Raw genomic sequence first — 61462 nt, forward strand, 5'->3', positions numbered from 1 at the left:
AGTGATTCTGATGGCAATTGAGCGCCTGCCCGGTACTTCTGTAGTCTGCAAAATTGCACCACATTTTACTTGTTTTCATCTAGCTTTCATCTTTGATTTTTTATTTTGAAGAAAATTGCAGGAAAACATTCAAAAGGAAATTTGGTAATAGCAAACAGTTTGTCAGGATGTGCTAATTCTCTTTCAGTGAGTTGTAATGGTGATTAAAGCTGACTGAAATCATGAACTAAAAAAAAAAAAAGCTCAAAATAATATTCATGACGAACACCGACAAAACCTATGATATTAAACAATCAAATGATTTGGACTACAATAATTGAAAAAAATGTTTCATAAAACTAATAAGTTAGAAACAAACTAATGGGTAACTTGGGGCTCAGTGTTATTTCCATGCAACCTTTTGAAAAACTTGGACCAAATGGACAACGTTATATAAACTTTTTAGTCGTTAGTAAGTGTCAAGCTTACTTATTGGTCCTTTGGTAAGGCTTAGAAAGAAAATCAATAATAGACTTCAGCAGGGCTTTTCACAAGGATAAAGAATAACCAGTTAGGTGGTCCAGGGCTTCGACCCGCTGAAGAAAGATTTCAACGTAGAGTTTTGCAATTAATTAAAGTGCACAGAGTTTGAACAGAGTTCATCGATTCACTAACTTACATATGATTCCCGTTGTTATTTAAATACATTTTAATTGGAATGAGCTAACATTTACTGACCTCTGACTTTAAAAACGGTGATTAAGTTAAATTAATTAGACTTTAAAAATGCTGATTAAGTCAAATTAATCGTAAAGTTTCTTCTTTTGAGCAGAAAAAAGTCATATGGTTTTTTTTTTGGTTTTTTTTAGAGAACACAAACACCTTATATTAGCTACAAATAAATGGTTTGGATTAAGCCTCCCATGGTCTTAGTGAGGCAGTTAGGAGGAGTGCTGCAAATGAAAGAGAGTAAGAAGGGTGTTGCCCTGTCAAAAACCACTTTGTCACTTTCAAAAACCACCAAAAAAAAAAAACCTGTTAAGCGCACATGGGGTCAGTGCGACCATGTCGGACCGCGCACAGAGTAAAAATCTTGCGGGGTCTTTTAAGACCGTGGAGGGTTACAGTATATTCCTGTGGTAAACTCAACCAATCAAAGTTCAGACCTAAATCTAATGGTTGTTGACCCCCAAAATGACGACCCAACTCCACCCTGCGTCCTTACATCTATCTCAGGGGTTTGAGTGTATCTTGTCAGAAGGTGATAAATCAAACGACCTCCCAATATATGTTGTCTTAACTCTTTTATCCTTTACCCTTAGGTAGCAAGGCTAGTGTAAAACAGCTTCAGTGCATCACTGTGAGGCAGGTCTGTGGCTCTGCCGCTGACCTGTGGGTTAATAGAAATGTTGTCAGGCTTTAATATCCAGTCAAGCACAAATAAAAAAAGGCAAGGAGAGAAAGGAGAAGCATAAAGGATCAAAAGGAAAAATGCATCCAAAAAAAATAATAATAATCTATCCATCCATGTTGGAAAGACATGTTTTAATTGGAAGAAATGTAATATATTGTAACAAAGGAAATGGTCACTCGGTTTCTGATGACATTACTGATTATATTCATCTAGAGTGGATGTATTTTGTTAGTGTGTGTTTTTGTTGTTCCTCATGTTGTGAGGACTGAAATCTGTTCAAACAGGCGTATCGTGTATGCATGCACACACTCCGGAAAGCGCACCTGTGAAAACATTATATGTGGACACATGCAGAAAAACTGAGCAAAGAGGGAAAGAGTGGGAGAAACATGGTGGGTGTCAGATCGTGGGAGATTCTAATCATCTCCAGCTTAATGCTTCAGTCTCTTCTTATCACTGTCTGCCCTCCCCTTCTCCTCTCTTCCTCCTTTGCCTCAGAGCCACCAATAAATTATGAATGCTTATTAGAAAAAGGGCAATATTCAGCATTCCAAATAAACTCCGCGGCAGGAGACATAAAAGAGACGCAAACAAAAAGTGCTGATCTGAGGAGCGGAAGAGGTGGAGTTCCCGGGAGCAGGTGGTCCGGCCAGTTAAACCTGGAGTGATCTCTTTCTAGGTCATCGACATTAAGGCCATGTGCCGCAGTCAAAGTGGAGGAAGCGACCGAGTCTTTTGCATCTGTAGCAGCCGAATACCGCTGAATGTAGAGGCAGAAAGTGGTACTGCGATAACACAGACGTAAACTCAAGAAAAAATAAAGTGTTGAATGGCGCACTTCTGAATATCATATGGGAATAGAGTTATGGACTTTAATGCAATGTGATGGACTGGAGATCGGTCAGTCCATCACACTGCCTCATTGGGCAAGATGCAGTCATTGTCCCTCTCGCCCAATGACTGCTGGAGCCCTAGAGAGAGGCAGCACACCATGAAACACAGAAACAAGGTTTCTGAATTTCATTGGAGTCAAAAAAATACAGAAACAAAGTTACTGCAGTGGAAGCAGCAAAAATTATATTAATTTTGATCTTTGACTCCATCCAGCCTACAAAGTGGACGACTTAGTCTGCAAGTGCAATACAAAGTAGTGGACTTTTTGGTCGACAGGTGTCAGCATGGCAGCAGGACAAAAGCTGTTGTTGAACTGAGTATGGTTCCAGAGTCTCTTTAAACATGCAGGAACCTCATATTTACGACATTATTCAGGTTTCACTAAAGATAAAAAAAAAAGCAAATGGGACATTCTGAACTTTTTTTTCTTTGCTGCGTTTCATGTTATAACACTTAGTGCAGGTTGTCATAGTTACACATCTGTGTCTACTGAAAATTGTATTTAATTGAAGCACATATGTTGGTCACTACTGGTCCTCTAACTTAAAGGACATTATTCCATTCAAAATAGAAAATTACACACTCACCGCCAGGCACTTTATTAGATGTAACTTCCTACTACTGGTATGCTTTCCCTTTTTAAGAGCAGCCTGGGTTCTGTTTGTAACAGATTCAACAAGATGTAGCACATCCAGAAGTTGGAGGATGGTAACTCTCGGGAAATGGATAAGGATATAATAAGCACTAATATTCAAGAAGGGTGGTGTGGAACTAAAGAGCCCAAAGTGTGCCTAGAAGATATCCCCCACTTTATTGCATAATCAACAGCAGTCTAAACTATTAATATAAGGTCCAATTTCTGAAATAATCACACCATCTACAATGCAACACTCTAAATCACTTCCACTCTATCCCCATTCTGATTCTTGTTTTGAACAATTTCTTTACCAAATCTAGATGGCTAAATGCAATAACTTTCTACCATGTGATTGGTTGATTTGTGTTAAGCAACTGAACAGCTAATAAAGGGGGGTGTATACGAACTGAAGCAACAATAGAGTGTAATAAATCTCTGATAGAGATAAACTGGACTCAACTCCTTTCAGCTTTTAACTCAGAATTGTAGTAACTGCAATAACTTTCTCGTCATTGACTGCAGCGAATAAACCTCCTGGTTAACAGGAACGCAAATGCACACAGCCACACATGTATGCACAGATAGAGTTGGTAAAAATAAATAAATAAAAACTGGATTAAAAATGTATCCCAAGCATTCAAATTTTCCTCAGGCGACATCTTCAAAGTGATATTAAATTAGTGTGCAATTTAGGTACATTAAACTTTTTCAGTTTTTGCATCTCTTACAGTGTTTTGCTTTATGGCCAAGGGCAAGGCCTCTCCTCCTCTGCTACTGCTGCTACAGCCCTACTTAAAACTAAAAAAAAAAAAAAAAAAACCCTGTTAAGCAAAGTCATTGATTTAAGTTCATTAAATTTCCTGTTAACAAGCACATAATGAAGCATCGTATTGCAGGCTAATGCAGTCTGGATTCCATCTACAGCAGCAGCTAATGGCGCTGTGTGACTTTGTCAAGCAATCAATAATTTGGTGTCTCTGTGAACTCTGCTGCCTCGCACAGTAAGATAAGATGTGACGCAGTGCCATGGAGATGGAAAGACACTTTTTTTTTTTTCTGGTACACTCTGTCTGTGTTCAGTGGCTCTGTGAAGGATGAACATCATTCAAGATTGTCCTGACATTTTCCAAACCTCCCTTTCTGCTACAGCGTGTTGCAATTTGTTGCATGTGAATGCATGCCACATCAAACTTGGAATGCCCCCAGACTGCAGTGTATCCAGACTAAATTGAAAATCGCGTTATATGTATGCAGGGACGGATGTGTGGAGATGCATATAAAGAGCTTGTCCCAGAGAGAAAACAGTGAAAATATGGTAATAAACAAGACATTATAGATGATCCTATCAAATAAACAAGACATTATAGATGATCCTATCAGCCTCAACAAACCGGGATTTGAAGAAACATATGGTATGCAGCTTCCCCTCCGCCCCCCTCCATGAAATAAAGCATCACACTTCCTTGGTACCTGTCCATTTGCAATCTGACAGACAGGTGTTACAAGCTTTCTGACAACCTATCAGAATTCAGAGAAGAGCAATCAATACCGAACTGCTGCAAGAAAAACAGTGACCGATCCATGAGTCCCTGCTGAGCCAGCAAACTGTTGCAAAGTGAAGAAAAGTGTGGCTGCCGCAGACAAACACGTCCCACTCAGGCTCTCGCACGGCAATGCACACACACGCACACACACACACACAGACACAAACTTCGAGGTTTAGAGGCTTGGACACTTCCCACACTTTGATGCACGAACACCTGCATGCACAGATTCACACAAGCACGGACTGACAACAACACACGCATCCAAACACACCCTGGAGAAGGCTACAGTAAATGAACCTCACAGGCGTCCAAACCGCCGACATCAATCAGGCACACTTCGCCGTTCGGTTCCCGACGGGCGCTGAGTCGCATCTGTCTGCTAAAGCAAGTGCTAAACAATTCCAAAGTGATGGAAAGCATTTTATGCATATGTGCGTGCAGCGTGCCAAACTCGTTGGCTCTCTTCCCCGTTCCTCCCAACTTGTGTTGTTTACCATATTTGTGCAGATTGTGAGACCGACTGCTTTCTTCGAATGAGTCCTCCTGGTCGTCAAGTTTTACCAACGCACAAGAAAGGTGCTGCGCAGGTATATGCACAGCTGAGCACCGCCACGTCCGGTCCCACGTGATCCACCTGGGAGATTGGTTCCTGTGAATGCCGGCCAGTACATTCTCACAAAGCCCCAGGGCTTCTCTTCCCTTGGCAGTGACTAAAGGGGCCCAGGTGCACAGAACTGAATCATGCCCAAGTACGTATATACTTTTCACAAAATATGCACAAAAAAAGGCACATATGAGTGGCTTTAACAATTTTAGAATTTGATGTTGTGTTAATGAGAAAAGGTGTTGGAGAGATAGCAGTTAGCTGTGGCTATAACAAGCATAGAGTACTGAGCACTGCCAGTGTGCTGGCTGAAATAAGACTTTCATCTTGACTGTCTTCTGTTAGGACATATATCTTGTCATGAAATAACACAAACTGTCATGATTTGCAAACTAAAGGATTATCATCTTTTTTTAATTATCATGATAAGGAAAGCATGCTGGGATTCTGCACAAAAACCTCTATAACATACTACTAAATGTAGCTCGTAGTATTATTATTATATTGTACTTTTAAAGCAACATGTCACATTATACAAGTATCAGTAGAACTTTTTAATTAAAACAATCACATCATGCTATGCATTTGCTTTACATTTTTGTGATAAAAATGTAAAGCAACCATGGAAGCCTTAATCTAACTTAAGAAAACTGTTTACATTCATTGAGCTATACTGTTGGCAATTTAATAGTGAGAATTATGTTTAATTTTAAAAGTGAAACAAAGTAACATTTACTTAATAACCTTTTGATTAATGAAAATGATTTTAATTTCCCCAGTTGAAATGACACTGATCCGGCCTTGTTAAAACTAAAACTAAAACGACTCTTAGCGATGATGTTGATCTAACCCGGATGTTTCCCATTACGACACAAGTACGTCAATAAAAAAAGAAACTACATATGTGATTTATTACTATTTTTAACTTATGCTTATGCAGCAAGTTTATTTTACTGAGTATACACACACCACAGTGACCGATCCACGCTTTGATACACAAACACCTGCATGCACAGATTCACACAAGCATGGACTGACAACACATTCGTCCAAACACACTGCGGGGAAGGCTGCACAACAAAACCTGTGAACCCTCTTCAATCGAACGCGTGCTTCTAACAGAATTCATGATGGACAAATATTAGCAAACTGCGAATGAGCCCGAAGCCAACTTAAAACAATTTTACACAACAGAGAGGGGAAACAATGAGGACAAAAAGCACAAGATCAAACCGATGGGAAACAACTAATCAAACGGTTTGTACTGAGAGTAAGCTTCATCCAGGATCCTATATGTTCTTAACATATATCCTACAACATGTGCTGAAAGGGTTTTGAACAAGCAGAAACTGTTTGTCACTCCGTAAAAGCATACAGAGCTGTGTATTTCACATAAGTACAGCTCAATTTTTTTTTTCCTAGCAAAGTTTGACATTTCCAGTGAAACTGAAAGACTTTTGAAGAATACATCCAGAGCTGTCTCGCTGCATTAACACTGACATTTCTGCTGTCGAGGACTACAAAACATCCAAGGCTGTAAAGGAGGATTCCCCAAAAAAGCATGCAACTCGTGCTGCATTAAATAAACCACAAAGAGATCTGCGAACCATCTAGGTTGTTTGTACTTTACACTGATATTGATTAGTCAGCAGGACTGTGAAGTATCAGACTCGTGCAAACCTGATTACTTAGCAAGGACTTTTACACAGGCCTTACATGCTTCTGCAAATCAAAGACTGTCAGCGTCTCTCAGCGTGACGGCGGGATGCGGGATTGTATGTGACAAGCGCACTCTGTGCAACTGTGACAAAACAGAGCTTGTTTCCAATGGCTGCCACATTTCGCCAAACGTCAAAAATCAACGTATCAAAGCAGACAGATGAGTTTTGCGTGTTCGCCTTGCCCAGAGGGACAGGAGGAGGCATGTCTGGCCAGGCGCCTGTAAGCTCGGGAAACTGAGCCTCTGTAATACACAGTGAGGCTGCAGTCTTGAGAGGGCACAAATCTGAGGCCTTATCCTCAAAAGCGCGGAGTGACTGTCCTGTTTAACCTGACAAGAGACGAGCCGCATCCCAGAGAGCTTTGCCATGCTTATCCTCGCCTTCAAAACCTTCTCGGGGTGTGTGGGTGTGTGAGCAGCTGATTCGCTAAGCATGGGAATTTTTGATGACAAAAATTTTCAGAGAGCTGGAGTTTGAAAATTTGTTTAGTGAAGCAAAAAAAAAGTAACTCCATAACTCAGCCACTTCTTTAAATGCATGATTTAGATTCTAAAAACACATCCAGAACAGAACTGATTTCAGGCAATAGGAAGGTTAAATTATAGTTACACTGTTAGATGTTCTGCAGCTTTTCTACCAAATAAATGTTCTCTTCAGGATAAGTGGCAGTCTGTCCACCTGGAACTGTTCTGGCAGTAGCTTAAAGGCCGTTATTGTGAGCCTATTAGGGTGTCATGCTGACATGTGAGCTATAAAGATTCTTCGGAGAGTAAAAAAAAAAAAAATGAACTAATTCTCATCACCAACACAGCGTGGCTAGGTCGGTCTGAACTTGCCAAGCATGGAAGGAGGCTGCAGTCTGGATAATGAGGAAATAAATTGTCATCGTCCTCTTACCGTAAACTCCTTGCCCCCAAACAAGAGGATGCGCACTGGAAAACAAGACAATCCAGAAAAGCTCCATATTCAGCTCAGCTCCGTCATAACCTGAGAGAGACAAGAATGTGGAGGTGAGAACAGGAGAAAAAAATTTAAATAAATAGTTTCTTTCGTTGTTTTTTTTTTTGGTTTTTTTTTCCCCTATGTCCAGCTGAGTCTCTTTCAACCCCCGTAAACCGTGACAATAATGTTTCGGAGCAATTTACTGCGCGCTGCAACGCCTACATCGCCTCATTCAATTTAAAGGGCGGGTAATTCAATCACGACAGCGTGGATTATACAGGGTTTACAAGCGGCGCTGTGTGTTAGAGAATTGGAGATTGACGGGATTGTTGAGGTCTGATGTTTTGGCTTCTGTCTCCTGCAGGTGTAGTCGGGACAGGAGGGACCGGAGGATTACACCGCAGTGAGGAAGGACGGTGGGTGGATTAAAAACAACAAGTGGGGCAATACATCCACTTTTAACTCCAAACATCCTGAAATAACAAATTGCCGTTTTCAGATTTAAGCAGGATAGTTTTTATCTTCCTTTCATTTTTTTTTTTTAGTCTAACGTGGACCGATGTAGATGCTGCAGGTTTTGGTTCGGAATCGGTGGGAAAACCGACGAAGAGGAATGAAAATGAGCAGGAGTCGGGAGATAATGAAGCCTCTTGTGTGACTGCTCTCTGACCCAACATGTTTTCTGAACTGGACGGCTGTATTGGCAGGTTGCATTAGAAGAAGGCGAGCTGTGATTAAAGTTTCATTGTGACGCCTGGGGATTAAAAGCAAAGCGAAGGTAAGAAATAAAACAGCTTTAAAAAAAAAATCACACAAGTTGATTTTTAGCGCAAAACAGAATATTATGAGACAGATTATGAACTTTGAGACCATATCGTGTAAGTAAATTGCTTTTTGTTGTTGTTTTTTATTATTATTTTTTTTTTTTTTTTAGGAAGCAAACAAAGGTCATTAAAAATTTAAGATACAAATTCAACGCCTGGGTTCTACCTTGTATCTGAAGGCGCTGCGCACTCCTCCCGGCTCAGCAGCAAGAATTCCTCCGATCTCAGCTCCTCTTCTCCTAAAACACCAGTTGAAAAGTTATATATCCTCTTCCACGGAGAGCGTGAAAAACAAAACTCCAGACGGAACACCGATGTAGTGAAGTGGGTCGTTCCAAAAGAATTTCCACTTGAACTTTTTGTTGTTGTTGTTGTTTTAAGTGTGGCAGCAGAAGTGATGATGGAGTCTCCTCCTCACAAATATAAAAAAGTGGGGAAAAAAAGAAAAGAAAAAAAAACTCCTAAACCTTCTAAAAAAATGGAACCCAAGCAAGTCCCTTTAAAAATATAAATATACGCCCTACACCTTGACTACTCTCCTTGAATTCACTGAGAAAGGCGTGGTTGAATTGCTGCCTCTCTCCTTCTTTGGCCGGTGACAGTAGAGTGGAGCCTCTCTAAATGATGCGCTCTGAGAATGAGCTCCCCTCTCCGCTTGTTCAATCAGCACTGTGTCTGTGGAGTCCGGGGGATGCTGGCCAAGTGGAATGTGTGCAGACTGAGAACGACCGCCCCTGTCTGTGCGTGGAGAGAAAGAGAGAGAGAGAGAGAGAGAGAGAGAGAGAGAGAGAAAGACAGGCGCGGGGATGCGCTCAAGCTTCACAGCTCCACACTGAACAGGTTGTCAAAGAAGCATCACTGCTCAGTGCTCCCACTCCCAGTTTGTTTTCCGCTCTCACTTAGGTTTCCACAGGACGCCTTTACCATGCCAAGGGGCGCGGTAGTCTTCCCCTTTTTCAGTCTATCCTTCTATTTGGTGCTCGCCAACAATCTGTGCCAACTGAAAAGCGCTCTGAAACTTCTTTACTTTGATGCAGGACTTCCAACAACCACCAACCCCACTGCGTAAACCCGTTTTTAAGGCAGCAAAACAACAAACAAAAAAGAAAAAGAAAAAAAAAAGATGGCTGACCTAGTACCGGTGCACACACCGACTATCTCCCTCCTTCGTCCACCCGTTCAGTTCCTCCTGACGCCAAAGTTGTTCGCGCGACTTCTACGTGGGGCCACAGGAGGGCGCGTTTCAGCCCACAGCCCCACTGACAGGCGCGTGCAAACAGCGTGCAGCTCTGTTTGTCCTCGAGGTGATGGGATCTGAAATCAGCTTGTGTTGAGAGACCTCTCCCTCCGACAGACGAGTTCAGCTCGTCACTGAAAAGGTCCTCCGAGAAGAACTACTGGATGCTTTAAAAGTGACTTTTACTCATCCAAAAGTAAAGTTAAGGAATATTTTATTTTCTGTAATTTAATAGATTAGCAAAAAATAAATACAAGTAAATAAATTAACACAAAAAATAATGAAAGTCTGACTTAAAGGATGTGAATTTAAAAGGTGATCTGGCTTGTAAACTCTTCAGTTGTGACATTAATCCTTAATGAATTTAAACAGTCCATTGTCATATTAACCTCCAACTGTTTCTAAAGTGTCAGGAGTATTATTATGCTTTCATTATATACATGAAAGTCTGAAACTGAAATAACAGCAAATGCATTAAGTACAAGTAGGTAAGTTAATTAATTTATTAACTTACATAGCCCTTGAGTAAAAAAAAAAAAAAAAACTTCACAAAAGAGGAAAAAATAATACCCAATTGAAAATTATCAAAATGAAATCAAAGAACTCTTGTATAATTTTGTCTGAATAGTTGCTTATTCAGTGGCTTTTTAAGTAAGACAGAAGTGTCTATAGAAACTTCCTCTGTCTCGAGGAAGTTTCGAGACGGAGGAAGTTTCTTCCAAAGTCTTGGTTTTATGGGCTAGAATGAATCCCTGTGAACACAGGCAGATCCATCAACGACCTTTGACCTGTTGATTTCAGGAGGAGGAATGTGGTTTCAGCAGATAGTTGTACTGAGGAGCTTGACCTTTTAAGGTCCTGAAAGTTAGAACTAAAAGTTACAAATTAAGGCCTCGGGGCTGTGCGTTTTGCACTTTCTGAACTCGGTCTAAATTGGAAAACACACCTATCTTTTATTAAAAACATTAAGAAATGTGACTCCCAACTAAAGACTGTTTTCACCAGCAATGTAGAAAATGGTGTGAGTGTTTTTTGCAAACTTATTAAAATTAGACAACCAAGAAATCACATTTATCCAAATATTCCCAGTCATTGCTTAATATTTTTTTTATTAACCTTTGGCAACAAATACAGCCTCAAGTCTTTTTGAGTAAGATGCCACAAGCGTAGCACACCTATCCTAAGGCAGTTCCACCAATAGTTCGTTGCAGTACTTCTCAAGCTTCCATCAGGTAGAAGAGAGACATTCATCAGATTCAAGATATTTGCAGTCTGAAGCCACTCCATCACGTGCGTTGGGTTATGACAACCGGACATTTAACACAATACAATTTAACATATTTTTGGAATAAGGCTGCAACATAAAATATGGAAAAATTGAGGCACTGTAAATACATTCCAGATGAATTGTATTGCATGAATTGCTGATGAATATCTGCTGGCCAGGTAATTGTTGTGCTGCACTTTGCTTCAGGTACTGATTTTGCAGTCTCAGGATATTGAGTTCACCATTTTTTTTGCATATTAAAGCATGCAGCTGCAAGCCAGATTAATCTCTCCTCAGACCTCTGTACTTCTCAGATCTCTGTGCAAAAGTTAACCAAAGAAAAGATTTCTTACCGTTTTATTTCACAACTTTATGTCTTAAAATAACCAAAAGTTGATTTTGTAAGAGAAATCATTCTAGTGTGTTTTGTTACATCTGGCATCTTACAAATAGCGTTAGCTACAGTGTGTGTGCTGCTCTGGGTGAATTGCGATTAAAGGTCCTGTTTTTCAGCATGAGTCATCTGTTCCTGTAACCACTTTTTATTTGGTTTCATGGACAACTGACTCGGCTGCCCTAATTGGTAAGGAGGACCGACTGCTTCCACCAACATGCATCCGCTAACTGGAGATGACCGTTGCTCACTAGAAAGAATTTCTAAATAATACTCATTCTTTATGGAAACAGCTCCCTTTTACTTTAAAATGTATGAACTTAGAGCGATCAACCTTACAAATATTCACCTGTGCATTCTGCAGGAAATTCTTTGCACTTTGTACAACTTCTATAGCGAACGGGCCATTCTGCAAAAACAAAGTAAGGAAAACATGAAAAACTGAAAACCTTTTAAGTAAAAACTTAAATATGCTCAACTCCAACATATTATCCATGCAAAATCTTTGAAATATTAACTTGCTTTACTTTATAAACTCAGTCTAAACTACATATTTCAGAAAAAAGGATTGCTTTAGAAAGCAATTTGAGAGAACTGATCAATATTCATAAATATTGGATGAAAAGTTTTTTGATAGATTTGCAACCTTATTGTTCATCTTTCTGTGTCAAGCTAATCAATAACATATGCAGCTCAGTCATTTCTGGGCAACAGTGCACCAAACATTTTGGGATTCATTGTGACATTCCTAAACAGAGTAAAGACTCTGCGTCGTTACCCAGCTCCCTCTATTCAAAAGGATTGTATACTCTGAGTAAACAAAATTATTGAATCTGGCTCAGAATTCTCATTTCTTCTTCTTTCCTTTCCTGATTTCATCTCTCATGTTGGACTTGAGCCAGCAGTCTTGGCATGTCTTCCAGAGAGCACATCATAGCCGCTCAAAGCAGTCAATTTCAAAAGACAACATGTTGTTGGAACAACCTTGGGTTAGTGCCACACAGAGACGCAGCAAACTCATCCAGAATGAGGAAGTGATAATTGCAAGGGTAGCAGTGAGCAAACAAAGAAGAAGACCAACTTATTACATCTGCCAATTTTTATGCTGTTTTTTTTTTTTCTTTTACAATTTCATGAACAGCTTTTAGTGACTTGCTCGATGTAAACTATTTGTTCCCGTTTATGCAGTTAGTCTCATAGTCTGTCAAAATCGGTTGAATTGATAAATTCTACAGCTTCTCACTGAGAGCCCATCATTCCAGAAAAATCTGGAAATTTCTAGAAATGTCCTAGGATTTTAAATGTGTTCAAAATTAAATGAAGAATGATTTTGATTAAATCAAGAATTCGATTTAACATTAGTCGATTCAGTGCTAATCAAAACAAATGAAGACAACAAATAAATCAATACAACTGAAATGGGAAATGCAAAAAGAAATGCTCACGTCATTATATATTAAAGACCTGACATTGTCAAGAATTTATAGGTCTCTCAAAATCCAAAAAATAGGTTTTATTACATTATTCTCGGAAAGTAAAAAGGGAGGTAGAAAAGGTTCCGACTCAGCCTTGCTCCCTGATTTTTTTTAGCGCTACAGCAGCCGAAACACAAAGGAAAAAGTGCCTTATATGGTCCAAAGCCAAGCTGTTTTACCACTCTAAGCTTGCTGCACCTCTGCAAGTGTGTGTCCCCCTTTCTTTTGTCTCCTACTCCCAAAAAATCTCTGCACAAACAGTGTAGTGTGGCTGCAGGATCGCTTAGATGCAGACTTTTGTCATTTGACAGCAGGATGAGGGCAATCTTTAAAACACAGGGAGAAACAATTGTTATAGTGGCAAGCAGAATCTCCCCTTAGTAACTTGCTGAGCTTAAATCGAAGGATTCACTGTTTTATGAATGGACAAAAAAAATTAAGTTTTGCGGAAACTTAATGCCTGAAATTCATAATAATGGAAACAAAACACAAAAAATACAAACATAATAAATTCACTGAAACTAGCTTTGAAAGACTGATTCGTCTCTTCTTTGACTTGGACAAAACATTAAATTCTAATGCTGCGTTTCAACTATGTGAGAACCTCAGACCTCAGCTCTCTAAGAAGTCAGCCTTCAGCAGGGTGACACCCTTAAACATGGTTTGTAGTACCTCTAACTAATTTTAGGCTTTACTTTCCACAAGCAAACACCACTTTCAATGCTCCAAGTCTATAGTCGCAGGCACTACATGTAACATCAATTTTAGACACTCTCTTAGGTGTCTTGTAAAATAAACATGTTTCCACCACATCTTACTACTTTTGATGCAAGGAGCGGCCATATTGAAACGTGAAGTCAGTTGGGGGTACTTGGAGGTGCTCCCAGCTCCCAGTGGGAAATCTGACTATGGAGGGTGTTCCAGTTGGTTTTTCTGACTGGGAAGTTGGAATTTCCTAGTTCCGAGTACAACTGGAATGCAGCATAAGATCATTTCTAAATACAAATTCAACTTCTCAAGAGCCTGCTCTTCAAGTGTAGATGCCTCACAAGGTATTGTACAGCAATTCAGCCTTCGGGTAAGAGATATATCACATTATAAATTTAAAAAGTGCAAAAGGAATCCAAGTATTTTGTCCCTGAGCGATCACTCTGAATTCCAGAAACTTTGTAAAAAGCAAATTATCACTGCAGCCAAGGTATTTATTTCATTACTTTGGCTGTTTTCCCATTCACTTCGCTGAAGTAAATGCAGAATTAAGTTTATGTGTTAAAATTATGAAATGCCATGAAGGCTATTCATAGAGTCCAATGAATGGACAATTGAATTTACTTTATTACGTCTGGACAGCTTGCAAAATTATGTTGTTTGGTTTGTGCTGCCCTCTACTGTGAAGGTAATGATTCTTTGACGACCTGTTGGTTACTTGATCATAACAAGGAAGATTATCAGATATTATATGTTGTTTCCATCTTACCTTCATTCTTTTGTCCAAGATTTTTGTGTCAAACCAGAACAGAGGCCTTCCAATGCCTTATATGCAGAGGCTGATTTTGGGATGTTCCATTTTTAATGCAGTGCTTAGGGGTGTTTGTTGTTTTTAACACATTTTTTAAGAAAAGAACAAAATCAGGTGTATGCAACCAGACAATTTGATGACATCATGGTTGTGTCAATGCGTTAGAGTGTTGGTTAATATTATGCAAGTTGTTTATTATTTTTGTCTTTGTTATTGGGATTGAATACCAATTTATGGTGGTAAATGATTGCAGAGAAACATAATACATTAGTTATATAGAGCTTATAACTTAAAGCTTGTGAGGATTGTGCAGCCTGGGCCACGAGAGGCATGAAATGCTACAGTTCTGTTGTCACTGTACAACTTTATGAATTTTGTTGAAAGTTCTGCTTTCACAATCTGAAGATAAGAGTTATTTTTCCATCGATTTTTGGTTTTGTATACAAATGTATTATGTTTCTCTGCAATCATTATCCACACCAGGCTTAAGGGTTGGGGGAAAGCAGTTATTGGAAGTTTAAGTTCAAATCTGATGCGGATGGTCCTCACTCTCACATTACATATCTCAGGATGTGTAACAGGATAAAATGTTATCCAGATCCCGCAGAAGATCCCACTGAGAGATGGAGAACATAAACCCCAGCTACAAAAAATAAAGTCAGATCCTGAAATTCAAGTATGGACAAGTAAACATAACTACTAATCTTATAAGTCACCATGTAACGATAGTAGGTGTTTTGAAGGGAAACAAAAAAATGAAGGTGGAACTTCTCACACAGCAGGCTAGTCATGAAATAAAACATATAACCATGAAATATAAAAAAGGAAAAACAAACTTGTTGACATGTGTTATCTGCCAAAAACTATGATGCAATCTCAGGAGCTTTTTTTTTCTTTCTCTGCTACTATTCTTTGTAATTGATGCTCCCATCAGTGTAATTCAATCAGAGCTCAAAGTGCTGTATATCAGCACCAAGCACTTCCCCACAACGAAACCGCTAAATGGACAGAAAAGATACACTTGAGACAGAAGATGATTTCATTATGTTCAGTGCGCAGCGTGTGTGCATAGGAGCCCATGTTGCAAAGAAATGTAGAAAAGAAAAGTAATACCGTTGTGTTAAAGACGTGAAAGAAGCAATGGAAACTTAAAAACTCATCTCATCAGCGCATTTAGGAAGATGAGCAGCTGACATGAGGAGGAGCTTCCAGAGAAAGTAATAAAAAAAACAAAACAAAGGACATCTAAAAAAAGGAATTTCAGCTACTGTTCTGAATGCTCGCCTACATTGTTGTAAAAGATGATCACATAATAAATTTTCATAACATGGGCGTCAGTATGATGCACAGTTCTCTCATTTGTTGCATGAATAAGAGAGTTGATGTAAAGTTTTATGTTTTGGATAATGGTATCAAATGGTTTACATTTGTATTGAAATGACTTTTTGACTTTAGATAAATTTAGGACAAAACATAAGATCTACAGCACACCGTTGTTACTACTGGTCACATTGTGATTGAATACCCAAAACAGATATATGTAAAAATATGTACAAATCAAGAACGTCAAAGTGAATAAGTGTAGGTACGGTATGTAAGGTAAAGCTCAGGGTTTCAGGTTCTCAGTTAGATGCCTGTAAAAGGTCTGGAGCAGAAACAAAAACACTAAGTGGTGGTGAAAAAAACAAAACAAATTATGTCCAGCTTCCAGGGTCATGTCAGTATACTTAAAGTAATTTATTTTCACCCCTGAAAAGGTTATTTTAGCACCTAGGCCACCACTTGGTGGATTTATTTGCATTAATGTAATCAAACAAGAATGACATTAAAATGTAAAAACTCTCTCTCTCTCTCTCTCTCTATATATATATATATATATATATATATATATATATATATATATATATATATAAAATGAAATTGTTCTACTCAGTTTCAGTCATGATGTACTGATTTCTTCTATGAAACCAGTATATCATTCACTGGTTTCATGATGTGCCACCGTTAAGCTAAAGATGCTGGGATGACTCCCACAGAAGCTGCCTAATTGGCAACAGTAGAAGTGTTTAGAAACAATAAAGATGAGGAAAGTTAAGAACCCACTGCTATGGTCTTAAGGGCCATATATCTTTTACTGAAATCGATGGCATACTGCTTCTGCTATCGGGTTTGAAAGCTGACACTGGATATTAATCACTGCTATACATAATTATGCACAGTACATGTAATTGTGGGAAAACAGTAATGTTTTATTTCCCTTTTTATGAAGTCTTCAATTAAAGCTTTTCCCATAAAACATGACAGTTTGACAGATAAAATAGATACACCCGCATCACTTAATTACTGCAGGAAATACCAACGCAAAGAACATAAAACTAAAGTTTACCTCTTACAGATTGCTGCTCTGATAGCATGTGTAATGGTAACTTAAACAACTGTGTGTTATGCAAAACTGATCTTCAACCCAAAAAAAAAAGAGCCACTCTTTAGAGAGTAGTAATAGCAAAAAATGTCATAGTCCTCTGGAACTGACAGATCATTTGTTTCGCCAACACAGCTTCTAAGGGAAAGACAAAAAAACAAACAAGCAAAAAAATGGCTATCATCAGTCACAATGTACAGTCTAGTGTGTGCAGCGTGTGTGTGTACAGTATGTCAGTGTGTAAAACACAGAGACAGACAGAGGAGGCATCGCTGTCCACAAACGTGTGACACCAGCCGGTCTATGTCAAACTCTCCACCCACTCCGTACCCACACATCTGCGTGCAAACACACACACTTGAGATGGGGTCATTTTTCACTGGGTAATTGGCGGCAAGGCACATTGCCCTTGGGATTCGATAATTCATAACCTCCTCCCATCCAATATTGGATAGCGAGTAGAAATGGGCTGAGACAAGGGGTGATGTGTGCAGAGAGAGGTGGGGGATGGAGGGGGGGGGCTGCATCATTAGAGAGGAGAGGTAATGGCTCTTATTGATTCCGCCCCGCCGGGGCCCCCTCACCATTTCATGTTTAAAACAACACTGATCCTCATTACCCAGGCATCCGCCGCTGCACTGATAAGGAGAGGAAAGACACCGTGTGAAGAAGAGAAGTGGAAAAAGTGAGGATCGAGTCGGGGAAGAATTGCAGGTGAGGAGGAGCGTGGCGAGGAAAGAGGAAAGGAGAAGAAATGAGGAAAGAGGAAATAGCCACATTGAAAAAGAAAGAAGCGCACATAGGGCTTGTGTTTTTCTGTCCAAACACCACAGACTGACTGGAGTAAGTAGTTACTGTCACCCTTTAATGCGTGTAATGCAGTATTACTTGTTTAAACCCCTCTCTCATCCCCTACAGTGTGTAATAAGCCTAAAGAATTGACTCAAACACAGAGTACTTGTGTCTAATAATTCTCTGTGCTATTATCCTCTCTTTGCTGCTAATACTCTGAGCTCTCTGTGTGTTTGGCCACCGGCAAACATTATCATTACTGCAGCAATGGAATAAGACCCGCTCTAATGTCTTTTCTGTTTTTTTCCTCTCCTTAGTCTCTCCTTGACTCTTTCCAAATATGGGTTTTTATAAGAAGAAGGTAATTTTGCTAGATGAAACGGCTCCAAACTATAAAGTTGGAAGTCAAATACTTCAGACCTTCTCATGCCTGTATCTGCTGAATTTCAAGGACTGTGTTCTTTGAATGTTATTTAATGTTTTTGTTTTTTGTTTTTTTGCTGTGTTTTCTAACCAGTTGCTTATGTTTGAAACTAAATTCAACGGTAATGTAACCTGGAGCTTGTGTGTATTCACTTCGTATACGTATTGTATCACCATCTAATCTAGTACTGGGTCATTTTTAAGACCTTGCCCTCTGCTTGACTTCTGTGCAGTGTTCAAGATCATACATGGGTCAGTAGGTAGGCTATAAACTCAAAAGAGCTCCACAGTAATTTGCCACCCAGATAGCAATTTCATTATGTTTGATTTCAGCACAATACTGTAATAAAAATGCTGCTCATACCGTTTGTAAAATGAGCTACATAAAAATCCCTTAGGAATCATTTTAGATTTCGAGAAATGACTGAATGCGTAACATTGTATTATATATCCTTTATAGGGTCAAGCAAATTCACAGTGAGAACAGTTGTGGAGGAACTTGTTCATACTTCATCCTGGAAGCCAAATTTGGCAAAGTGTACAGTTGTATTGGTTTCTTTCCCCAAAATACAGGTTAGTACTTTTAATTATAATTTATAGAGATCATTTATGAAACAAACAGAAACCCATAACATATTTGGATGCAACACAATAGGAAAGAAGTGAAACTGGAAGAGAATAAATAAAGTTAAAGAGTGCAATTTTGCTCCAAACCCACATGTTGACCAATCAGGATTCAAAAGTGATTTTGGTTGCCGACTGGTTGAACCAAATCAGCTTTGAGCTGAACCAATCTCATCACACATCTTAAAGTGATTCAACCCCAAAGGTGCATAAGAAAACGCAGAGAAGTTATAATTACAACCAGCAATCACAGGAATGCTGAAATAATAAAAAAAAAAAACTATTCATTTTATTTCAACATAAATTATTTTTGGTGATTTTTTTTTTTAATGACGCTCAAGAAGGCCACAAGTCTTAAGCTGTTAGTAAAACAGTGTGCATCAAAACTTAGGGAAGCACTACACAGCTTCCCATAGTCTGCACAAATTTTTTGAAAAGACTTGTAATAGAAAATAACCAACTGGTTTCAAAAAGGTTTTGTATGCTGATTCAAAAATCAAAACCATCTGCACACCACTGAACACATCAAGAGCATCTAAACTCTAAACAAACATGCCAGTTGATTGTGCAGCAGTAATTTGATTTATTGCCAAACAACACTAGAACTTTGACAAGAACAGGAAAAGTGGGAAGAAATAAATAAACATGGACAGCAATTGTCTAATTTCTACTTTTTTCTGTGCAGTGATTTGTAAATAGTTTATTTCGGCTTATGCTCCGTCTCTCTTGCCAGTCTCATCTGGTGCTATTCAAATTAAACAGTAAACAAGTGTAAATTTTGCATGAAAGAATGAGGGCCATTATGTCAGGAAAGAAGACATAACTAAAAAATCACCAGGGTGGAAAGTGAGATGTGATTAATTCTAGTGTCATCAGTGGCCTTTTGTTGTTTTTAAATGGACAATATGGCTACCACCCAGGGAGCTTTTATGTCAGGTTGACAACAAATACCTGTCAAGAGAAAGAAGAAAAACAAAGAAAGAGACAATAACAGCAGATCTCGACACCAAGCATCAGAGAGAAGTGTGAAGAAAAGATGTGTATCTGTATCTGACTCCCAAGCAGGACGAGCCTACAGCAGAACCAAAGGCAGTGTTGTGGATACACACAAGCTTAAGATTAGAGCTCACTTTTTTAAGAACATTCATCTGAACAGTGCTGATATTTTACATGACAAACTTGGACTAGATCATAGATCAGCTGATGCCATTTGATAGCGCTCTGTTTTGGGTGATTTCCAGGGGAAACTTTGGATATTTCATAAAGGAGAGGAAAACAACCATATCTCCCAAGTTGATAGCTGAGTGGCTGCTTTGTGCCTGTGTGTCTGTCTGTAGTGGGCAGCAGGGATGAAGTTTGGCTGTTGAGCACACACAAACAGTTTTTGCAGTTTTTATGTGTGTTGCTTTTAACATAAGAATGTCAAATGGAGGTCCATGCCCCAACCAGGCCGTTTTCAATGCAAGAATAACCAAACATGCACGCAGACTGAACCACTACAAGAACTCATGCATTCCACTTCCAATCAAAGCCATAAGCAGTAACAAACAGCAAACTGTGATACTGTCTTCAATGTATAAGNTGTGCATCAAAACTTAGGGAAGCACTGCACAGCTCCCCATAGTCTGCACACATTTTTTGAAAAGACTTGTAATAGAAAATAACCAACTGGTTTCAAAAAGGTTTTGTATGCTGATTCAAAAATCAAAACCATCTGCACACCACTGAACACATCAAGAGCATCTAAACTCTAAACAAACATGCCAGTTGATTGTGCAGCAGTAATTTGATTTATTGCCAAACAACACTAGAACTTTGACAAGAACAGGAAAAGTGGGAAGAAATAAATAAACATGGACAGCAATTGTCTAATTTCTACTTTTTTCTGTGCAGTGATTTGTAAATAGTTTATTTCGGCTTATGCTCCATCTCTCTTGCCAGCTACTCAAATTAAACAGTAAACAAGTGTAAATTTTGCATGAAAGAATGAGGGCCATTATGTCAGGAAAGAAGACATAACTAAAAAATCACCAGGGTGGAAAGTGAGATGTGATTAATTGTAGTGTCATCAGTGGCCTTTTGTTGTTTTTAAATGGACAATATGGCTACCACCCAGGGAGCTTTTATGTCAGGTTGACAACAAATACCTGTCAAGAGAAAGAAGAAAAACAAAGAAAGAGACAATAACAGCAGATCTCGACACCAAGCATCAGAGAGAAGTGTGAAGAAAAGATGTGTATCTGTATCTGACTCCCAAGCAGGATGAGCCTACAGCAGAACCAAAGGCAGTGTTGTGGATACACACAAGCTTAAGATTAGAGCTCACTTTTTTAAGAACATTCATCTGAACAGCGCTGATATTTTACATGACAAACTTGGACTAGATCATAGATCAGCTGATGCCATTTGATAGCGCTCTGTTTTGGGTGATTTCCAGGGGAAACTTTGGATATTTCATAAAGGAGAGGAAAACAACCATATCTCCCAAGTCGATAGCTGAGTGGCTGCTTTGTGCCTGTGTGTCTGTCTGTAGTGGGCAGCAGGGATGAAGTTTGGCTGTTGAGCACACACAAACAGTTTTTGCAGTTTTTATGCGTGTTGCTTTTAACATAAGAATGTCAAATGGAGGTCCATGCCCCAACCAGGCCGTTTTCAATGCAAGAATAACCAAACATGCACGCAGACTGAACCACTACAAGAACTCATGCATTCCACTTCCAATCAAAGCCATAAGCAGTAACAAACAGCAAACTGTGATACTGTCTTCAATGTATAAGATTTAAAATTTTCAGTATCTGGCAGGCGTTCAATATAACTGTGTGGTCTTGAGGGTAAATTAAAACATTTATGTCTGAACATAAATGAATGTATTTTAACCTGGCTTAAAGTAATTTAGAACTAGTTCTCATTAAGGGTTTACTGGAACAACACTAATTATGGTAAATTAAGGATAACCCATTAAATATTCAGTTTTCTATGAAGAAATGTTTGTATAATCATCTCTATTATGATCACTGGAAATAAAGTGATTTAATTGGCCTCAAACAATAAAAGTTGTTTAGCACAGAAAGCAAAAAATAAATTAAATTAAATTAAAAAAAATTCCAGCTGAGAAAAAGTGTGGAAATCCTTCCCCCTAATGACTAGCATTACCCCTCTAGTTGAAATAAAATGAATGAGACGCTTCTCGTAGCCTTTGAGTTGCTCATGGAAAGATTGAACATCGTCATCAAACACTTGTTTGTGAAAAAAATGAATATAACAAGGATTTGCTTTTAATTGATCCAAGACTCTGCATGTGCCCGATATGTGAAGAGGTTCTTTGCTTCAGAGACACTGAATCCAGAAAATATTCCTTGTGGGAATTAGACTGGGGCAGAAGATATATTCTCGTATAAGCTACATCAGCTTTAGCTCCTTAAATTGCTTATTTGCTTTTTCTGCCCACACTGACAGCCGAGGGGTCTGGGCTAACAAAACAGTGCTTTCTCTCCTGCTCATGGCCTCACCCCTGCCTTGTTTCTGATGTCCTCTCAAACTGCACTTGTTCTCTGACAACAAACAAGCAGTCAACTCTCTTCTCTTCCTTTCAATTACGCTTCTATTCTGACACTCACCAGCCCAATAAATCCCTGTTAGCAGTGCAGAGGAGGAGAAGAGAAAACAGTAAATTGGAGACGCCGATCCCTGAGGGGATCATCTTGGCTCTGTGACAATGTTTAGGGTCAGCTTTTTGCATCCTGCATAATAATGGGCAAAGGATGAGAAAAGACTGAAAAGAGACTGATTAATCTGATTAGCCATGCATTCTTTGACCATCCACCCACGTTTAATGGTGCCGTCCACTCATACACACACATGGACCTGCTCAAAGGTTGTCTTGCCGGCCAGGAGATCCTCAGATAAGCTTGTTAAAGGGCAGAGTACCCACAGAGCAGAATTTACAGAGAAAATCATAATCTAAGAGACATGATGCTCCTCATCTTTTGACCTCGCAGTCTGTATCATCACAGTCACAAGTAAAAAAAACAAACAAAAACAAAAAAAACAAAAGCAATGTGCCCCCAAAGTGGCATGGCTGCTTTGGTATCAAATGTTGTGTGTGATTCAGCCTTTAATAAATAATGATTTACCACACACTCTATGTCTGGGTCTCTACATTCCCATCTATTAGATGAACAGCCACCACCTGCCTCACTGTGTGTGTGTGTGTGTGCAACCAAGTGTGTCTGCGAGGTTACTAGAGGAGACATACTTTCTGCAAAATACCTCTATTGATGGTAGTCAAGTCAATGGCATCCTTGCAATAGTCATCCACACAGTCAATTACCTCACAGAATGACGGGTTATCTTGCTGATGCTCTGAGCTGCAGCTGGCTGTTTGCCCAGAGCATCTACTAACCATAAATGTATTTTTGTTTTTTAGGGAATAAAAAGAATTCAGAAATTGAGCCCATCAGTAACTGGAAGCTAAAACAATGTGAGGGTTAAGAGAACTGCTTTAATCTAACTCTTTGAACAGATTAAAATCCAAAGTTAGCTTGTAAATATAGTTTAATTTTGTCATTTAGTGATGCCATGAGTTACCATCTTAGCATTCATATTTGATCATGACTGTGAGCTCTGACTGTTTTCTCAACAGGTCTGGTGGATAAAATTCCCTGGAGATTGTAATTCTAATCTGAATAAAGACAGATTGTTTTTTGCCTGCCGAAGTTGGCGTCCTTATTTCTTTTTGTATCCTGCTGATCCGTGAATAATGTTAAAGGTGGACTGAGGACTACTGCCATAATTTTTCCCCATTCATTGTAAAGCCTGTTAATTTCTACCTTTTCATTTGAATATTTTTTTTTCTTTAGCCACAGGCAGGAGCAAAATACTTAGCTAGAGATTTAATTACTTAATGTGACAGCTCAGCTCTGTCAAAACTGTCAGTCATTCAGGAAAGATTTAGCAACTAGAGCTTCCATATTTTAAAAGATGATGGAAATAGCTGCGGGTGTTCTGTCTGGTGAGGAAAACTGTCAAACTATTGTTCTGTAGATGGAAATCTAGAATCTGATTAAAGGGGAAATATATCTATTTCAAGCACATAGTGTTATTTTATAGCACAATGTTGCCTTAATTTGTTATAAAAATGTTGTATATACCAAAATTTGACTTTGCAATTTTATGTATAGCAATTAGCCTGCCTCTTTAAGAAGCTCTGCCTTCAACATGTGTTCACAACAATGTTTCTCCATTATGTTGTTTACAAACTTTCGTAGGAGTTCGAGAAGTAGTTTGTATGATGCACAGTTACAGCAAGTGATTGCTTATTGTTGATGAAGAAGCAGTGGAAGGATCTAGGGAGGGTTTCTCTGTGAGGCAGAAGCTTGGCTGGGGACTGCAGCTCCAAGGAGGAGCTTTGTGCAAATAGGCATCGCTTTTTTAGAGAAAGAGCTTAGGGTCCATCATGAGAGATTTAAGGATCTCTCAAACATGCATGAAAGAATCAAAGCAACCCTTTAAAAGACACGATTTATAAAGGGCAAACAAGGAATCTTGGGAACATTGTTTGCTTGAACTTTCTTGATATGGAAGCCAAAATGTATATGCTTCCCAGAAGAATCTGTCAGATATTATGTTTGTTCAGGCTGTCACTGTTCGCTGGTTTATCCTAAACTTGCATCAAAGAATATAGCTTAAAGTCAAAGGGTCTGATATATTGTCCAATAAATAAGTCTGACAGTTAACGTTACGTTATCTGAATTCTAATATCCTAAGAAACCACAGCACTGCTGTGTATCGGACTTTTTTTTATGACCGAAGATATAAAACTTTAAGTCAAGTCAGGTTTATCTGTGCACCACATTTCAGCAACCAGGCAGTTCACAGAGCGTTACATGGTGAAACCATAATACAATATCCAATTGTGAAAATATAAACATTACATTTTGTCAAAAGCTATCATAAAAATCATCCTCCAATATACATCCAATACATTGGTTAATGTTCCCGTTATTATGAATCAAAGTGAATTCTAAACAAATGTGTTTTTGGCCTTGATTTAAAGGAACTCTGTTTTGGCCGTTTTCTGGTCGTTTGTTCCAGATTAGAGGAGTATGAAAAACTGAATGCTGCTTCTCCATGTTGCATATGTAATCAATCAGTTTAGCCTTTTATCACATCTGATATGGTAGCATGTGTAAGTTTATCTTCAACTAATCCAAGCTACTTCAGAACTTTTTTTAACCTAACAAAAAAAAAAAACTGTGGCATAACAGCTCAAATTGTATGCAAGCCAAAAATTAACTGTATTCCTGACAGATTTATTTTTAAAATTATCCTTTTATTTTAACAGCATGTTAAATTTAACTAGATTGGAAATGAACATTTTGAAACAGTGCCAAGGAGGGCTTCCATCTTCAGAGAGCTCAAGATAAAAATATATATTTTACTACTAAATTTTTTATAACATAGAAATAAGACAGTTTTTTTTTTTTACTGATCTCATTTTTTTAATATCTGAAACAGTTTTCTTGATTAAAAATAAATAATTTTACATCCAAATCTGAGTATGGGCTGCTGCTACATGTGGCCAAGCCTGGGTTTCTGGATGCTTCTCTGAATCTAGACACAGAGTGCTGCTGCTAAAATAGCTTCACTGCAAATAGCATTTCTCTATGTGTAAACACCTTTAAAAAGGGGAATATTTAATAAAAGCACCGGACACGGTGCTTATGCTCCAGCGTATGCTATGATCTAAGTTAGCTTAAAACACACACAATGATATCAAAGTTGAAACAGCAGCATGGTAGCAACGGCGCTAAGAATGGAGCTAACAGAGCTAACAACGGAATTTGCTAACATTCGGAGCGTCAAAAAACCTCACAAGCTTTCTGAAAGTTAAACTCATTTACAACATACAGGCGTGTCTATATATACTCATAACTGAAGAAGGGGAATATTTTAATAAGAGAGCCGGACCCGGTGCTTCTGCTCCAGCGTATATTATTATCTAAGGAGGAAGTTCCGGTGTTCAGTATGGTAGCAACGGCGCTAACAATAGAGCTAACAGAGCTAACAACGGAATTTGCTAACATTCAGAGCGTCAAAAAAAAAACTCACAAGCTTTCTGAAAGTTAATAAACCCATTTACAACCTACGGCTGTGTTTATATATACTCATACCTCCAGAAGGGGAATATTTTTAATAAAAGAGCCAGACACGGTTCTTCTGTTCCAGCGTATATTATTATCTAAGTAGGAAGTTTCTGTGCTCTTCAATATAGCTAGCGCAAGCGTTAGACTCCCCCTGCTGGTTACATCTGATCATTACATCAGCTAGACATTAAAACCTTCAGCCCAAACTGCTGGCAAAACATTACAACCTCTTAACATCAAAAGAATAAATGTATCTCTGAAATAACCACATTTCAATCCATCACATACTCTCAATCTATCACATATGCCGGTGCTCTTTTCACATATATAAATAAGGTATCATGCTTGCATTTAGGGGAAGCCCATGCACATTTATTTTTACATATTTATGTATGTGAAATTACAGCCAGGGCAAATTGCTTAATCAGGATAAATGCTGCCTGCTGACAGCTGATGACAGTTTTGGTTATAGCAGAATGAAAGGGGGGGGGGGGATTTATTTGTTATGAAAAAATGTACAGAAGGTGGAGTTTATCTTTTATTATCTATTTATTTTTGCAGAATTAAAAAGTCTTATGATTTGAAATATTCCATGATACTTCGCATGTAGAGATGTGAATGACCAGAAGACAAATAAAATAACTCTCAAAAGAAGATCTTTATTAAAACTACAGTGTGCTGCAGTTGAATGCACGAGGGAAAATTAACAGGAGGAGGTTTGTGTGTGCAACAATATAGTATCTTTCTTATTCTGATATAACTTTGAGTTATTGAAGTACTGTATATTTATAGTCATTGTGACATGATTTAATACTTTTTCAATTCCAGTCTGTCAGTCAGTGTCTTTTTTTTATCTGTTGAATAGAGAGATGGATCATTTCACTGTCTTTAATAGTCCACAGTTGACCCTAATTCATTTAATAAGATGTTGTACTAAAATTGTGAGGACTGTTAACTAGAATTATAATTTTAAAAAGTGAGCAACAAAATATTTTTATCATGTTTTGTAACATCTGAACTTGATGGGTGTGTTTTATCCTGCAAGGTTTACATGCAACCTGCTTTATAAATACTGAGGAAAAAAAGGTGGGTGAGAAAACAGTTGCAAGAATGAAAGAAATTGTGCTGCTAATGATTGATGTGTCAGGACATTTGACAATATTTGCTGATTGATTAAAATAATTATTTTCGGACTACTTAGGAGCAGTCATGGATTATGCATTGAGGTATTGACCTCCATCCTGAGAGGTTTTGGCCATTATTATTAATTATTAGTAAAGAAAAGGGAAAAAATGTAATAATGATGTCAAGGTAAAGGGATATATATTTTTTAACTCTCAAAGTAACAGTGGAAATGTTGCGCTGTAATCAGTCAAAGTGTCATAAATAGTCAGACTACACCACAGAGAACAGTAAAGTTAGAGTAATTTTTGGTTTTATTTGTTTTCTCTTACTTTTTAACAAAGTTAAAGTCACTGTATGTGTTATTTGTTTATCCTCGTTTGCACAAATTCTCAGGACAACGGTTCATCTATCAACAGGGAAAAGCAACACTAGGTAAAGTAATGGAAAACACATTTTTATTAGCAAATATTTGAGTGAAATTAAATAGAAAACCATGAAAGGGTGACTTACTGGTCAGAAAATAAAAACAACAACAACAACAAAAAAAACAGACAATACAAATTCAGCCCATGTAAAACCACCCAGGAGATTGCAGCTAGCATGTGTTAATTGAGCTCTACGATAAATAAGCACGCATCAGATGAGATCTTCCCATACAGGCCTTGAGCAGCTCTGGGAGAATGATGAGAATTGACTGAGAGTCTCAATTTCCAATAGCAATCACAGTGTGACATCTCTTTCTCCAATTAGGACTGGAGAGGAGCAGAGACGAATCCGCCGGGAGCTGCTGTTGCTTTGAATAAGTTGTTGTCTGGTTTAATAGTCTCTTTCTTTGTAGTTTTGACCTGTAAATGATGCATGCACTCTTAAGCCCACGAACTCATTCTGCCAGCTGCTATTGTTTGCTTCTGAATGAATTACACACCACATGTGCTTTGCACTTAAACAACTTCTGCACGAGGCTGCCTTGAACTGTATATTACTTGGCTTCACGGAGAGTCGAAGAGATCCAGAAATGGTGAATTTTGTTTTGTGGAGTCAGAAGGTATTTTTTATAGCGAACGTGAATGCTAAAAATACTCAGAAAGATGATGATGTTAAAATGAAAGGTACCACAGGCTGCTCTGTCCTCGCATGGCAGCAGATACTGAACACGACCAAGTGGCCTTATGCATTTGGCTATCGTACAAGAAAAAAAGGAACTAAGTCGCATTAAAGTGTTTATGGCATGCATAGAGTGAAGAAACAATAAATTGGTGCTCAAGAAGATAAAAGGAGGTCACAGAGCACTGCTAGGATTATTAAACAGGGAGAAAATATTAGATTAAGTAAACTAAAATAAAGTTAATTTAATATTTTAAACATGCCACGGTGTTCTGTTGAGTTGAGACGGACAATGTTCTGCTTTAAAATCACATAGCACAGCATCAGACTTGTTGTGATGCCCGGTCTGAATGACCGCATTTCATCCAAATGATTCTTGAGTGGAACACTTTTGTCACCAGCTTGACTCAGTGTTGGTTTTGTGACTTAAATGACTATAAACCGCATGGATGTTTCAGTAAAACATTTTATTTTTTTTTCATCACCTGCAAGTGTATTGATTTCTTAATCCAGCCAAAGAGAATGGTTAAAACAACTTTTTAAAGTAAATGCCATAAATGCAAATAAAACTGTATTGACAGAGCTGTCTTTTAAAATAAGTCTATGTTCATAAAATACTTAAATACTCTCCTCTGATGTTGATGTGATTAGTCAGCTGCCTTACCGTTGTACCAGAGCTAATTGGCCAATAACACAAGTGTTTAAATAAGCACCTTCAAGACTGCTTTCTACATGATTAAACAACATGTTTCCAGTTGGGTGTTTATTATAAATTATGCATAAAATACATAAATTACTTAGATCACTGCTTTATTGTTCATTGTAAAAGGATGCATACAGGAATCTCTCCTGCGTTTGTTTTTGTAGAATACTTTAGAAGAAGAAAGGATGACAAACCAAAGATAATCAGAAAATAAGAAAGAGCTTTAAGAGAACATATGTTGTCATTTCAGAATATCAATGTCTTAGTTATTATGGGGGAAAGGGAGAAGTTACTGTGTAGATCAAGGAAAGTTATAATTGAAAATTCTGAAATTGCTGCAAAGCTCCATTGAACCTCTCTGTGACCAAAGACTAACTGGACTGTAACAAGAAAAGTGCACCTTTTATGCACTCGTGGCCTTTACTGGACGGTAGATAGAAAGGAGTTGATGTGGAGAGAGGAGACATGCAGCAAATGGCCTGAAGCTCAAACCTAGGATGACTGCTTTGAGGACGATAACCAATACACATGCATTAAACCTGGAATAATGGCTCTGATAAATGCATCAATCCAGAAAATAGGACAATTCTTAGTATTGTTGCTTATTTCAAAGACCAAGAACCAACAAGGAAAAGGCTCTGAAGGTTTCTTAGGAATATAAAAACAAAAAAAAGTATTAATTAATCCACCTGTCCAGTAAGCAATGTTGCAAAAAATGCAATATCGCAGAAGCATTTGTGATTACCATGAGTGATGAGACTTTTGCATCCCAGCAGAGGAGTTTTGACCAACTCCTCAAAGCAGAATAGTTTTAGTACTCAGCCACATTCAAGGGGTTTTGAGTTGTAATGGCCTTTTTAAGGGCATGCCACAGTCTTTTTTTTTTTTTTTTTTTTTTTTTGAGCCAGTCAGACTGAGACTCACTTGGGTACTCCAGTTCATTGTCCTGGTGTGTAACCCAACTGCACATTAGATAAAGTTTAAAACTGAAGACAACACATTCTCCTGCAGGATTTTCTACTACAGAGAAAAATTAATGGTTTTTGTCAATGAGAGCAAGTAATCCGTGCTGTGGAACAACAAAGCCACCTCTGATCGTCACAACCATGTTTTACTGTTTGCATGTTGTATTTTCTTTTTTTCTGATATGTTTTTTTCTTTTTTTTTCTTTTTTTTTTGCCAGATGTAAGGCGGTATGCATCTTCCAAAAAATCCAATTGCCTTGTCGTGTCAATATTTCCCTATTGTCTTTAAAGTCATCAAAATCAGACATGTTGAATGAGCTACATGAAAGGCTTATGAGTAGATTACCATCTCCAACCTCAAGCCTGGATTCTTTTATTATTATTATTATTATTATTTTTTGCTGATATTTATTTTTAAAAGTGAGCATATTTGACTGGAGTCCATAATTTGTCATAGAAAACAAGCAACTGTTGTCTTCTGCTGCACAAATTCACGAGCAGACATCAACAAATATAGGAGTTATGTGAAACAAAACCTAAAATGACTCGTCTAATTTCATGCATCATTTTGGATAAACACATTAACTTCCCACTTCCCCCTTACTCAGATCCATGTGCTACGGGCCTCGGCAAACCATCCCCACCTAATGCCTGTAATGTGATATAACAACAATTAACAATCAGACACCATGCAGCACATTAAATTTATGTCTCCGTCTGTGCCTCCTGCAGATGTTATGGTGCTGGGTGTCACTGGGAAATTTTATCACTGCTTGGGTAATGGAATCAGGGAACGAGGTGGGAGGGGTCAGAGAGATTGCGTTGCCAGGGCTTCCTGACAGACGAGCAGAGCATATCCTGAGCAAACCCCCCCCGCCCCCCTCTGCACCCTGAACCATATCCTCACTCACAAGTACTTTCTTTCAAATTACTAAATTACCAACCTTCATAATGGAGGAATGAAAGTGGTAGGAAAACCTGCCAGAGGCCACTGAAGTATATTTCAAATGACGAAGAGACCTTCTTTTGAGCGCATGCTTGTGAATCTCTATCCACATTTCACCTATAAAATATTATGGATCTGCAACAGAAAAACAGCAAAATTGCAATGAGAATAAAAGCAGTGGTTAGACATCAGTTTGTGATGTGGTTTCGATTCAAGTTCTAATGCATTTGAGGGACTTCTTTAGAAAAAATTCTTTAGAATCATAAATTAGTGTCTGTTAAACAACAGACAAAAACAACCAATTAAAAAAAATAAAAATACTTTACGAAATAATAAATATATCTTTATTAGATTATTTCTTCAGAAAAAAAATTCAAATAACATATTAAGTTGCCAGTTTTTCTCAGCAAAAACCTGTTCTCATGTTCTGGATCTCTGCTACTATCTGAGGAATGTTGTAGGTAGTTTCTGACGTTTAGTTTTTTTTACCGTTTTTTGTTTTTTTAATAACTCAAATCAACAGCTTGGTTTTACTCTGAAGGTTTTCATTATCTAACTTTAACTAAACAAGATAATTAAAATACTCTATTTCTAACACAAAACCTTTGCTCATGCCACTCCGCACTCACATCTCAGAATCAATAATAATAAAACTTTGTGGCAGACATCCAAAGTCTGTACCTCCTTTTTGGGATTCTGACAATTACAACGTTCTGCCTCTTCGGATGTCTCAGTTATTAGTTACAACCTTCTTTGTGCATTGTATTATGAAAAATGGGGGTAATAAAATATTTAGCTTACGAAGACAAAGTCTATTGAAATGCAAGAAAGACCCCAATCCATTTTTCCCCAAAAACATTTATCTTCACTCTTTTCTAAGCCTGACAAACAAACGTTGGGACTGATGAGTATATTATTAAGTATCCTGTATATTTTCACACATTTTCTTTCTACACAAGAACACAATAGCTAAATAAAACCAAAACTAATTTGAGATCATCGTGAGGGGCGGAAGGTCTTAAACCAAATGGTCTTCCTTGCTGGTTACTAATCTTCATTCTTACTTGCAATTTGTCTCTTGCAAAGTGTCAGTCTTGTGATCTTTATGTCTCATTCATTTTCAGCATATCCACATTTGAAACAATGAGGAAAAGGACTTCTAAGACATCCTGGACTCTAATCTGATTGAAACCAATGAGCGTGTTGCCAAAAGATTTTATTATGTCTTGGCAATAATGGAGGGCCATAAATGGTAGCGGTTCTGAAAGGCTGAAAATTTTGCTGGGGTGATTACTGCTGTCTTATTATTCATGACCTGCAGTCAATTTTTGAGTCTGTGTTCATGCAGCTGAAGGCAGAGAATATGTCACTGTCAACACATGTATTTGGTAACCAGTTATAGAAAGGGGGTGGGGTGGGGAGAGACTACATATTTTTTTTAACATTACAGTTCTTAATATTAAAAAAATACTACTCAAGTCATGAGTTTTCTGACATTTAGGTTGGAGCCTGTGGAATTTTCTCAAGGTCAGTTTGGACATTGTCTTACACACTAAAATATATCTAACATGTTTCTGTGGTTGACAGAATAGAGACGATAACAGACATTGAGAAAAAGGAAACAGTTCCAGAGAAGAACATGGTACAAATAAATCATATTTTATTCATCTAAATCCGAGTAAAAGATGTAACATTGAGACTATTTAACGCATCAAAATTTCTGTCTCGGTTTTCTGAGTGTCAGTGCTGTGTTTACACAACTGATAATGATATAATCATTGGGAAAGAAAAAGTCAGTGGGATTGTCTGGCACTGTGGAGAATTAGTTGGGAATTTACATTGCAGACTGGTAATACTTTATTTACCTGATAAACATCAGAACAAAGAAATATTACGATTTTCATCAACTTTGTATTTCTGGACCTCTTTTATTCATTATAAGCCAGGTCAGCATTTAATGATCGAGAAAAGAGCCAAATGCTTCAATCTTAGTTACTGATTATAAATACCTGCCTGATGAGGCTTAGGTTTTAAAAATAGTGGACAAATCCAGAACTGGCAATCTGAATGCAGTGCTTTTCAGATTTTAATCTGTATAAAACGAAGTATCATTTTACGTTTTATTTTACGTGTATGAGTATTTTGGCTTGCTTTGTCAGAAAAAAGTAATGGTTGTTACATGACAAATTGAAAAAGCTCAAGTAGTGTTAATGTTGGCATTGTATTAATTCTACCTAATGTGGAAAATATTTAGGAAACATGTGCATTTAACAGATAACGCTGGTGTTTGTTATCCTTAAGTGCAACTGCACGAGTAGTTCATAATGACAACACTCACCCACACAGATTCTTTTCAGAAGAAAAAGCTCATAATGGATTTGAGTATTCCGATTCTATTTTTTAGCTCCTGAAAAATGTCTGCAAGCCGTTTCTCTGGCAAGCATAAATCTCCAGTTCAGACTGGCTTCTGCATCAGGTGCATTTCTCTGCTGCCTGTGAATAACATTTCTGTCCAACCTTGAGGAAAAGTATTCAAAGGTTTAAGTTAAAGATCTATCATCTGAGATCACAAAATATGTTTTCTGCAAAAGAGAAAGTGACTTGGAAACATGATGTGTGCTGTCTGCAGCTGCTGTCATTGCTCTTGAGAAGCAAATGCCCCAGCTGTTTTTTTTGTTTTTGGTTTTTTTGTCCAAGTGCAGGACAGTGACTCAGCTGGGAGAAAAAGCATCCAGCTGTGCACAGGCACAGGTTTGAAATGAACAGAAACACAGAAAACGATTGAGTCGTTTTCTTGTAATGCACTGAAACAGTGTTCTCAGTTGAAAGATTATTCCCACTAAATAATATATATATGTAATCACAAATGAGTAACCCATGAAATGTTTTCCTGCAGATCATAACAAATCTATAAATATCCAAAGTCTGCAATTACTCATCACACACTTTCATGCAAGTGAAAATGTTTTAAATGTGTTGCATAACTGCCGCCATTTCATTCTTACTGCCTACAGACAAACCAATGTCCAAATTTAGTACATGAACAGAACTTCCAAACAGAAAAAAAATATATTGTGAAGTAAAATGAAGTGAAGTTGTATGGGAACGTATTGAGACTTCCACTTTGAATGTATTTCATGTTCTTCAATGTTATTTAACAAACAGGGACATAGTTTTTGGGAAAAAGTGCACACACTAATGTGGGATGGCATCCACTTTCTCAATTAGCTCTGTTGCAAGTCACCTATTGTTGTGTTAACTTCAGACAGCATAGATGATATTCCATTGGCACCGTCTCTCAGACTGAAAGTATAGGATTACCTCTGGCTGCTGAATCTTGATATCCCTCTGCACTGAAATTACCTTTTGTTGGGATAAAAAAAAAGAAATGATACAGAAGAAATTAAAAACATGAAACAGTGGTGAAAAGTAGTGGCTTTCCAGAGGGCTACAGCAAACAATAACTCCTCCTCAAAAAAGAAAATGATGTTGGCGACAATATTAGGTGCAATGACTTGCTTTGGAGATTAAATTTTGAAGAATGAATGACACAGGAATATTAAAATGAATAGAGCCATCTACCACGAGATAAAATATATAGTGTTGCTGGCTTCTGGATGAAATGCGAGACCGTTAACCTCACAGTGGTGAAAACAATGAGTACAAAAAAAGCACAGACACAAATAAAAGACGGAAAAAAAAAAACAATTGCAGTTTTCTATGAAGACCACAAAGTTCATTTCAGAGCTTAAGTCTTAAATCACCAGTCAATATAGTGGCTGATTGTGTGGTTGCTTGTCAGTCTATCAGCTTAAAAAACATAGACATTTTAATGAAACTAATACATTCAAGTAAAACTTACCTGTGTGGGTTTTTTTTTAATGATTTATTCTCAGATATCACAAAGTGAGACATGCGCAGTAATTCAAGTCAAGTAATAAATCGAAACATTTATTCAAAACTCTGCTTTCCTAGAGGCCTGTTCTAGGAACAGATACATGCACTGCTAAACCTAATGCATTATCAAGCATATATGTAATAATTATTATACTGGATTTTCACCAATTCGTGATCTGTTAATCATATTTTAATACATCAACCTGTCCAGTGACTTCAGGTGGAAATTAGCATTTTTTGCTGTAACCTGTTACCGTGCACCTCTCCTCAATGAAATGTTGTACAGTGCATTGTCTCTTTGTAAATAAACAGTAAACGGTATTGAAAAGCAAGATGGCTATGCAACAGTGCGTTCGAAGAATTAGTCACAACTGAGAGAACTGATTCAAATCTGCTCATAAGACATTGTGAACTTCATCTGAAAATTCAACCGTGCAGCAAATTTATTTTGTAAATAAAATGAAGCTGAATTTATTTCAGATTTGAAATTTTGAGTGGATCTGATTCAAGACAGGAATTTCTTGCTCCATCCATCTCTGTCATCCATCACTGTTCCTAACTTCAATACAAATCCAAGACGTCTTCATTAAAGTCAGATTCTATCACTTCTGTTGAAGTCAGCCAGCAGCCGAGGAGAAGTGTGTAGTCAGCTTGTTCCTTAAAGGTCACAAGGAGGGAAAAAGTCAATCAGACAGTAATGGCTGTATTGGGATTGAGTCTTTCACCATTGCAGCTAATTTCCTCTTAAACCTGACCAAATGTCAGCAGCAGGCCTGTTTGAAGTCCCTGTAGAATACTGTCAGTTTTTGGTGGTTGAAATGGTAATGGATGATACTGGAGTCATTAGCTATGGTATGAAGGAGGATTATGTCTTATATGTCTCCTGATATAAGAGAAACTCTCAAAGAATATTAAACTGGAAGTGCAATCAGAGAGCACAGAGCCCCTCCACTGTCCTTGCTCTTCTTCACAGTTTAAATATTCCAACTCACCAACAAGATTTAAAAAGAAAAAAAAAATCAGGGCGGTTCGTTTTCCTGGAGCTTGCTGACTCACAGTCACTCTAGAGTTATCATGTAATGCAGTGTTTTTCAACCACTGTGCCGCGGCACACTAGTGTACCGTGAGTGATCGTCAGGTGTGCCGTGGAAATTATCCAATTTCAACTACCGTATATTCTGGATTATAAACAGCTACTTTTTTCCTACACTTTGAACCATGCGACTTTTCTGTGGATTTTTCTTCAACCACCAGGGGGCTCTTTAGCAGGAAGTGAATCATTGGAAGTCAAAATTGGAAATCAAATGAGAACACGCTAATTTTCATTTGGAACAAGCACATGCTAGCAGCAGGCACGACGGAGAAATGTTTTCAAACTCATATGATGCAGCTTCTAAGTTGAGGAGTGTCGATCTGGCAGTACAGGAGGGAAATAAAGCCGCTGCACGTAAACTCGGTGTGAACAAAACCGGATTTGGAGACAGAGAACTGCGTCTTTAATATATCCAGCAGTTATTAGGACGCAGCCCTCTGCTGCCCTCTGCTGGGTCCTTATGGGAAACCGAGAGTGGCAGAGATACCAGCGGCTTAGACATATACGTTAATGTCTATGACCAGCGGCCTGTAGCCCGGTGCGGCTGATATAGTTTCCGGGGGATTCAAAAAATTTGAAGGTACGGTTTATAGTATGGTGTGCTCATAGTCCGGAAAATACGGTAATTGGTCTTAAAAGATTTTTTGAAAAAGAATTGATTATCTGCAAATATGTATGAATGTTACTACATTCATGCATCACACACGACAGTGTTGTGGCACTGTTCTGGTGTATTTTTGAAGTGGACATGTTAAGTGCAATTTGAAAAAAGAATTGTAAAATATGATAAAAAATTAATTTTGTGTTTATTTGATTCCTATTCAAGACACTTTGATAAGAATCACTATATATGTAATATAGGCGGCTACAGAGCATCTTTGTTTACATTTTTGGTTGGTGGTGTGCCTCTGGATTTTTTCAATTAAAACAATGTACCTTGGCTCAAAAAAGGTACATTTTTATACCTTTTTTGAGGTACAAAAAAGGTACATTTTTGTACCTTTTTTGGTACATGCCAAAAAAGGTCATGTACCTTTTTTGCATCACCATCATGCATCATGATGGTGATGCATGATCACCATCATGCATCATAATGCATGATGGTGATCTATGATGTAGCAAATTTTGGAGGATTTTTTTTTTTTTTTCGATCAAAATAGTTAATTGTGGGCAAAGTGATTTTTCCCTATGCATTTCCATGCTATTACTTCTAAGGGTTGCTGTAGGTACACATCCCACATATTTAAAGCTGTTGCAATGATTTGCAGCTGTGTTTCTGGAAACTTAATGGAAATTTAATTTCCCCTGCCTGTCCATTACTTATGGAGAATTTATAGCTCTTTAGCATCCACGGGCATTCAGTTGTTTGCATAACTTTATCAGAAGCTGTGCCTGAGCTGCCCACTCATTTACTGTATAAAGCAGTACAGTGAGTCAGCCATCATGTATAAAAGGTTTATTGTCTTTTTTTTAATTCACTGTAGAGTGTGCTAAGAATTCATCACACGGTACATTAAAAGAAGGTATATAAAAAAGTTTAGAAAGCAGCACTGCCAACATTTCTAAAAATCCTAGAATTATCTTACGTTTGAATCTTATTAATTAAATACAGAGCAACACTGATTACATCAGTAAAGCCTGCTCCCTATTTTTAGGTCAGGGAAAAGCACGATTGGTAGTAGAATCTAATTCATCCTCAAGCTGTCTGTCACAGTTTTGCACAAAATTGTTCATATAATAGAGAGATTTCAATGTAATATTATTCCATTCAGAACAGAAAATGAGGAAGGAAATGATGATAAAACAATGAAAAATGACTATCATTTCTGAAAAACAAATGTATCTAATTTGTTTACTTAAAAATGTTTAATACTTAAAATTGTAGTGCAAAATATAGTAATGGTATGAAGAAAGCACACCCTTAATAAAATTTAGGCTTTAATCATAAAAATTATCTGGTCTGTTCCAAGTTCTGCTTTGCCTTCATTTATTAAACTATCATAAAGACTAAATTAAATAGCTTGTAAAGAATTAGTTCCATCTTTAAAAATGTAAGTATTTTAAAAACAAGTTTAACCAAATAACTCAAAATGGGTGTGGTTTTTTTTTTCCCAGTTTTTTTTCTTCTTCTTCTTCTTACCAAGACTGCTGCGACAGCAAAACAGATTTATGTCAAGAAATTGCACAAAAACAAAAGAAGCTGATTACATGTTTTCACAAGGAAAAACAGACATTTATGTCATTCGATTGGATGTAAATTCTAGTGTATCTTACCTACATGTATTGAGAACAAAACTGGAAATACTCCTCACATAATTTTGAATGAATTCAGTGTTTCAGATGCAATCATGCTTCGTTCTCACAGAATGATCCTCACCAGCGCCTCCTCCACTCAGCTGCTACAGACTAGCAGCAGCAGCAGCAATTAGCAAACACCTGGTGGAACTGTGGCAGAGTGTCAGAAAGAGCAGAAACTTCTCAAAGAGACAGAGCTCAATTCCAAAGTCAAATCTCTTTTAATTTATGCTTGATATACACAGAATGTAGTTTTCCAGCTTTGGAAAGCCTGCATGTATTGAGGTTAGTTGTGAAAGTGAGACAGACAGGATAGGTAGGTAACAGGTGTGCTAACTACCAAATCCATAATTCAGCCCCAAACCACATAAATTTTGTTAAAGATCATGTTTACAATAAACTGTTCCTTCTTCTCCAATACTTAGCATAACAATAGCCTGTTGTACAGTATGTCTGAACTGTTTCAGAACGAATGATGAAATTAGCCGTCATTGTAGCTTCACAATGCATCACATCGAAATGTACACATAATGCATTATTGAAATCAGACAGCAGTTTTCCACATCTGCGTCCTTTATGAGCTTATCAAATGACGACCATATTCTTCGCTTCAAGTGGGTGTAATGGGGACGATGTAATTACAGACATGCTTTCACAGAGCTGAGTGCTCATGAGATTTAATAAGAATAAGTGAACTTATCACAACACTGTACAAGACCAGCTCGGACTAGAAAACAGCCAGTAATGCACCAGACGGTGGGTGAAAATGATCTACTGCTTACTTTCAGCATTGTTACCTGTGACTGCTTTTACTGTACATGTGAGATCATTGTTTACTTTCATCCTCTGTGTTTACAAGAAAGTAAAATCAGCGGTTTTTCCCACTCCTATTGAGTGAAAGTGGCACCGGTGTGTCTGAGGACGAGCGAAAAAGACTGCGGTCTAAAAACGAAGGGCACAGAGAGAATCCTGAGACAAAGCATTTAACAAGGCAGTGTTCAATACGCAGATGGTGTGTATTGCTGATTGAAGCCAATCAAGGCAGATAGAATGGCAGGCTTTCTTGTTTGTCGAGCCCTAAGAAGATTACTAACCACCGGCCACTGCATCTTATCCCTCAAATCCCCCTCTAACACCAGGCAGCCTCCTGCAAATACAGATCTCATGCTCCTTGTTGCCACCCGATTCTGGCACCGTTCTTCAGCCGGGGTGTCAGAATATAATCAAGACAGCATTAAACACAAAGAGGAGGAAAGGCAGTAACAACCGAGACAAAGTGAGGACTTCGCAAAGCCTGAGGGAGGATTAAAAGATTACTAATAAAACTGTGGTCTAGTAAAAGAGTGAAAAGCATCTAAGATCTACGCTTCTTTTGAGGTACTGTTAAAATGATAAAAGGGGATATTTCAGTCTAACTCGGTTAACACAGGGCTGTCTAAATATATCTGCACCCTTATAAATGTTTTGGCTTTTTTTTTCCAGCTCAGACAAAATTGAATGTCAAAGATAGCCAGAGTAAATAAAAAGAAGCTTTAGAAATTATGATTTCATTTATTACAGAAAGTAGCCAGAAAGTAGCTATGACAACCAAACCTGGTTTTGTGTGAAGAGGTAATGATACTCCCCTGTAAAATCATGAATTTATTGTGATTAAACATGTTTCACAATCCATACTCAGATTTACCATAACAGTACAACAAAAAAAAATCCCTTTATGAGAACCTGGCAACACGAAGTAGAATAAAAGGTCTCAAAATCCTTTCTTTATTAAAAGAAATTCAAGTAGAAGTGAAAAACAAGGTCATTTACATCTGTGAGTCTGGAAGATGACGCAAAACCATAAACATGAAACAGAGGTTGTGTCCAGGAGTAGCTGACCAACCAAAATTACTCCAAGAGTGCATCAACAACTCATCCAGGATGTCATAAAACAGCCTAGAACCACAGCAGGTCTCTCTTACAGCCTCTTTCTGATTCACAGAAAGACTGGGCAAAGTTATAAGGGGGGAAAAAAAGAAAAATTAATATCTGTCTTACATTTGCCAAAAACAAAACACCTTGAAGATCCCAAGAAGTTTGGGAAAATGTTCTGTGGACCATTTAGAAAGAACTGTTTGTAGGGTGTGTGTCCCGTCATATCTGGTGTAAAAGAAAAGCAGAATTTCAGAAATTTTACCTGAAATTAAACGTGGTTGTGGTGGTGTGAGAACCTGAGGCTATCTTGGGACTTCACAATTCTGTAAAATCATCCAGAAATGACCGGAAGTCACAGTTATCAATTTATAACCATCATGCTCATTGCATCACAACGATCTATATGACACCTGTAGGTCCATCTGCTTACTGGTGACAGAGGAGACATTACGCAACAACCACATCATAAGCCATTAATGTTAAAAAAATACTCTGCAACATGCCTGAATTAACACAGTTCTACTAAGAATGGTGTAGAACCATCTCAGGGAGATAAATGACCGATTGCCACTTAATGCAAATACATGATGGCAGTTGCTGAGGCCATGGATGAGATGTTAGGTTTATGGAGCATCTACTTTTGTACAATGAGCCAGACTGGTTTGAAAAGTATTTTTCATTAAATACATAAAAAATATATATAATTTGAACACTGCATTTAATGTATTTGATGATTTGAAGCACTTCAGTGTAGCAGAAATAAATCGATGATTCTTTTAGATATCCATGTATGTGCACAAAAATGAGCCTGAATGGCTCATCAGAGGACATTAATTGTACATTTCAAGTTCATTTTTACAGATACATTGGGTAACTATGCAGACAACCTGGGCTTCATTAAGCCATCCAAAGTGCTACAGGCTGATAACCTCCATGCCACGCTGCATGAATACATTAATTATTTTAACAGGAGCCCTAATCACAATTTCAGTGCATCGACTGTTCAACGCTTTTCAACAGACTTGACATTTCTGTACTATTAATTCTTCTCCAAGTTGAATCTCGGCTTTTTGCTGCCTAATCTTTTGAAAATTAATGGAAATAAAAATCTGAAGAATATAAAACTGTGTAATGTGTCAATAGTTTGTTTCAATTTTCATTAATAAATTAACATCTCTTAAATTAACATTCAGTGATCTGCACCTGTGTTCAGCTTTTCGTCACATAGGTTCTACATTTTGACAGTCTCAATAACCAAAATAGTTATGCAATATATATATTTTTTTATTACATTGATCTGAATTCATATTTTTCAGATTCTATTTTGTTAGAAAAAATTAAAAGAGACTGGCAACTTATCCAACTGAGACGTTAGATGTGGCAAAAACCTTGACAGCAAAAACAATCTTCCCAATTAGAACCGTTGCAGCTCTAAACTCAGCAGAGCATAACAGGAAGAAAAAGAGATTACACTCCGACTGGCAACTGACCAACTCCAACATTTAGGGACCTCTTTTGATCACTGCTAAATGTTTTTTTTCTTCATAACATTAATTAGTGCAGCCTACCTCAGAGGCCCATTGCAGCAAACATGGGCAACTTTAGTTAAAAGTCTCTTTTGACGCACACGGTTTCCACACATGAGCACGAACACGAGCAAAGATAAGTGAATTAGAGAAGCTTTATAGCAGCCCTCTGTGAGCAGTAAACAGACGTTTATAACTCTATAAAAACCAGCAGAATATTAGAACACTCCAGGGAACCGGCACGTTGCAAGAAGACTCAACCTGCAACGTCTTACATTTGCCTAAAATACGTTACGCCACATAGAATGCTTTGGAAGCAAGTACACCAGAGATGACCAGTTTTTGTCTAACCCAGTTTATTTTTAAATCAGTAAAATAACAGGAAAGTGGAAGCAGAAAAGTAACGCAAAAGAAACATATATATATATTTATATATCTATAATCTTTAACATTCATTTTCTCATTTTTAAGCACATCACAACCAAATGCTTAAGTCCAAAAAGTAAAAGAGGTTAAACAAGGTTTTCTTTAGGATACACAAGATTCATTTATTTCCTTGTCATTCTTTCCACAGTCCCCCAAGAAGAGATGTCGAAGGCAACTGTAGCCAATTATTTCAAACACTTTGCTCGCCATAGTTCGGTTTCCTCAGTTACACCAAACCAAGGAGGAGGAAAGAGAACAAACAAACCGAATGATATAATGAAAGATGTGGAAAATAGGAGGAAGGTGCATGTGATGATCCTGCTGAATGAAAATCAAATCTTGTATTGAGGAATATTAATATACTGGTTAACGGAGAGAAACTCAAAGATATATCACTTCAATGCTGGCACGGAAACTAGCCGGCAGTGAAGAGCTAAAACATGATGTGCAAGACCTGATTAAACAAGACTCCAAAACAGGAACCCACCACTTACCAAAATTCTTCAATACGTAAGGGTGCAAGCCTTCCAGGTTCCTCATTAGCACATCGTCTCGTATGTCCTTATAACCAGCCTTTTTCAATTTTACATACAACAAGCACACAAAAGCCTCATACTTGTTGATTAAAGAGCATGGATTTGAAGAAATGCTTACATGTGAAAGATAAGGAGAGGATAAGCAGATTGGAAAAAAACAAAAAACAAAACATAGCCCCTTCCCAACACTGAAATCTACATAATCCAAGAGCAAGGAGTTTGCTGTCCCCATGTGTCCACATCCGGCACAGTGCAGGTCCTGATTATAGACCGTCAGTGTCCAGAAACTTTTCTTTCTTTTAGTCTACTGTGGCAGAAGCACCTTCAGTTTTAAACAATGTGGAAACAAATGGTTAAATGGTTTTCTGCAGAGCAGAGGAAAATAAAGCGAGCTGGTGGGAGTGCGAGGGCAGGGTGAGCGCCGGAGATCCTGAGGTGGGTGATTAATAGCGGTTTGTCTTTCTGAAGGGGTCAGGGTTGTAAGAGCTGGATGGTCAGTGTGGGTTAGACGTGACTTGAACCGAGGCTGGCTAACTAGCTAGCCTCACAAAGTCCATTCTTGGCGCAGGGTACAAAGATGCTCTGGTCTGGATTCTGAGGTAAAGAGCAGTCTAGAAACAGCGCCAAAGCCAAAGTGTGCAAGAAGTATGACCAATTCTTTCTCCTTTTTCTCCTCCTAATCATTCTTTTTTTTTTCTTTTTTTCTGAGGTAAAGAGTACAGTCTGGTTTCCAACACAAACATAAGAGCTATTTCATCTTGACATCCCTTTATATACTTTCACACCATTCATAGATTTGTAGTCAAGAGCTCATCAAAAAAAAAATTATAATTTCTCTTCTCTAAAATGTTCCTCTTATTGAATGTATTTTACTTGCAACAGGCATCTTAGCAAAAGGGATATGATAAGACCAAGAGGAGCAGGGGAGAACTGAAGAGCAAGCCAATTTTAAAATGGACCAAATTCAGGTTTGTATCCAAAAAAACAAAACAAAAAAAAAAAAACAACTTGTGAAAAACCCTGAAGAATTAAAGAGGAGGAGAAAAATCATATCCCCGTTAGTGCTGAGACTCCGTCTGAAAGCCGAGGCTCCTCTGGGGAGAATTGCTGCTCATGAACACTCCTCCCCGATGCGCTGGCATGAGCGGCCCACTTTACGGTCCAGCTTGACCATCTTGAGCACAGCCTCCTGACGGCCGCGCCCCTGGTGGTCAAAGAGACAATCGTGTTGCTCAGGAAGACGGTGGAGCATGCAGAAGACGAAGCCTGGACAGTAAGGGAGGGGACATTGGTATGAGAGGGAGAAGGTCATTTAATTTACTGCATCAAAAAATAAAAAATAAAATAACAACTGAGCATGTAAAACATACCACAAACAACAGACCATTTTAAACTGGATTTGACTTTAAATAGTTCTGCTTTCCGTTTCCTATTCTGATTCTATTCAGCAGAGAACAATCGTCTTCCTCACAGACTCTGCTGTAGCAATAAATCCTGCCGATATGGTATGCTCAAAACGATCAGAAATTATTGTTGGCTCTATTCGTCAGAAATTACTTAATTAATACACATTTTAACACTGCAGCCATTCAATAAATGGTGATTAAAAGCCCAGTTTGACATCTGGCTGCAACGCAATTAAAACCCGTATGACGACTGCATAAAGGAAGGGAATAGCAGGCGGAAAGTTGGGCAACAATGGGACATAATTTTCCTCCAATCAGAAGCCACACAAGCAAAAATAGCCACCAAGCTCTTTTGGTATTCTAAGCTCTGCTGGTTAATTAAACCTTTTGAAAGTATTAGTGAGCTCATTATAAATGAAGTAACTTTTCTCATTTTGATGAAACATGTCAACAAAGGTCAAGTTTTTAAACATTATACAGCGTTAGATTTGGGTTTACTTAAATATTTAACTTAGAAGAAACAATCAAAAAAAAGCCAAATTAAAAGGCATTGTGTCTGTCACCTTTGACCTCTGAACGCAACACAACGGAGCACTGACTAAGCCACAACCAAACCCTACTGACACTGACTCAAGCTACATAAAATGCATTACTAACCTTTACTACCTTTGCTGTTGCTTAAAACACATTGTGTAAATTTTAAGTACAGGAACCCTTTCATTAAATGGTAGTTTATTTTAATTGCTATTGCATCTTTATCAACCAAACTTTTTCCTTCCACACCACTTTCTATAAATAGGTTAGGTTACAGTAATTTTTCAGCAATGATCTTTGTGGCTTTCTTTTTGCAGTGTGTGTAAACGACTAAAATATCTGATGAACAACTGTCAAAGTCATCTGTACGAACATGGCCACAAAGCATTTCTGTATCCAAAATGTATTTGTTTGAATTGCCCCACTATACAATAATTTTGCTTAAGAAATTGGGTTTTCACATCAGATACTTGTAATGCATCTCCTTCTTTGTGTTCACTCTGTTAAGTAGAGGTTTAATTGTTTGAATAGAAACACTAAAAGGAAAATCACAGCTTTTCTAAATGATAAAGATGCGCCTGTATTCACTTAATCTTCCTTAAATACCCTGAACTGATCAGGTAATTATTTCTGTCCAAATATGAAGAACCTGAATAGCGGAAAAAAAAAAAGGTGGGATTCAAGTTTTTTCCTAACTACATTTTTATTCCACTAATTTAAATTGACTCAAGTTACTGCTTCTGGACCCGTAAGTCTGTAATTGCATAATATTCCGAGAGCAATGTGATTCAGAATGATTTTGTTCCTGGGTTTTTTTTTTGCCTCTAATGTCAAAACTAATGAGTTAATTAGCAGTTTAATACCAGAGCCCTTCCCTTATGTCATACTAATACTTAGAAAGATTAATATTAGAGGCAAAGCGAATCGAGCAGATGCCTACAGAGTGTGACAACACTGGATCACTTTCTCTGCTGGCGGATTCTTTTCTCCCCAATTTACAATCTGAAATGCATTCATGCTTTCAACTCATTTTCAGATCCTCTTGGCTTACAAACAGCAGCACATTCTGCCAGGACCATTAGCAAAATAATCTGAAATGACGGCAACAGTCGAAATTACTATAATTGCCACCATTTCCCCTTTTGGTTTCCTAAAAGCCATGTTTTCACAGTAAGCATTAAACTACTAGGAATTGATGACCAATGCACTGGGAAAAAAAGGGGAGAAGTCAATTTCCACTTTAGATATTAATGCACTGGTATAAGGAGACTGATATTAAATAGCAAAGAGCTTTGACTTTTGAAGTACTTTAATTTGTATGCAAACAAGTTGATTAGGAAGCCAAGTATTGGTTTAAACTGCATTAGGGCTTGTGGTAATTGGCTTATGTTTTATTTGCAATGAGAAACATTCAAGCTCTCTGCAGTGGTCCCTATAGGCCAACAAAAGCACAAAAACTAATGGCAGAGCCAAAGCTGAATTGCTCTTCTGCAAATTTTCTAATCCGTAATTAAAACTTTGAGCCAGATGACGTTAAAGTATTTTTCAATCTTTAAGGCAGGTAATAATCAATGCTGTAGTACGCACACACACTTTGGATTTGACCTTTTACCTAAATGAGCTCTCTATGTTAAGATTGCTCAGAAATATTTATCTGTACTTCAGGTAAAGTCAAAGCAAACATCTTATCAATTTAAGTGGTATTCCAAATTTTTAAAAACATATCTAACTTTAAATGCTAAAAAAGTCTAATTTATAATCTTATTTTACTCATTTAGAAATCCAGAAAGCTTTTTAACTATAATTTTCAACCTTTCCCTTTCAGTTTGAGTATTGACTCATTTTTGTTTCTGTTCCAAAGGAATTTTAATCCTGACAATTAGCCAGAAATCCCATAATTCTAGTTTCAATATGTCATTCAAATCACTTGCTGCAAAGGTACAAAAAAAAAAAAAAGACACATTCATACTGATCCTGTATGCGCTTGATAAATGTGTTAATCAGTGTGTTCAACTACGAATGTACCTAGATGGATCATATTACTGATAATGTCATCATACCACAGCGACAGGAGCCCAGTTCCTGCTGTACCAGCTCCAGTTTAGTTTGGCAGCGATGGCAACGTTTGCGGCTCCGCTGTTTAGAGCCGCTGCGAGAAGAAAATGGCGAAGATGACAATGATGATGACGACGATGAACACTCCTCACCCTCTGGGACCTCAGCCACCCTTGCTCGCTTCTCTGGTGAAGAGTCACTTTCTGACTCTGAGGCTTAAGACACAGGAAAATGTGCACAGATAAAGTAAACAAGATAGCACAAAATAAACAATTGCAAAAAAAAATTACGGTTAACTGCATTTCCATGAGTTCTTGGTCACATTTACAGCTAATATTGATTATGTATAGTTAGGTTTAAAGCTGCTGAAAAATTTGTTAAAACTGTCATTATGTCCTGACAGTGAGACAAATAATTTATGAAAAAAATGAATAATTGGTGGCAGAGAAACAACTTAATATTACAGAAAAATAGAACTTCTTACAATCTTGACAAGCTCCGCTGCGGGGGAGGAGCTGCAGCGTAGCAGAGGAAATGGCGGAGGGAGTGTGCTTGTTCAAATTTTCAGGCTAAGCTTATGGTTTTCTCAAAACTCCCCGCTGCAGTTTTAAAAGTTGAAGCACATAAAAAAGCTGCATGATGACCAAAACAAGTAAAGATTGACCTGTTTTCTGGAAGAGATTAACATATTTGAAGGTTGTTATCCAATCTAAAATGGTTTAAAGATGAATTAACAACTATTTACTACTGAAAGAGGGCAAAATGCTGGTTTGGTGTCAAAAAAAAAAAAAAAACTATGAAGAAGGAGGGAGAAAGTAAGATTAATAGGTCTCCTGTTTTAGATTACATGCCCGACATGAGGGACAGTAGGAGCCTGTAGCAAGCTTCCGCTGGTTGGCTAGAATTTCAACTCAGCTTTTCTCATCAATCCAGCAGACTTTTTCCCCAGCCCTGCCAAAATGCAGATCAGCACTCAATAAATCTCTGAGAACTAGGCCATGCAGTGCAGTCAGACATCCCCCTCCCCGTCCCACTAGCCTGTCTCATCGATCCCCTATATATGCGAGTGTGTGAGTCTGTACATGTGCAGCTTCAAGCTGTGAAAAATGGCATCCTTTCTCCCTTAGCCTCACTATCCTTGTATGTTGCTGTTAATCTATATGGGTTAAAGCAATCTTACAAGTAATTTAAATTAGAGTCAAAGTTAGGCTAAACAGCTTTGATTTATTTGGATCACACACAATAAAGAAATGTGCAAAAACAGTACAAGTGCAGGTTTTAAACATCAATACATACAGGCCTGAAATGATGTAACACGTGAATGTGTGTTTAACCCCAACACTCACATGACTCTGTAACTTTAGACAGGAGATCAGCACATTCACACACAGCGGGGAGAGACTTGCCTACTTACTTCACAGCTGTCTTAGATCATGTCACGTTGTTTTGCCTGTAACTTACAGTGGCTCTCAAAAGTCTCCACACTTTGGTAATGTAACCCACACACGTGACTTTTATCCTGTGCAATTTAACTGAATACATAAACTTATTTGGGCAAAAATAAAATGCAATGGTGAAATGGTTGCGTAACTTTGCACACTTTTGAACTAATACTTTGCTAAAGCAACTTTGATTCCAATTTAGTGCACATCCGATTGAAGTTTACTGAAGTTTTACAAATCTATCCAGTTGTGACCTCCCTTGTCCTCTTTTGAAGTCACCGTTTGGTCAGCTTGGATGTATCCTTGTGCCAACTGTGTAGCTAGAAAATATTTTAATTGTTTTTTTTTTTTTTAGCTTTCTTGAAGACAGGAAGCCTTGTGCCAAAACAGACTGGTATATGGAACTATAGTAGCCTCCTCCACCGAGACAAAAGAGAAAACAAAGTAACCCCAGAGCATGACGCTACCACCATCATCTTTCAGAGCTGGCACGGTGTTCTTCTGGTGAAGTTCAGTGTTGTTTTCTGCCAAACAAACATTACAAAATTGTATGTCAAAAGTTCAAACTTAGCTTACATTCTCCCTCAGGGCTTTGGGAATGTTTAGTCATTTGCTCTTTGGGGAAAGGAATTACATATTTGTAAGGTAAAGAAAAATAAGAATATAGGCTGTTGTTACATTCAGATAACCAGCTCTTTTTGGAAATTCTTGCATTTCCTTCAATGTTATTGTCAACTTCTCTTGTTCAGTTTAAGTCTTCTTTTCTTGTCAGAAATGTCTAATTTTGTAATGTCCCATTTTTTTCCTTGTAATATGGTGTGTATAAAATGCTGTGGAATATTTTGTACCCTTCTCTAGACTGAGGAAATTGTACAAGAAGTTCCTTTACTTCCTCTCCCTTCTGAGTTTAGCGAAAGGATGCAAACGAGCAAATTCAAAAGGCTCCTATTCCTACAGCTGAACTTTACAGCTTTAATCACAATGACTAATGGGAGGTGTGAGCTCCAGAAAACTGGAGTGATTTTGCATTTTTACCTCATAAATCTGTTTATATAGAATATTTGTCATATAATATTTAGAATAGGTTTCAAAATGATTATGGAATAATTTTCATATTTCTCAACAGGTGGTGCACACTTTTGAGAGCCATTGTAGTTTGTGTCACTTTATGTCTGTCTGTGTTGTACATCCTGGCTACTGTTCCAAGTGTCTTTGCCCACACTAGCAAACAAGTAGTTAGCTTTTGTTTGCCCATTCTGCATGATCCACGTATCCTTCCCTTCAGAATACTCCCAGGAATAAAACAAATCTCTTTTGGGTCTATCCAATGCCTTTGATCCTGCTGGGCTCTCAAAAATCAGCTGTGTAAGTGAAAAGAACAAGCGAGTGGTAAAAGACATAACAGAACCAAGGCATACCAGATTCGTATGAGCGCTTTGTGGGGGTGGAAAGTGAAGCCAAGACAGTATCTGTGTTGGATAGTCCTGAAAAACAGACAATACAAGCAAAATGGGAGCAAAAATAAGAAAGGGCAACAATTTAAAAAAAACAACTGAATGTGATGATATTATTTCCTCCCTCTTAAGACTCAGTTTTGCTGTCTTAGATCACCGTTTTCTTCTGTCTGGGTTTCTAAATTATTAATAGAACAGAGATATTTCACTACATTATAAAGATTCAAATGAAGCAGAGACAGATGGGTGCACTACTGGGTTACACTGAAAAGCTCAGTTTAAAATCAGAAAGCAGCATAAACAAAGGCTAACAGACATTTTGCCCATGGATACTCTTGTACCATTTTCCACACAGTACCAGCTAAAAAGACCGTGACTCTCCAGTGTGGAATCCATTATTTAAGCTGTGAGGTGTTTTGTTTTTTCACACCAGCTATGATGGATAGCTAACAAAAGATGCTACAGCCTCCCGTGAGCAGATTGAAGCCAATCCACGGATGGTTAAAAAAAAACAACAACTTTCTATAAGAGCTCTACAAAATATTTTTATACAATCTATAATCTGCTATTCCAGTTTTAAATCTCAGAAAATTTTAACCTTTCAGTGAACCTTTTACATAATTGACTCCTTGTTCTAAGGAACCCAACAATTACACACACATACCAGAGAGAAAAACAACAGTGACACTGAAACAAGTTAATGGCAATGAAAAAAACAACTTTTTTAATCACATAAACTGATATAATTTGTGAAGCTAAGCAGATTAATAAACTAGCTTCAACAGAAATTTATATTTGCAATGTATTGCATTAATCTAATATATGGTCAAAATTACTCCTGCAGTTATTTCACAGTTGACAAGGTTATTGAGATGTTTTTTTTAAGTTCCACACATCAATTTTACTACTGCTACTTTGCTACTTTTTTTCACCTGTGCCAAATAGACCTCTACAAATAAACTTGTCATACTATAGGGATGACGGATGCCAGGGCAATTGTAGGTGTCCTATTTGGACTTTTGCTTCTGAGAAGACATCCTTTACTATCACTCTGTTAGTGTCTATAAGGACAAGTGGAACTTGCTTCTTCGGCAGACATAGCAATCAATTAAATTCTACAATACAGATTCCGTTCAATAAAATTTAAAATTGTGTATTTTAACTCAGTTTGGGTGCTTTAGTTCTCTTTAAACGGCTTATATCACCATTATGCACCTCTGTCGATGCTTTGTGCATTTTAGATAGGTTAGATTTTGACACTAGTTATAATTTAAACCAAAATGATGAACAAAAAGATGTCAGGAGAATGGAAGTACACTCGCCCAAGGTTATCTGCAAAGGGGGCAGAGCAGCGGGAGGAGTACAGTCCAGTAGTACACCCGAAAGCATAATGCTCTTCTGGGATAAAGATAGGAGGATAATAACTATGTAAGGATTTTTTTTTCTTTTTTTTTCTTCTGACGAACCAGGAGCAATTAAGAGGATGAAAATGTTTGAAGACTTAAGAGTACAAGAGTCTTAGCAATCCAGATTGGAATGTTGTGCCATTTGTAGTAATTGTGGTTATTAAAGTAAGATGAGTGTTTTCAAGGTGTTTTGATAGAAATTGATTTTCTGTGGTGTCTATATGCTTAGAGACATTTTCCTAGCAGGAACCGAATGAAGTGGATCTCTGAGCTAAAACCAGAATCAACACTGGAAAGGAAGAGATGCTGCTTTGGCATCGGTCTGAACAGATCCTGACTGGTTCCTGTACATTCACAATATGGTTTTGTTTTCCCACAAAAGCCGGCAGCACAGGTTTTGGCACATTTCAAACAAAACAAGCAAGCAAACAAAAAATGTTTTTATGAGTTTGTGCTGAAAAGCTCGTTTTCCATCTGTGGTCAGGGAGAGAGTTTTCACCATCTGACTCAATAAATTTGTGTTTTTGACATACCCATCTTTGTCCAGTCTTATCCTTATGTCTCAGAAAACCATATTACAAACTGTAATAAAAAGCAGCATATTCCAGGAAAAAATTAAAAACAAAATCTTTGGTCTTACCATTCTGAATATGAACAGATGCCACTCCAGTCTCTCCTGGCGAAGGTTCTTCTGAAATGTTGGATCTTGACATCAGCGACTGACTAATGCTGTTTGTTTCAGTACAGAAGATGTCCGTTTGACTGCTGCTGGTGCTTGAAGAGGTCTTTGGGGCACAATCTTCGTTTGGCTGTTTCTTCTCAGTGTCTAAGAAGAAATTGGCAGGTTGAAATGCGTTTTCTTCTTGTCCCAGTCTACTTATTCCAAAAGAACTTTCATGTTTTCGAAATTAACAGGGCAATGTTTCAAATATGTGTGGCACAGCAATGCATCGTTGGATGAAGAACAGAACTGAACAGATTTTAGGTTAAGAGCCAAGACTCTCTGGCATGTGATTATAACTTGAGCAAGGTGAAATTAAAAGGTTCCGGAGATAAAATACCCTGAGATGCATAAATATGAATATTCTTTTATACCAATATGTAATTTTTGGACATACTAATGACCAAGTTTTAGTAATCAGAAAAAACACTTTTTAATTAGTCAGTCAAATGACATCTTGAGATTATGTTTTAAAAACTAGCCTTTTATTTTATTGAGCATTTTATGAAGAAATACTTGAGACCTTTTAATCCTGCAGTAGATTTTTTCTTCTTCACATATTTACTACCCTATATGCGTGAGTAAAAGTTACATTTTATGACATTTGCCCAGACAGTGGTCACCAAGTGCTTCACAGGAAAAGTACATTCAACAAAATACGCAGCAATCAATGCACAATACATAAAATGAATACAATAAAACCATAAATGCACATTATAAAAGCTTATATAGCAGTATCTGTGAAAACTGTAAAAACATATTTTACAGGCATCGTTAATACAATACAGTCCAATCAGCTTGTTTTCCTGTGTAAACTCGTAACAAAGCTATTTAGAAGACCGCATAAAAATATTCAACCAAAACTGCTCACCACTTTCTAAAATGGGAAATTTATTTACTTAGAGACAAGTAGCATTAACTCGACTTGGTGTACTCCTCATTTAATACAGTAAGAGGTAGAATGTACCAGGCACAAATTGATAGATGAGAGTAACTTACCTGCGAAACATTTAGAGCAGAGATTCTTAGTTTTGCTCGACCTGGGGGGATTACAGAACACTTTGTTAATGACATCTTCAGTGGTTAAAAGGGAAAAATAAACAAACACCTGAGGGCTAGGATTCAGTTTTATGGAAGATAGCAAGTCTAATTGATCAAGTCGTTAACCAACGTCTGTTTTGCAACAACAGGCAGTCTCTCTCTTCAAGACCGGAATGTAAAATGTCCAGCAGCTCATTGAAACCATGGCCAAAACAAGAAATTAACTAAATAAAATAATAACAAAAAGGCCAGAGAAGACAATGGAGTCTTGGTGGGTTAATAAAATAAAATACAAAACAGTAACAAAGTAAGAAGTAGAACTGAAATACAAAAATTAAGTAAAATTAGTATTTATTTCCTAGACAGGTTCAGTATTCAGCTTACAGGAGAGCAAGATTTTATGAGATAACAGGAAGGCTGAAGTTATTACAGCAAAGTTACATCAGAGTTTAAAACTTTTTCACATCCAACTTTTCTCTGTGATGGAACATGCTGGATTTGAAAATGCGGGAGGCCTTTTGAAAATCTCTAAATTAAGGTAAAAGTCTACATTTCTTCGGGAATATACAGAGTATGAAGTTTATAGTTAGCAAAGCTAATAATAATTAATGTTATCTTTTTAAGACTCTGTACCCCCAATAGGAATCATCAACAGAAAAAAATAATAATCTTATATGCTTTTTTTATATTATTTTTAAAGTGAAAGAGAATTATTTAAGATTATTTGTTTTATAAAAACAGAAACTTGGAAAACTAGGCGCAATACTTTCATTATGGAATCTCTAATCAGCAGTTATTTCAACATTTAATTAAAACTTTACTCCTAAAATCCCATTACTTACTTCCTTAGAAGCAGCAAATGTCTGGAATTATCAATTATGTTCCAAATAAAATCAAAAGACACCTAGGACACAGTTTTGGCAAGGCAGACAGCTCACTTAACAATTGTTTAAACAATTTGATTGTTGCTTTTGCAACAACTGTTAATGAAAAACCTCAAATAACCTGACCTGTTCATGAACAACAAATGCATTTTAGTTTTCTAGAGCCCTAAATGTGTTTCTTACAGTCCCCAAGACAAGGCTCTTCCTTCTCATCTTAAAACAGATCTTAGAAATAAAATAGCTATTGTTACAGAGTGGAGCGGCGAAGCCTTGATGGTTTCAGTAGCGCAGCTCTTTCAACAGATAGCTCTAGCTTCCTCCTGTGAAGGCTCTTCTCATTTCCTCTCCGGCCGTCGTCCTGACTGTCTGTGCACAAAGTGTGACGGTCGCTGCTATCAGTCACATTCTATTTATTTTGGGCGCTTCGTTGCACACCTTTGTCCTCGTTTCTAAAAGTAGGGTCAGCTGCAGTCAACCAGAGGGGATGGCTGGCATTTTCTAAGTATGTATAGTCTTGAGTTTGAAACAGAAAAGAGGAAACGAGAAACTAGGATGAACCCTAAATCTCATGCATGTAGAGAGCATATAACCCCCATCGTTCTATTAGTCCTGCAAATGAAAGGCAATCAAACCACAGTTTCATTAAGAAAGATTGGAATGAAGACAGGTGAGAAATATGCTGAAGCCTAAATAAAGTCTGAAAAGAGTGCAGAAAACCTGCGTTTCACCACTGGCCCAGTGCTAACAAGAATACCTAATTAGTAAAGATTCTGTCATCTCCAGTTTAAGTGACACAAAACTGGGTTAAAATTGTTAATGTTTGAGGAAGTCTGATTCTGTTAAGGTGGTACTGATACAATTAAAACTAAAAGATCTAACAAAAACCTTCTAAAATACCTACCAAGGACATTGTGTCACCTGTGAAGGAGACTAAATTATTTAGAGTGATGGTCTATCACATACAGGAACTAAGCTGGATTTAAGTCACAAGGGAAGATGAGACCATAAATAATGTACTACTGTGCCACATTTGCAGTGTAAAATTATTCCTTTTTACAGTTTCCACAAAAATGAACAATAATTAGGAAATTTAATGCCAGACTGCAGCATTAATTGTGCGCCATTTTCTGCAGACAGAAAAATTAGGTTGACACCTTTGGTCAAAGTATACAACAGTTTAACGTCACAGTTTCAAACCTGCAACATTTTTCAGCAACGCCATTCCTGTGGTTTGGACGCTTTCTACTGAGAATGCAGAGACAAAGTAGCTTCAGCATAGAGCACAGCACCTTTTAGTTCACTACCTAGCCAAAAGCTTAATGTAAGATTGCTCTAAATAATTTACAACAAGCATTAATTTTACAACTTGAGAAAAATGCAAAATTCTCCTCTCTAAAAGGAAACCAGATGAAAGAAAACACACCCAGCTGCCATTCTGTCTGCTTTTTCTCCAAGCTGGAAAAACCAAAATGAATGAAAAAAAAAAAAAAAAGATTTCTAAACATTAGGAGAAATTAGTGAAGGATTATCATCTGGTGTTGGTTAAAGTCAGATTTATTTCTATATATTTGGTTTATGATGGATAATGACTTAACAGCTGGGAGGTGCATTAGAGCTATTAGATGAACATTAAACTGATTATCTTGACTAGAGCCAGTTTACGAGAGTTTTTGTGTTTCTTATGTATGCTCACTTAATCACAGCGCTATTAAACAGAGAATAACTCCATCACAATCAAGCAGATAGAAAAATAGTCAACTTTATTATTACTATTACTCACATTAAATATATTTTTATATAAAATATTTACGCCACACTTCCTAAAAACAATTATTGAATCAAATCCAATTAAAAATCCTAATATAAACCCACCTATTTTACAATGAGTTCATAAATTTCTAATCAGCACTGAAGTGTACCTAAAATGATCAGTTTTAAGTTATGACTTAATTCTTAGATGACCAGCTACAGCTATACATGGCGACCTTGAGTGAGTAAGAGTTTGACAAAACGGCACTAATGGGGAAGTCAAACGTTAAGGCAGGCAAGCTGAATAATGAGTTCCCTCATTTTAGACAGTAATCTACAATAAGGAACATCTGTTTTACGTCTTCAGCATTAAAAGCAGATTACATGGCATTACTAGAAATCCCATTCATCTCTCGTTCATTGCCCACTTGCAATAATCCTTCTGACAGCTACTCAAGCGACCTGCATGTTTCTCAAACAGTAACAGCAGTCTGAAGAACCTAGCACTTTGGTGCCATATTCAGAAATAATGATGAACATTCAGCTTAGCCTTCATATTTTCCAAAGTTCCCATGCTCACTGGCTGTGTCTGCAAAACTCTTGATTCTGACCACCCAACTCTTTTGTCTGCCTAATGAGGACAAATTCTTCACTTCCACCAAATACTTACAGAAGTACTGGCTCACGACTTTTTGTTTCGGTTGTAGGGGAAATGCATTCCAGTTGGACGAAAGAATGTCAAACTACCTGCCACAGAAGTGATGTGGCTAGAATGAATGTTGGAAAAGTATACCTCTCTACCACATGAGAGAAATTAAATCTCAGAATGTCAACCAACCTAAAAAAAAATATCAAGGCAGTCAAACTGTCTGCACTTGTATTATGTTACTTAGCAAGAAAACTCTTTGGAACTGGGCCTTTTATATGTTTCAATATACTTAATCTAACTGTATTAGACTGAAGCAGTTGGAAAAACACATGACAGACTTTAAATGTATTTATCTTCATGTGAATATAACTGATTAAGATTCCGTGTAGTGCCTTGACATAATTTTATAAATTGCAGTTTTCTGAGTTGAGGGTTGCATCATACTGCACACTGTTCAAGTAAAAAATTTAAACACCAACTCATTTTGGAGCAACATTTTTACTTTTTTACAGCAGTTTGGAAGCGGGGCTCAATTCTAAAGTCGAACAATACGTTCAGAGCAATATAATGTTTTTAACTTAGTTTTAAATACATTTTTAGTATTTGCACTGCTTGCAACAACAGTTGTCCAAGTCCAATCTTTGAGAACTACTATCCTGGAACTTTAGATGCATCCTTTCTCCGACACATCTGAACTACATGGATGGCTTGTTACCAGGTAACTGCAGAGCGAGCTGAAGGACATACTGATGAGGGAATTCAGCTTTTTCATTCAGGTAGCTCTTGAGGTATGAACTTGAGCAGCCAAGCTCTATAGCTGGGGTCTTCAAATCCAGGCTGGTATCCTACAACTTTTATGTGCTTCTCTGCTTCAACACACCTGAGTCAAATAATGAGGTCATTAGCAGGACTCTGGAGAACTTGACCGCATACTGAGGAGGTGATTCAACCATTTGATTCAGGTGTGTTTCACCAAAGACGACACTAAAAATTGCAGGACAACAAATAGTGAGGCCTGGATTTGAGGATCCCTGCTCTACAATATGCAAGATACTGTTTTGTTAAACTTTGTCAAACTGTTAATAATTAACACAATTTCAATTCAGGCATCCATAACCTGGATGCTAGTATCAGTAGGTCCGTGGATACCCTTTTTCTCCACGTTTTATCTCTTCAATAGCAAGTACTTACATGCTAGTGTGGGTTAAAGGTTTGAGAATCTCCACTGATAAAGTAAACGCACCCAAAATAAACTTATTTACTTCCTTTTACGCTGAAGAAGGTTGTCAAAGGGACCTGGTCTTTTTTAGAATAGAATTTTAAAATGAATCTCTGAATTAATATCCTCACATACCCTAAATGACCTAATTTGGTAAATAATCCCACGCTTTCCTTGCTTGGGGAAGAAAAAAAAAAATCAAATTGAAAGGTATAAAATTATGAATGAGGTCACTGCATTTTGACTAATCATCTTCAGATGTCTCCAATAATAACTCAAAATACCAAGAGTAATTTTTAAATGTATAATATTTAAATACAATAGTGCATATAATAATAATAATAATAGTAACCATTATTATTTATTTATAATTCCCTTTAAGACTTGAGATATTGATGGAATAAAATTCATTTGGTTAATTAACATTATTTCAAAAGGTGCAAACATCTCTCTATAGTCTCACAACATATCAGATCAAATACCAAGCAATAAAACCTAAAAAGAATTTTTGGAAGCCCTAAGAAAGTATATTTTATGGAGCCAAAGGTTTGAGGAAGGATACAAATATATTTCAACAGCAATGAATGCTCCGAAAACCACCACGGTCTACATTTATCAGAAAAGGAAGAAGTCTGGAGCCATAAAGAGCCTTCCTAAGTCTGGCCGTCTGACCACACAGACTAAATGGGGAAGAAAGCTTTGGTTAGAAAGTTGACCAAAACTCCAATGGTCCAATAAGCTCCACAATTTCCTTTGTGGGGATAAGAGAACCATCAGCAAAGGCTAACAATCATGCGGTAGTTGATTGATTGGTAGTTGCCAGAAAGAGGCCACTCCTCATGAAAATATTGCAGCTAACCTGAAAATTGCCAAGAACAACTTTAAGGAAGTCAGATCAGGATGAAAATTATTATCTGGTCTGATAAGGCCAAAAAAGAACCTCGATTCCAAGTTTATGTTTGAGAGAAAAAAAGACACTGGCAACCACCACATCCTGTGAAGCATAGTGGTGGCAGTGTCCTGCACCAGGGATGAACTGGGCAACTCGTCCACATGAGATACAGCATGATCACAGAAAAAAAATCATGAAATCCTGCACCACTTTGCCCTGGGACTGAGACTATTTCAACAATTCATCTTTCAACCCCACAGTTAAGATAACAAAGGCGTGACTTTAGGAGCAGTCTATGAATGTCTGTGAGTGGCTCAGCCAAAGACTACACCTAAATCCAATTTAACATCTCTGGGAAGACCTAAAAATGGCCGTCTACTGACACTCCCCGTCCAACCTGAATTAGCCTGAGAGGACCTGTAGAAAAAAAAAATGTCCCCAACAGGTGTTAATACTGGATTAATAAACATTCAACAAAAATATGCAAATATAAGCTCTTTTTCGTTTTTGAGAAATAAATGTAAAAATATGTGCCAAGACGGAATTATGTTTATTATTATTTTTTTGTTGAAAAAATGGAACACTGCTGTGTTTTCACTCATGGTCTGCTTGACAGCCTTCCAGTGGGTTCACCGTTTGCTACATGAACACCGTGTGTTAACTAGTTCCCACTGTATTAACGCTGTCCCACCTGAAACATTACATGTAGGACTTGTCGCACACTTACCCTACTGTCTACCTTCACAAGCTAACGTTACTAAGGCCAGCTGCTGTTAGCTAGAAGCTAATGCTACAAAACAATGAGGAGGGGGGTAATGACAAGAACGGCAGCTCATCTCTGTTAGAGTTGCTAATGCTAGTAGCAGTCGACTTTGCTAACAGTTGGGAAAGAAAGATACATTGTAAAGAAATATATTTGAGGAAATTTTCTGGCTTACCCCCAGAACCCGCACGGGCAGCGCGGGGGTAAAACGTTGACGTTGCTTGGACCCTTGCTACCCTCGCTCCCGGTGTCCCCCATATCGGACCTCCGTGACAAGCAGGTGAATCCGTGGATGGAGTGAAGGCCTCCTGTTTGCGCTCAGCTAGCCCCGGCTTTAAAACTCCCTACTTGGGTCGGAGTAATTATTAAGAGTTTCAGCCGAAAATGAGTAGCTCTGCCGACACGAGCGGCTTGTGAACACGTAAAATTAATCCAGTCTCAGTGGGTGTCAGGGCCCGTCAAAGCCGACGACGGACAGAGCCACTGGGGACGCTGGGCCGATCAGCTGGAGAGAGGAGCAAACCACTGGAAGAGATGGGAGGAGCGGTGAGTCGCTGTAGGAACTAAACTTCAGCTCATGTGTCTGTGCCGAAGAGTTTCAATAAAAAGTTGTGAGTTTTTTAATTCAACTCTTTGATTATTCACTAAAGGTTTTAAGTTTTTTAGAGAAGCTAAGTTTTGGTATGATCCCTGACTGTGATCGCGAAGGTGATTTCTTTAAAGAGCCACGAATAAAGACAGAATACAACTTTTTTCAGCGTTTAATCATGAGTATTCAGTATATTAATCCAGTAATTTAATTGTTAGGAAAACCTATTAATTGCATTAGGGTGCCACCCAGGAGACATATTTAATTAGACACAAATCCAGCCATAGAACAGAGATATAACTAACAGTGTTTTTCATGGGGAAGACCGCTGACTTGATTGACAGATGTCCAAAAGACAGTCTTCCACTCGTTCAAAAAGAGAATAAGTCACAAAAGGTAATTGCTGAAGAAGCTAGTTATTTGCAAAGTTCTGTATCAAAGCATTTTTAATAGAAAATTGAGTGGAAGGAAGAAGCGTGATAGGAAAAGGTGTGCCAGCAACAAGGCAAACTTCCAATTTGAGAGGATTGTCAAGCAAAATCAATTTAGAACTTGAGGGAGTTTGTCAAGGAGTGGACAGAGGAGTTATCGCATCAAGTGCCATCACACAGAACAACGAGACATGAGCAGCAAATGTCGCAGTTAAGTCACTCTTAAACCAGAGAGAACATCAGATACATCTCACTGGGGCTAAGGAGAAAAGGAACTGAACTGCTTCGCAATGGTCCAGAGTCCCATTGTAGTAAATTCTGAAATTCATTTGGAAACAAATGTTCCAGAGTCTGGAGGAAGAGTGGAGAAGCACAGAAGCCACATTGTTTTAACTCTATTGTGAAGCTTCTAGTCAGAGATGGTTTGAGGTACAGTGTCATCAGCTGGTGTTGGTTCACTGTGTTTTCTGAATGCAGCTGTCTACCATGAAATTCAAGAGCATTTCATGCTTCCTTCTGCTGACAAGCTGTATGGAAATGCTTATTTTATTTTCTATCAAGACTTGGCATGTGCCCACACTGCCAAACATAACAAATCTGGTTCAGTGACCACGGTGTGCCTGTTTTTGATTGGCCAGCAAACACACCTGACCTGAACCTCAAAGAAAATATATGGGCTCTTGTCAAGAGGTAGATGAAAGACACCAGATCCAACCGGGCAGATGACCAGAAGGCAGAAATCAAAGAAATCTGGGCTTCCATTACAACTACGCAGTACCACAGGCTGATCGCCTCAATGTCACGGATGTAGTGATTAATGCAAGAGGAAGTTCAACCAGGTATTGAGTGAAGAGAAATGTACATACTTTTAAGAAACCTAACATCTATGCTTAAATCGCAATATGTGATTGTCAAATTTTTTGAGGCACTGAGATTTGGGTTTTCTTCACTTCAAAGCCATAATCATTAATACTGGGGGGAAAAAAATAAGAGTTTGAAATATTTCACTCAAGCCTTTGTTTGCTTTAATTCATTGGGTATCTTTTTAAATCATTTTGATATTAACATTTATGTAAACGAAACATATACAAGTACTAAAATATGATCATTTGTTCAAATCAAAGATGCAACAGATCCTTTTTGTTTTTCCTTTATAAGTCCTTAAATTTTTAATGTATTTTTATAAACTCTCCAACAAGGCAAAGCTTTTCACTACAAAATACCAAATTCATTAAAACATTTTTAATTAAATGTTTAATAAAAGGACCAGCATGTAGATGTTGCTTGTAAACAGCTGCTGCACATGACTGAGATCAGTGAAGATATACAGCTAGATTTTTGTAGGAAATGTTTGTTGCTTTGACTCGCACTCTGCATGTAGATACAATTAATGTGTCCACATGTAGAAGCAGTTTGAACGTACAGCTTTTCATAATTGAGTTTCTAACACATTCAGTGTGCTTTCTCATAGTTTCTGCGGTTACTCTGGTTTCTTCCCACAGTCCAGAAACATGAATGTTAGGTTAATTGGAGACTCTGGATTGCACTGAGAAATGAGTGTGTGCGTGTGCGTGCATGTGTGTGTGTCTGCGTTTGTTTGTAATACCTTGTGGGGACAATTTTCCTGACATATACTACATTGTGGGGACCAATTGCTCCTTTTGGGGACCGGAGCCTGGTCCCCACACGGGGAAACCCTGTTTTCGGGTCAGGGGTCAGAGTTAGGGCTAAGGTATGACTTGAGTTTTGGATAGGGTTAGGGTGAGGTATAATAGGGTTAGGGTTAGGAAAAGGGTAAAGGTAAGGTTTAGGCTGTAGAAATGAATGGAAGTCAATG

The 61462-nt window shown here is 37.7% G+C and overlaps 2 protein-coding genes across 4 annotated transcripts in view; both read right to left on the reverse strand.

Moving 5' to 3' along the window:
- Positions 1 to 9401, reverse strand: part of mdga1 (MAM domain containing glycosylphosphatidylinositol anchor 1) — a 175182-nt gene extending 165781 nt beyond the window's left edge. Inside the window, exons 1-2 of one of the 2 annotated variants that reach the window (XM_016674831.1) lie at positions 8729 to 9401; positions 7694 to 7783 (exon numbers count right to left, since the gene is read on the reverse strand). In XM_016674831.1, the coding sequence (XP_016530317.1) occupies positions 7694 to 7760 (67 nt within the window). In that variant the 5' untranslated portion in view covers positions 7761 to 7783; positions 8729 to 9401. The remainder of the gene's footprint in view (positions 1 to 7693; positions 7784 to 8728) is intronic. The other variant, XM_007559058.2, reaches the window with a different exon arrangement.
- A 32366-nt stretch (positions 9402 to 41767) lies between these two features.
- LOC103142816 (AN1-type zinc finger protein 3-like) lies at positions 41768 to 59124 on the reverse strand. 2 transcript variants are annotated; one of them, XM_016674813.1, is made up of 6 exons: positions 58781 to 59124; positions 52408 to 52448; positions 51328 to 51513; positions 49246 to 49311; positions 46538 to 46600; positions 41768 to 43656 (listed from the first exon to the last, which is right to left on the reverse strand). In XM_016674813.1, the coding sequence occupies exons 1-6, from the start codon at positions 58861 to 58863 to the stop codon at positions 43502 to 43504; spliced, it is 594 nt and encodes a 197-aa protein (XP_016530299.1). In that variant the 5' UTR covers positions 58864 to 59124; the 3' UTR covers positions 41768 to 43501. The 2 variants fall into 2 exon arrangements, with proteins under 2 accessions (XP_016530299.1, XP_007559121.1); XM_007559059.2 differs by having other exon boundaries at positions 46391 to 46600; positions 58781 to 59120.
- Positions 59125 to 61462: the final 2338 nt, after the last annotated feature.

This window comes from Poecilia formosa, unplaced genomic scaffold (assembly GCF_000485575.1).
Source record: "Poecilia formosa unplaced genomic scaffold, Poecilia_formosa-5.1.2 Scaffold102, whole genome shotgun sequence".
Lineage (NCBI taxonomy): Eukaryota > Metazoa > Chordata > Actinopteri > Cyprinodontiformes > Poeciliidae > Poecilia > Poecilia formosa.

Bases quoted from the DNA above. Each gene is read 5' to 3' on its own strand.
- LOC103142816 (XM_007559059.2), bottom strand. From the start codon at position 58,863: ATGGGGGACACCGGGAGCGAGGGTAGCAAGGGTCCAAGCAACGTCAAC. The intron at 52,449-58,780 runs GTAAGCCAGAAA...TAATCCCCCCAG, and splicing joins TGCCCGTGCGGGTTCTGGGG to GTCGAGCAAAACTAAGAATC. The intron at 46,601-49,245 runs GTATGCCTTGGT...CTGTGTCTTAAG, and splicing joins AAAGCGCTCATACGAATCTG to CCTCAGAGTCAGAAAGTGAC.